Raw genomic sequence first — 72089 nt, forward strand, 5'->3', positions numbered from 1 at the left:
GGTTTTTCGAGTTTTTGGTGGTGCTGGCAAATAATTGGTTATTGTGACTTTAATCGTTTTAAAATATAAAGTAAGTTTTAAAATATGCAATTAATATATGTTTTTTGTATGGTTTAAAACTAATAAGATGTAAATAATGAAGAATATATTAAAACTAAATATATTTATAAAACTAAATTTATGATAAACATGGTCAAACGGTTCATAATTTGTGTGTTAAATTAAAAAACATCTTCTAGATAAAAGGAAAATCTACATTTGTATTTGTGCATTAAATGAAAAAGGGAAATAATATGAAAAGCTTCTTTGCAAACAATAGAGTGCATTAACAACTTGTATATTTTGTTTATTACGGTTTTGGATAAATAATTAATATTTCAATAATAATGTTTTCATTCAAAAATGATAATATTTAAGTTGAAGATGAGATGAAGAGGAAGAGAATCACGATGAGATGGAGTCCGTGATTAGGGTTAGGGTGAGGATGAGTGATCTTTAGTTTTTAGAGAATTATATGTTTTAGGGCTTTTAGTATTAATGGGTTAGGGATTATGTTTTAGGACCTTTAGTATATAAGTAATAATGGGTTAGAGTCTTCAATATCTGAATAATAATGGGCTGTTAAAATGGAATGTTGAGAATGGTGTAAATGAGCTCCGAAATTTAGTAATAATGGGCTGCGAAGGTTGGTCTTTCAAGCTCAGTCCGGGATGACATGGCAGATTGGTTGGTTCTCAATTTTTTTGCCTATGTGTTACCTCTTAAGAAACTAAAATTTATCTGATTTTATATAGTGGGATTGTAACATTATTGTATGACTCTTCTAACTTCTAAGGATCGGTCATTAGTCCATTTGAATGTTTCTCTCTAAATTATCAAGCAAAAATAGGTAGCTATGAAAAATTGAAAATAAATGTTGCCACCTCAAATTATCTAGATCACCAGATGCACCCAACAGTTCAATACGCATTGAAGAGATTATCTGAACCGCTGATGTAATCTGCGTTAATCACTTTTGTCTATGTTATAGTGCACGCACGTTAAACAAAGTGTATTTTTTTGTAATTAGAAAAGACAAGGGTAGTGATTAGTGAGGATGATGGCGCAATTAGTTAAAGATTTATTACTAGTATAACTATAACTTAAAGAAAGAACCATGTAAAGGCTCATCTTTCCTAGTACTTGCTCAAAGGCCAAAGCTATCTAACCAAAATAAAGAATTACTAATATCTTAACCAGATCTTATAATTTTTTGTTCTTATTAGTTACTGTTGACTTTTATTACGGACTAGGAACCTTATTTTTCATGATTTCTGAGTATAATTTAGGTTATAATTACAAGAATTCTTTAACGCATTTAGAGCATCTGCATCAATGAACCCCTTCTTGGGGTTCATAAAGACTTTTTATATATTTTTTGTGGGACCATGAATAGTGATGAACTTCTATCTATTGTGTTCCTGCATTATTGAATCTGAAAAAGGGGTTCATAGAAATAAAATAATATTTTTTTTAAGTTTTCAATATATTGACAATACATGAAAAAAATATAATAATTTTTAAAATATTTAAAAGTTTTTATTCAATACATTAAGAATATTCATGAACATACAAAGATTATTCATCTACATTACCAAACTTTTTTCATACATTTTCAACTAAATCAGTTTTCAAACGATCATGTTTCTCTGAATCTCGAACTTCATTGCGAATGCCTAACATATTACCGATATTAAAACTTGTTCTCCTTTTCACCTTGGAACTTCTGCTTGACTCTCCTGACTCGAACTCAGATGTATCAGTTAGTGTGTATCCACCTCGTTCGTTCTCTACTATCATATTGTGCAATATGACACAAGTTCTCATAATCCTTCCTATTTTTTCCTTGTCCCATAGTAGAGCCGGGTTTTTAACTATTGCAAACCTTGATTGCAATACTCCAAAAGCCCGTTCGACATCTTTTCTGGTGGATTCTTGATGTTCGGCAAATAGCTCTGCTTTAGGACCTTGAGGAAGTCGGATGGATTGGATAAATGTTGCCCAGTTTGGATAGATTTCGTCAGTAAGGTAGTATGACATACGATATGTGTGGTTGTTGACCTTGAACTTAACTTTTGGTGCTCGACCTTGTAAAATGTCATCAAAAACTGGTGACCGATCAAGAACATTGATATCATTGAGGGTACCTGGTAATCCAAAAAATGTGTGCCATATCCAAAGATCATGTGATGCCACAGCTTCTAAGACAATTGTCGGCTTCCCTGAACCACGTGTGTACTGGCCTTTCCAAGCCGTTGGACAGTTTTTCCACTCCCAATGCATACAGTTGATCGAGCCTATCATACCTGGAAACCCGCGTGCCTCTCCAAGATCGAGTAATCTTTGAAGATCCTCCGGTGTTGGGCTTCTTAGATACTCATCTCCAAACAATTGTATTATTCCATTAGTGAAATTTTCCAAACAAAAACGTGATGTACTCTCACCAAGTCGGAGATATTCGTCATACGTATCTCCCGATTGACCATATGCCAGTATACGTATAGCTGCTGTACATTTTTGAAGTGCAGATAGCCCGTACCTTCCGTGAGCATTTCTTCTTTGCTGAAAGTATGAAACTTCATTACTTAGGCGATCGACAATGCGAAGGAACAATGGCTTATTCATTCGAAAACGCCGCCTAAACATGTCTGCTGAATATGTAGGATGATCACTAAAATAGTCGTCCCAAAGCTGATTCTGTCCTTGCTCTCGATCTCTTTCGATATAAGCTCGTCTTCTCCGGTTGTTGGCTTGAACATTAATAATTGAGTCGATGAAATTATCAACATGTTGATCCACAATTTCTTCAAAAGCTTCATTTAGAATTTCATCTACTTCATCACTTGACGAGGAAGACATTGTTTTCTGTTTTTTGTAAATTTGGTCAAGTGTTTTGGAAAGATAGAGAAAGAGTTTTGATGTTTTGATGTGAGCTGATGTTGTTTTGGTTTCCAAAGATAGAGAAAGATAGAGAAAATAGAAAGAGAGTTTTTTTTTTCCTTCTTCTGGGAAGTTTTTCAGATAATGAAAGACAAAGTATATATAGAGCATCCATAGAACTACACCCGTGGGTGTTTACAAATCCGTGAAACAAGTTGACAGTACATACACCCGTGGGTGTCTACATTACATCCGTGAAACAAGTGAAAAAGAAGTGTAGTCAGAAGGAAAATGCTACACTTTCCCGTGAAACAAACTGAGCAACTAGACATAAAACAGACAGAACATAATGCAACCCGTGACCTGCCACTTGTGACTTGCAACCCGTGACCTGCAAAACAAAAAAGAACAAGGACACAATCAAGTTAGCCAAGCAAATAGAACAAGTTAAAGCCACTGAACAAATGAATAAACAAGTTAAAGCCACAATCAAGTTAAAGCAATGCATTTCAGAGCACAATAGATGTAAAAACAATAAACGAAAGACTTCAATATCATCAAGTTAAAGCCACTGACCAAATCAAAGCATTTCAGATATGAGTTTGTTCTTAAGAGAGACTTCAATATCAGATAGTGTCTCTTCTGTTTGGGCTAGGAGACGGCTAAGGATTTTCTTTTTCGATATGTCATTTTTCACAGCTAGGATGTTGTTTATTTGATCAAAAGCTGCTTCATTCCCGTGCTTCCTCCGTTTGGCTGCTTTGGTAGCCTTAACACCAGGAGGCCGAGCCTCTTCATCGTCGACCACCACCTCCGCTTGTTCCTTCCTCTTGTCCGTAGATTCCTTCCCTTTGTCCTTTGCACCATCTTTGGACATGTAGTGTGATCTCCATTTTTGATCGAACCTGAGTTCACTCCAACAATGTTCAAGAGTGAACTTGTACTCATGGTCATTAGTGAAGATGTCATGCGCAACCTTCATTACATCATTCTCGTTTTGGCCACTAGCTTGGTTCTTCAAAGCTGCCTCAAAGGATCCCACAAACTTCCCCACCGAGTCGTTTACTCTTCCCTACCTCTGCTTACACTGACTATACTCTCTAGGAGGAAAGCCATTGAGCTGAGGGCTTGCGTTAACGTAGTCCTCTATTCTCTTCCAAAACGCCCCTGCCTTCTGCTCATTACCGACTATCGGATCCTTGCTGGTGTTCAACCAAGCACTGATCAGCACCAAGTCTTCTTTTGGTGTCCACTTGCGTCTTTCCAGTGGCTTAGGACCTACAGAGCTGTGACTACTAAAGCTAGGGAACTCAGAAGACTCTACGTCTATTGTTTGAGTGTTCTGTGAAGCTGAGAGGTTAACAAACCCGGGAGAGTGGACAAACCCGAGAGAGTGGACAAACCCGGGAGAGTTAACGAAGAGAGGATCCATTTTCTTTTTCAGATTAGTTTTACTTGGTTCTTTTTTAGTTCGTTTGTGTTTTCTATAGAGGAGGTCCTCTGGTTTTAAACTACTTTTAGCAGAAAACAATTAAACTAAATCTATTTACCAAACATTCATTATAGTTAATGAAAGAATTAATGAATCTACTACATCACAGCTACTACATCACAGCAAAGACATCAAAGCAACAAAATCACAGCAACCAACCACCAAAGTTATGCATTCATTACACATCAAATCATTGTACTTCTAGTCCTCGATAAACTTCTAGTTCAGTTTAAGTTCAAACCGGATCATATATAAAAGAAAAATTAATTTCTAGTTCAGTTAAAGCTTAAGTTCTAGTTTGGTTTAACTTCTAGTTCAGTATTTAAATTTAAATTAAATTCTAGTGCAGTTTTTTTCAACTAAAAGAAACCAACCAACACACATAAAACAATCACTCAAACAGTTTTCATGAGATTGAGGCGTACCTTCTGTTTTCAGTCGAAGCAGAGCTTCTCTAGGACATGAACCTTGACAGTGAGGTCTTGAACCTGTTCCTGGAAAAAAAAGAAAATACTCACTAATGTCAGAATTATCATCAACGTAAAAGGACACAACTAATGTATTATCTTAAAATAGAAAAATACTCACCTCCAGTGTATCAATCTGTTTATTGAGTTTCGCCACCAAAAGAATCACCTCCTCAGACTCCTTCACTCGCTTTGTCAGCCTCTCGATCTACTCCTGGACACCAAACACCCAAGGATGACGACAATGCAACATATCATCCTTGGTTACAACATAACAAATACATATCATAATTATCCATATAAGCAAATAACTTATAGAAACTGAAAGGGGATACACAAATCAGAATCGTTTACCTCGTAGTTCTTACTGATCCTCGAACCACACAGACACCTTGTCGGAATCCCGTATTGTGTATCAGCCGCACATTGTAGCATGATGTAGTGCTCCTTTTGCCTCTTCATCTCTCTTGTCTCTTCTGCGGGATCCATCTGTACCAGAAATCACACGATTTAGAACCCTAAAACGAGCCCCTCAAATCGATTAAGAACCCTAAGTCGAAACCGCATGACGAATTAGAACCATAAATCGAAAACCCCCTTTTTGATTTAAAACCCTAACTCGAAACAATCGAAATCGATTTCGCTTTCGAGCACAAAATCGATTGTATGAAACCGTTAATCTACTCGATTCTCACCTGAGCTCGTGGAGAAGATAGTCCACCGTCGATTAGATGGAGAAAAGCTTCGGCGTCGTCGTCGTACGAAAAATCGCCTCGGAGGCGGAGAAACCCTAGAACGAAGAGAAAGAAGAGAAAATGAAAAACAGATCGCGAAACCCTTGTTTCGCTTCCGTCAACAAAAAAAAACGCCTCCAATGAGCTCTTGCCACGTCGCGTGAACCCGTCTCATACGGTATCATTCGGACGAACCGGTTCACCAAATATCGGGCTTTTTTAATTTTAAAAATACATTCGGCCCTAAGATCCCGAGCCCATGAACCCCTCATGATCCGCCAATGCAGATGCTCTTATAATACTAGTATATATAAAACCAAAAATGACAATCGTAAAGAGCCCTTTTGAATTGATTTACCAAAATCTCTTTTTGTGGAATCTCATAATGATGCTCTGCTACACTGTTTGACTCGCATTGGATTCCCCACCATTTGTTAGATTTTTCCTCAATCTTTCTGTCTTTACCATCCGTCGAGAATAGACGATACAGACCGTACACATGTATGGTAATCAGTGAGATAACGCCGTCAGAGTCTAAACGGCGATTGGCAGTGTTGCACTGTGTCTCCGTTTCCCTTGGTAATGTTGAGCAAACCGAAACAGAAGAGATAACTAAACTAACCAACAGCTTCATCGGAAAAGAGAATCTTGTGTCTGCTTCGCCATCATTTACTACAAGTTACGCTTTGACTGAAACTATTTGCCAACAAACAAAAGACAAGATTACTATTCCAAGTCAACTCGTACGTATTAACAATATTTATTTCAATTTCTCAAAAAAAAAAAATTGAATGACTGAAGAAACAAATCCTAAGAGCATTTCCTACCCTACTTAATTTTTTCCTCTGAAATAGAGTAAAAATAAATATGGAGTAAGAAATATTCCAATCCAACTTTATATCTCATCCCATAACGGATTTTACTCTATAAATAAAGTAATCTATTTTTTGTTTATTCTACGGTTTTAACCATTAGACCAATTCTTAGAGTGTGATTGGTGTCAAACAGTGCAACTCAGAGTAATTAATACAAAGAAAACGAGAGTAAAACTAGTGGAATAAAAATTGTAATAAAGAAAAAGAAAAAATTAAAACTAGCGCAACAAATGTTTTTTTTTTTCCGCCAAGGTTTTTTTTTATTATTAAAAAGAAAGGGGACTGAGTCCAACAAGAGCTGGGCCAAAGCCCATAAACATATTACAATACTAAAGTCCACAAACCGCAGGACATGGATCTAACATACTACACGGCCTACGGCCCAAACCAAGCAACTCAACCCTAAAGGGGCCGGACGTCTCCTTTTGGCCCACGCGCAACACATGTTTTCTTTCCATAAACTATGAGAGAATAAAGAAACAAATTTACTCTATTTTATTGGAAACTTTTTCATCTGATTGACTACAAACTAGCTATAGTCAGAGTAAATGTGTTTTACTCTTAAAATATATCGCTACATGTACCAAACAATCATAGCCTTAGAGTTAGTTCAATCTCTCTAATTACACCATTACTAGTCTTTTGTATACAGGTTTTTTTTTTTTTGCTTTTGTAGTTGATCATCAAATTTTACAAAGCCAACCCAACAGAAATGGTCATTCATTTCTTTATAGCTACTTTGTTTTGCAGAACACTCATCTGTACTAGCAATCTATTGGGTGATAACAAAATAAGTATATGTATATATATATATATATATACCCATTGATGTATGTTAGTTATAAAAAAACAATGATTAGTTGTTTAGCTATTTAGACTCTGAATGGTAACGTGCGGGATAATTGCGGGATAAGTGCGGTGCGGTTCAAATAGTAACAAACATGTAGAGATTTTTGTTACTACTGAGAGCATCTCCAACCCCTAGCTATTTTCACCTCTATATGCTATAATAGAGGCAAAAGTGTTCCATCTCATCATAGAGATTGCTATTATTTCCTCTATTTAGCATTCCTCTATTATAAAGTCATACTTTTTTATTTTCAAAATAGTCTTTTAACTTTCAAATTTTTATAGTTGTAACCAAAATAATTATATTTATAGAGAAATACAGTTTTTGTAAGAGTATAATAACATTTTTTATTTACATAATAGTCTTTAACACAACTTTAAAAAAATTCATAAGTTTTTGAAAATATTTTAAAAATTAAAAATAAATAGGGCTAGTTATCAACTTTTATAAACAAAATGTATCTTTTGTAAAATTAAAATAGAATCTTTTGAGAATATTCCTTTATAGAGGTAAAAATAGAGAAATACATTGGAGAGAAACTCATTTCTATTTTAGAGATGCTCTATTTTAGAGATAAAAATAGGAGAATACATTGGAAATGGTCTGACAGGTGGTGCGGTGCGGGACGGTTGGTTACCATTCGGAGCCTTACGATGCAGCTAATAAAAAGAATAAGCTAGATTAGTCAAGTAACATGATGGGTCAAACAAATATTTTAAAATTTTACTGATAAAGTTGACGCTTTGTGCTTGTGCAGGACTTTGTTCTCGTTTCTTTATTTTTCTTTATTGACATCGTTCGATACGATGTTTTAGAACTTATTCGTTTCAAAATCATAATTTTAAAGAGGAATATATGCTTGAAAAGTACGCAAGTTAAATTTTTTTATTTAATCTATGGTTTTTCAACGTTAAGACAAGGTCCACCAAACTTAGTGATAAGTTAGTTAGATGCAATTTAGAAACTTATGTATTTTGGTTTGAAGCTCTTTGGAGGCATCGACTACCTCGCCATGACTCCTCCTCGGCTCCACTCGCATCCTATGTCATACTGTATTGTTTTTACAGTAATTAGATTAACTAGGCATGAGCATTCGGGATCCGATCGGATTTCGGTTTAGTCCAATCGGGCTTCGGTTTTTTGAGTTTATCAAAATCATCTCCATTCGGGTTATATGAAAATTCGGTTCGGGACTGGTTGAGTTCTATCGGATTCGGATCGGGGTTAGTAAATCTTCAAAGAACCGGTACAACCCGATGTACTTTCGGATCCGGGTCTCAATCGGTTCTTCGGTTTAAATGTACCTGATTTATATCTACTTTGTAACGAAAAAGTAAGTAAAATCGGTTCTTTTGTTTTACAATACTTGATTTGTACATATTTTGTAAGCAAAACATAAATAAAATAGGTTAAAAAAAAAAGAAAAGAACATCAAATGTGATCAAATCAAGTGAAAGGTAAACATAGTTATTGATCGAAAGAAAACCAAATAAATGAAAGCATAAAACGAAAACCAAGTTCTCATGAAATGAAAAACATTATTCAATAAAAACAAAACCAAAATCTAAAAACTTCAACTTTCAACCGCCACCTTCAACCATCAATCTTCATATAATAAATAATTATTTTAGATGTTTAATATATTTTGAATACATATTAGGAATTGAAATCATGTTTGGTACAAGTTTTTTTTGAAAATTTTGAATGTTTCGGATTCTATCGGATATCTATTTAGGTTTGGATTCGGTTCGGATAATACCAATAACCCGAAATACCATAAAACAAGATAAATTCGATATTTATGCCGGGTTCATATCGGTTCGGATTCATTTTTATTGGATCGAGTTCGGTTCGGATTTTTTTGGGTTCGGTTTATTTGCTCAGCTCTGATGTTAACCTTATGGTGAAACTAATTTCTTACCATTTAACTAAAGACATCAATCTAACTAATTTTTCAAGCATATACCGATTGATAAAATCATTTTTACCAACACTCATGCATCTTTAGCGACGAATGATTCATTTTTATACACATGTATTTTTTACCTTTAATGGTTTATCATTAAACAAACAATCATTTGAATACCCATTAGAGAAAAGTTGAGGGGAATTTCCGAATGATTTATATTACGGTTTCTTTATCGTAATTATTTACTTTAAGGGGCCATAAAAACATATTTTCAACAGTTACTTTTTGAAAACACAATATTTTCAACACATCAATTTGATTATTTGATTAGTTGGGGTTTACGTTTACTACTCATAACTGTGTATTTAAGGGTTAACTAAAAGGGGAGAGAGAGAGAAAGTGGGAAGAAAAACAAAGAGAGAGAAAGTGGGTGACAAAAAGTGGAGTCTTTTCATCATCAAACGAGAGAGAGACCCATTTCAATGTCGCCACAGAATCACTCTTGTTAGTGTAGTAGTGGGTTACAGAGTAAATGGTCTAGTAGAAGAAGATAGATCGATAAAGGTGTTAGCTTTTTTCAAAAAAACATCACCAAATAGAGAGCTTTCTTAGATAAGTGAGAAGCATACCCAAATCTTATTCCTCTATCTCTCTCCTTCTCCTTGTTGGCTTTTAGAATTAAGAGGAGGAAGATGAGTGCTGCGGCGCATTTTAGCAACGACAGGGTTTACAAAGGGTTTCTTGTTTGGCTCTGCTTCTGGGGATGGCTCTCTCTAACATGCGCAGGGAGGCTCAGTGTCTCAAGTCAGAATCTCCAAGTGCACAAACACTTGAAACGATTGAACAAGCCAGCCGTTAAGAGCATTCAGGTTCCTACCTTTTTCCTGGAAACTTTTGTTCCACCCTTTAGTTGTTAGTAAGAAAATGTAGGAAGAAAGTTGGAGACTTTTGATTACTATGTGAAGTTTTGAACTCCAATTTGATTCTATAGTTTATTTTGTGTGTGTGTGATATTTTTGCAAACAGAGTCCAGACGGTGACATAATAGACTGTGTTCACATATCCAAACAACCAGCTTTTGACCATCCTTTCCTCAAAGACCACAAGATTCAGGTAATCTTTGTTTCAGCATTTGCCTCAAATTCACACTATCTTTTTGCCTATGTCTTAGCATATTATGTTTTTAAACAGATGAATCCTAGTACCACCCCTGAGTTGCTGTTTGAAGAGAACAAAGTGTCCAAGAAACCAAAAGTAGAGAGAATCAATCCAGTCACTCAGTTATGGCACCAAAACGGGGTGTGTTCAGAAGGGACAATACCAGTGAGGAGGACAAAGAAAGAGGATGTTCTGAGAGCAAGCTCTGTCAAACGTTACGGTAAGAAGAAGCACCGAACAGTTCCTCTGCCGCGTTCTGCTGATCCTGATCTCGCCAACCAAAGTGGTCATCAGGTAAATTTTTGATTCTTTTTACCTACATGTCTTCTTCTGAGTTTCTTGGTCTAAAATTTCTCTTTGTGGTGGAACTAGCATGCAATAGCTTATGTGGAAGGAGGCAAGTTTTACGGGGCTAAGGCGACAATAAATGTATGGGAACCTAAAGTACAAAGCCCAAATGAGTTCAGCTTGTCTCAGCTGTGGATTCTTGGAGGTTCTTTTGGTCAAGACCTCAACAGCATTGAAGCTGGCTGGCAGGTAACCCACCTATTTAAACCCATACCACTTTAACTTCTTTCCATTACATCTTTGACATATATACACAAATCACAGGTTAGTCCGGATCTCTATGGTGATAACAATACAAGGCTGTTTACATACTGGACGGTATGCTCTACAACCACTCAACTTCCCTTCAGTTTCTGATGATTCTTACTGTGTATTTTGGGCTGATAAGGTTTCATTCTTTTCTGTATATGGAACAAACAACAGAGCGATGCTTATCAGGCTACTGGCTGCTACAACCTCCTTTGTTCCGGTTTTATACAAGTCAACAGCCAAATAGCAATGGGAGCAAGTATCTCTCCCGTCTCTGGCTTCCATAACCCGCAGTACGATATCAGCATTACCATTTGGAAGGTATAAACCATACATACCTTTTCATGGAACCCTTAAACGTGAATCGCCTTTTTGTCCCCAAAGATGCTAACTTTGGAACATTTTGCTTGTAGGATCCAAAGGAAGGGCACTGGTGGATGCAGTTTGGAGATGGGTACGTGTTGGGATACTGGCCAAGCTTTTTGTTCTCCTACTTAGCGGACAGTGCATCGATAGTGGAATGGGGCGGGGAAGTGGTGAACATGGAAGAAGACGGTCACCACACAACCACACAAATGGGAAGCGGTCAGTTTCCGGATGCAGGGTTCTCAAAGGCGAGTTACTTTCGGAATATTCAGGTCGTTGACAGCTCTAATAATCTGAAGGAACCAAAAGGGATCAACACTTTCACTGAGAAATCGAATTGCTATGATGTTGAGGTTAGTAAGAATGATGATTGGGGGCATTACTTTTACTATGGAGGTCCTGGAAGAAACGCTAACTGTCAGTAGAGGATGAACAAAAGAAAGAAGATGTAGAGGAATACTTGTGCTGGATTCTTACTTGATGTTTAAGTGAAGTGTAGAAAGATCGTTTTTGTTGATTTTTTCTTACACTTTACTATCTGTTTTGTTTCCATGGACGTTGTTTTTCTTCTTCTAGGTTTTGATTAGGTTTTAGTTTTGGTTTCGGGGTTTTTATTTGTTACTTGTGTTTGAAGAGAACACATTTGTCTGTAGTTTGTAAGTGTGAAACTGTGTGAAACTGAATTTGGTTGTCTGGTCTCTTTATAACCTCAAAGACAAGAATGCTGCGGACCTTTGCTTTGTTTTAGAGTCTTCCTCTTATTGCATTTGCTTATGAAATGAATGGAAGTTTGATTCAGTGTACCAACTAATTATATCTGTTAATCATTGAATTATCAGCAATTAATGATTCATTTTTCATGACATTACATGAACTAAAAAAGGCATAAGATCATCTCCAAAAGACACTCTATAACTTTAAATATGAAGTTTTTTACTTTCCAAAAATTTGAAGTTTTGAGAAGTGAAACTCTATTTTTGAAGTTTCACTATTCAGAACTTCAAATTTGAAGTTTCATATTTTTATTTGCATTTTGATCCATACAATTACACGTCACATTTATAATTCATAAATATTTTCTTGTTTATTGTTTTAATCCTTATAAAAATTATGTCTCATAAATATTTTAAGTTTTGTTTACAAAATTTATGTTTACACATAAAATTAAATAAAATTTTAAAATATTTAAAACTAGATTTAGATAACAAATATATACAAAAAACTTAACAAAAAAGCTTCTTAAAAATTACATGAAGACATAATTATTACAGAAATTTAAATATTACAACAACACTAATAGTCATGTAAGTTTGATCTGGAACCTTCAAAATTTTCAAATATTGTCCAATTTTTTTTGTGTAACTGAAGATGGTTGTTGTTGTTGATGATGATGATGTCTTTTCGTACAATTCTTTCTTGTTCATATTGAATATATTCACGAGTATTAATATCATCGATAAAAGTTAGTCTTTTAGCAATATTTTATGTTTTTTTACTTTTTTGTTCTGATCTAATGTATTTACAAGTATTAATATCACCAGAATTCAACAATTTTTTTTTATCTCTAATCTACAAATTAAAGATGAGGAGAGCCATTTTTACTTCGAAATGCACTATTAGATCATATATGCATTATGAAAATCACTTTATAGAATAATATGGTATTTTGCTTGAAGTTTAATATTAATTAAGTTATTATGTTTAAAATTTTATATTTCAATATAATATTTTATTAATTAATTTTGTTGTAATATGTTTATATATGTGATAGTTATTTACAAAAAAATATGAATTTAAATTAGTTATGACAAATATAAGGACCATATTATAAAATATAAATAGTTTTGAAGTTGAATTTGAAGTTTTGCTTTCGGAGAAAAACACTTTTAAACTTCAAATATAGAGTTTTGGAAACTTCAAAATAGATTCTTTTGGAGATGCTCTAAGTGAGAATGTTATTTAAGCGGTTAAATTTTGTAATTAACAAATCAACTGACTAACATGTTCAACTTTATTCTGCTAGAAATATATATAAATTCAATTAGCGCAAAAATGACAGTATTGTCACTTTTAGCTGAGATTCATGATGCATGCCAGATTGTCTAGACACAAATAAATATACTATGTAGTCTATAAAGTTAATTTAAATTTGTGAAAGTATGATCGACAAGTAAATATAATGATACAATAGATATATACGAAGTTATTGGATTGGATAACCTATACGATAATTGCGTACAAAGGCTACGAGTTAGACGAAATACTTATGAGTTATGAAATATGATGATATACATAATTAAAAGATTCAATAATTACTTAATAATGTTGGAGTTAAATATTGGTACGCCGAATAGTGAACGAAAATTCGATACGCCGAATCAAATATCAAAGTCGCTACAAAGGTAAAATAAAATATCAAAGTCGGTTGATTACAAAAAGGAAATAAGGGAAAAATAATTAGGAGAAATGTGGGTTAGGCCAATCATGTCACTTGAGCACATGGAACCATCATCCATTTTCCATCTCCTTTACCTGTAAGAAACAATTACATGTTGACAAAAAGAGGAAGAAAAGAAATAACTACACAGCTCATTGCTTCTCTCATATCATATCTACTCGTTTCATACACACACAGAGAAAAACAAGAAATTTATTGATCATTTTATCATGGAAAATCTGATGAAGTGAACCTGTAGATAATAAATATCAAAAATCACTCGGAGAAAGCGAATATTAGGTAAAATCATTCACTGCACGAGCATACTGAAAAAGTAAGAAACCTAATTATCTATTAACAAAAAAAGGTACAAAAATATAGAGCATTAGTATTGATGAGAAACACGTTCAAAATCAATTTTTAATATTAAAACTAAATTTTAACTAATTTTTAAGGATTGAGATTTTAACAAATGTTAAACGAGATTTTCAAAAATCAGTAAAATGTCTTAAAACTTCTACTCTTTTTCTATTTTTTATTTATTTTATTCATAAAAAACTCTTTAAAAGTTATCAATGTTGATGCTCTAAGTTACTTGTTGACAAAATTGTAAACATAGTAATATTTTGAAAACAAAATGAAAAACAAATACTACAGTGTGACTAGGTCTGGGACTTATTATCCGAGATCCGGATTCGATCCGAGATCCGCTCCGGATCCGCTCCGAAAATAGGATATCCGGGGTGCCCGGATCCGAATCCGGATAGTAAAATCTTGGATCCGTGCAAACCGAAGCCGGATCCGGATATCTTAATTTTTAGGTCCGGATATCTGGATCCGGATCCATATTTTTAAAATACATTAAATTTTTAAATTTTATTAATATTTATATTTGATATATTAATATTTTTACATGAATTAATCTTATAATATTATATTTTAGTTTTTACAATATTATAAACATATATAAATATATTTATAAATATTTAATTTATGTATTATATTAAAAAAATTAGTATTTTTTGTTAAAAAATTTATTTTAAATTATTTTGACGGATTCAGATCCGGATCCGGATATCCGCGGATAATAGAATATCGAGACGGATATCCAAAATTCGGATATCCGAAAATCACAAATCCGGATCCGGATATTAAATCCACGGATCCGGATCCGGATATTAAATCCACGGATCCGGATCCGGATACCCTAAATTTTCCGGATATCCGGATCCCCAGGGCTAAGTGTGACAATACAATACTCATTGTTGAAGATTAATTTGCCGTCACTGAAAAAGATAATAAATACAGTCCAAAATAGTGCGGTGCGCAACTGCGCATTGCTTTTTCCAACTAATTATTTTCATAGTTGATGAACTAAAACCTTTACGTGTCATAAATCAGTTCCACAGTACAACATAACACAGTTCTTAAACAGTTAAACTAAAATTGATAGTGGGATATATAGTAAAATACTGAAAACATTCAAATTAAATTATTCAATACGTTGGTGTAAAGTGACATGTATACACTTGGCCTTACATGCGTACTCGTGTATAAAAACACTAACAAATGTAATTTACAAGCCACACATCAAAATCAACTTACAACAATAAGAGCAAACCCTTTTGTTTTCCTTCTCTTCATTTGCTCTCCATACGCCAAATATAATAACAATGGTGGCAATGAAGATGAAGCTTTTCGTGGCGGTTTTGGTTGCAATGATAGCTTTCTCTGCGGTTCAGCAATCGGCTGCAGCGGTTGACGCTCCTGCACCGAGTCCTACCTCCGATGCATCCTCGTTTATCCCTACTATCTTCGCCTCCGTCTCGGTTTTGGTCGTTGGATTACTCTATTGAGAAGTTTTTCTTTGTGTGTTTTAATTTAGTTAAAATATAAGATCAACCGATTGATGTTTAAGTCTGGTCTTGTTTGTGTCTCTTGATTTCCTGTAGTTGCTTATATGTCTTGAGTTTGATCTCTTTCTATTTCTTTTCTCTATTTTCCATGTATGGTTGTCGAAGTTGACTCATCCTAATATCAATAATATTTATTATTTCCGTCTTGATATTAATATTTATTTAGTTAAAATCTTGAAATGCATATGATCAATTCTGCATATGATGCAAACAGAAACCGCGAAATTTGCATACCGGTACGCAGGATCTAACTGGATCAAATAGTCTACTATATCTGGTTTGTTTGGTGTTTTTTGTTCAATATTGATTTGGTTATCGTCCGAACTTTAAATTTAGTTGTATACTAAATTCGAATCTTAAGATAAAAAGCAATTTTAAAAGCTGCTAATATGCTTCCTTTTTCAACTGAGAGTGGACAAAAAGCAAACACTTTTAAGTTTCCACATGGCATATATTTTGAAATGTAACAAAATTTTTGTAATTAATTAATTAATTTAATTCATCCAAAAGAGTTTTTAATTTGTTTAGTACTGACGCACATTTCACCAAAAACAGTTGTTTTCCTTTGAGTTTGACTGGATCAGGATTACTATACAAACCAAACTTTTGATGTTCTTTTCTGGGGTAACTAGTCAGCGTAAATATCAAATTAGAGGGAAAAAAACAAAAGGTGGTAAATTCAATAAATACGTTTATACTGACCCTATAAACTACAAGATTTGAAACATTAGTACATATGTTGAGTAAACAAATCAATCAAAACGCTTCCTGTCATCCGTTGTTTTTGCTTTCTTATCTTGAGCCGTCTTATAGTGTCTTTCTTCCCTGTGTATAGAGCGGAATACAAATAAACGAAAGAAGATGGGTTTAATCGGCCAGATACTGTACTGGACATTAAAGACATAACCCCAAGGACTTAACCGTACTATATTGAAAAATGACGCGAAGAATACAAAGACATAAGTACCATTCGGGTTTTACTAATTATCGGATCGGGTTCGGTTCGGTTCCTTCCGGGTTCGGTTCGGATCTGATTTAACCAATGTTTAAAATCGTTCAAAAATATATTTTTAAAAACCTCGAAAATTGACCAAATTTTTTTCAAAATATATAAACTATTTACAAATTTAATTAAAAGTTAGTTAAACTATCTAAATTAACTAAAAAGTATTCAAAATAACAAATAAAACAAACTACAAAAATATTTTGAATACTCTAAAATATCTAAATCACCTTAATATATATAAAAACATTAACATATTTAACTAATTTCGGATATCTTCGGATCCTAATTCGGATTTCGGTTCGGTTCGGGTTATAACCAAAGTCCAAAGTAGTAAGCTCATAAGTCCCATTCGGATATTTTTGTGAAACAGTTTGGATTCGGTTTCGGTTTTTCCGGTTCGGGTTAAGGTTGGTACTTCGGGTTGAGTTAAAAACGCCCAAGCCTAATAAGAAATATATGCTTCTTTGTCATATAATGGAGTATTTAAGGTATTTATTTAAATTTTAAATAGATATTATTAGATATCATATCCAAATAAATATGAAATTGAATATTTGAAATACATATTCATGTTTCAAATATTTATATTATATATTAATTTGGACATTCAGATCGGTTTCTTCGGATATTTTTCCGGGTTTTCGGGTTACCCGTTCGGGTTCGGTTAATAACATTTCGGGTTCGGATATGTTTTGTAACACCCTACAAGATCCATTGAAGTATTTTTTACATTTCGGATTTCGGATTTCAGATTTTATGCCCAGCCCTAGGACAATATTAGCCCAAGTTGTGCTTCTGATTTCTCGATGACGTGCACTGATTGTTATTAGGACCTAACAAAACGTTTGTTTTATTTCTTTTAGCTTGCGGCCTAAGCTTATTTGGTGTTGACTTGTTGCACAATTTACCGATTGAAACAACTGAAATCACAATTAGCTGTCTCGTCTCTTGCTTGTGAGAAAGTTGCTAAAGTTAATATTGTTTTTTTCTCATAACCTATTAGTATCTATAACAGTCAAATTGAGAGAGCCACCGGTTGGAGACTTACTATGACAACCAAGACACATTGAACATCAGCCATGGAAGCTCTGTTGATATGCCTTGAATCTGGATGTTACATATAGGCGATGGATGTTATATCACGTACATCATACCGACTCGGTTGCATCAAGAGCGTTGCATCAAGTTATTATGGATGTTTCAAGTTATTATGGATGTTACATCTGATCGTGGGCTTAGACGCATGAGTCCGTTTAGTCTAGGGTTTTAGAAGCGAGATGTTACTATATATATCTTGTATTCGAAGTAACCCTGAACTTGCACTCTGTAAACTCAATATCGCCTCCAATAATAAGATTTCTCTTTGCCCGTGGACGTAGCCAAGTTGGTGAATCACATTAAATCTCTGTGTCGTTGTTACATCGTTTTTATTCATCTGTTTCCGCATCTGTTTCTTTTCACAATTGTTACAACAAACTGGTATCAGAGCTTCGGGTTGTGATCTAGTGAGAAGATGTCGGGAATAAGAGCGAAGATCGACAATTTTGATGGGAGAAATAGCTTCAGTCTTTGGCAGATTAAGATGCAGGCGTTGTTGAAGCAACAAGGCATCTGGGAACCATTGTCAGGGAAGAAATCTGAAGCAGCTGATTTGGAGACTCTAGAAGAGAAGGCGTTCTCAACAATTTTGTTGTGTCTAGCAGACGAGATCATCATCGAAGTGTCAGATGAGAAAACTGCTGCTAGTTTGTGGTAGAAGTTGGAGAGCTTGTACATGACAAATTCTCTAACGAACAAGCTACTTCTGAAGCAACGCCTCTTTGCCTTGCGTATGCAAGAAGGTATTGAGCTTCGCGACCATCTTGACAAGTTAAATTCGATATTACTGGAGCTGTGTAACATCGATGTTAAGGTGGAGGATGAAGACACTGCTCTAATCCTGTTGGTATCTTTGCCGAATTCTTTCGAGAACTTCGTGCAATCGTTCATTATTGGCAAAGATACAGTAAGACTGGAAGAAGTTAGGTCGACGCTTCCCAGTCGGGAATTACGCCATAAGGCATCCAGCTCAGGGACAAACAATCAAGCTTCGGGATTGTTTGTCAGTGGTGTGAAGGGACATGAGAACAAAAGGAAGTCGAAAGACAGAAAATCATTTCCAAGAGGTCCTAAGCCAACTGATACTTGCAACTATTGCAAAGAGAATGGACATTGGAAGTCAGACTGTCCCAAGAAGAAGAAGGAGCAGCAGTCTGGATCTGCTGCAGTACCTGAGGATGAAGTCAAGTCTGATAGTGACATCGCTCTTGTTGTGCATGGACACACACACTCTTTTGATGTGTGGGTTCTGGATACAGGAGCATCCTACCATATGACACCGAGGAGAGAGTGGTTTTCGAAGTACACAGAGGTACTTGACGGCAAGATTAAGATGGCAAATAATTTTGTCTGCAAGATTGCTGGGATCGGCTCAATCAAGCTCAGGACACATGATGGTAGATTCTGCACATTGAACGAGGTTAGGCATGTTCCATCAATGACGAAGAATTTGATATCCATGAGTCTTCTGGACAGTAGAGGGTTCAAATATTCGGGTGGCGATGGAGTTCTGAATGTCTGCAAGGGTTCTGATGTGATTCTGAAGGGTTTCATGAACGGTACTCTATATTTGCTGAAGGGTACTACCGTTACAGGTTCAACAAATGTTGCATCACCAGAGATCTCAGAGGAAGATATGACTAAGTTGTGGCATATGAAGCTTGGACATATGGGTGAACATGGGATGCAACTTCTGTCGAAGCAAGGTCTTCTCTGTGGTCACAAGACCAAGAGTCTAGAGTTCTGTGAGCACTGCGTATTTGGGAAGCTGCATCGAAAGAGCTTTCGCAAGGCAATTCATTGAACAAAAGGCACACTCGATTACATCCATTCAGACTGTTGGGGTCCAGCCAGAGTAGAGTCACTGAAAGGTCACAGATATTTTGTGTCTATGATTGATGATTATTCGAGGAAGACTTGGATAATTTTTATGAAGCACGAAAGTGAAGCATTCAGTAGCTTCAAGGAGTGAAAAATATTGGTGGAGAATCAAACAGAAAAGAAGGTGAAGCGACTTCGTACTGATAACGGTCTGGAATTCTGCTCAGTAGAGTTCAATCAGTTTTGTAAGGATGCGGGGATTGCAAGGCATCTTACAGTCAGAGAAACACCACAGCAGAATGGTGTAGCAGAACGAATGAACCAGACATTGCTTGAGAGAGCAAGATGCATGCTCTCGAATGCTGGTCTGGAGAAGCGGTTTTGGGGTGAAGCAGCCAACACAGCTTGTTACTTGATAAATCTCGGTCCCCACACAGGCATCGAGTGAAAGATACCTTCTGAAGTGTGGTCAGGTAGATCTGCTGATTATTCACTTCTAAGCGTGTTCGGTTGCACTGTTTACTATCATGTAAGTGAAGGTAAACTAGAGCCGAGAGCAAGGAAGAGAGTTTTTATGGGCTACGGCGAGTCAAGGGATACAGGGTCTGGTCTTCATCAGAAAACCGAGTGATTCTAAGCAGGAATGTTGTTTTCGATGAAGCCTCTATGGTTAGAAGCTCATGGTCCAGTTCTGAAGCAGAGAAATGTAGCACTGATAAACAGGTGGCGCTGCAAGATGATCAGGAAGTGTTCAATGTGCAGGAACACACAGAAAATCAAGAGGAACGTATAGAAGAAGTTCATTTGGAGTCTACGGAGACTCAACCGCCTGATGCTACCAAGCGTAGCATCGCGAAGGATCGACCAAGAAGGGTTGATGTCAGGCCACCAGAGAGATATCATTTTGATGATATGGTGGGTTATGCACTTCAGGTTGCAGAGGAAGTGGATACGTATGAACCATCCACTTACATGGAAGCTGTTTCTTGTCCCGAGTATGAGAAATGGCATGCAGCAATGGGAGACGAAATGGAGTCTCATGAGAAGAATCATACATGGGATTTGGTCACATTACCACCAGGGAGAAGAGTTGTTACATGCAAGTGGATCTACAAGATTAAGGATGGAGCATCCCCGACAGAAGGAGTTAAGTATAAATCTCGGGTTGTTGCAAGAGGTTTTAGTCAGAGAGAGGGAGTAGACTACAATGAGATATTTTCACCAGTGGTCAGACATACTTCCATCAGAGTGTTGCTAGCGCTGGTAGCACGTCAGGACTTGGAGCTTGAGCAACTCGATGTGAAGACTGCGTTTCTTCATGGAGAGCTTGAGGAGGAGATATACATGACTCAACCGGATGGTTTCCGAGTTCCTGTAAAAGAAGACTATGTGTGTAAGCTTCGGAAGTCCCTTTATGGACTTAAGCAGTCTCACAGACAATGGTACAAGAGATTCGACAGCTATATGAACAAGTTGGGCTACATCAAAAGTCCTTATGACTGTTGTGTCTACATGAGAAAATTGAAAGATGACACATTCATCTATTTGGTGCTCTACGTGGATGACATGCTGATAGCTGCAGAGAAGATGTGTGACATCAAGAAGCTAAAGGAGCTTCTAAGTTCTGAATTTGAGATGAAGGATTTGGGTGCAGCAAAGAAGATTCTAGGGATGGAGATCTTCATTAATAAGATGTTGACAAGGTTCGAAATGTCTTCATGTAAACCTATTAGTACTCCATGTGCATCAAATCTTCATCTTACCATGTATGAGGTTCAGTCTGAAGAAGAGATAGAGTATATGTCTCGAGTTCCTTATGATAGCGCTGTAGGAAGCTTGATGTATGCAATGGTCTGCACAAGACCATATCTGGCACATGCAGTCAGTATGGTTAGCAGGTTTATGGGACAACCTGGGAAGGATCATTGGGCAGCTGTGAAGCAGATTTTCTGGTATCTGAAGGGTACATCTGATGTTGGTCTCATCTATGGATGCGACAATCCGCGATTGGTAACATGCTATTCTGATTCTGATTATGCTGGAGATGTGGACATCAGAAGATCTATGACCGTTTATGTGTTCATCTTGGGCGGCTCTGTGGTTAGCTGGAAGGCGACTTTACAGTCTACAATGACATTGTCTACTACTGAGGCAGAGTATATGGCGCTGACAGAAGCTGCGAAGGAAGAAATATGGCTTAGAGGATTGGTTAATGATCCCGGTTTGCATCAAGATCAGGCTACTGTGTATTGTGACAGTTTGAGCGCAATATGCTTAGCCAAGGATCAGGTTCATCATGAGAGAACGAAGCATATTGATGTGAGGTATCACTTCTTGAGAGATGAGAAGCGAATTGAAGTGAAGAAAGTAGGAACTGCAGATAATCCTGCTGACATGTTCACAAAGCCGGTTCCTCACAGCAAGTATAAGCATTGCTTAGACTTGCTAAACATCTCAAACTGTTACTATGGCCCTAAGGGGCATATGGCCCGAAGGGGCATCTGGTCCGCAAGGACATCTGGCCCATTGGGGCATCTGGCCCGTCGGGGCATCTGGTCCGTAAGGACATCTGGTCCGTAAGGACGTCTGGTCTATTGGGACATCTGGCTGATAACGAACGTCTGGCTCTAGTTGAGCATCTGGCCGTTAAATGGCATCTGGCCGTTAAATGGCGTCTGGTTCGTCTAAGCAGCACATCTGGTCCGAAGGAACATCTGAGGCAAAGAGGGCGATGGTACATCTAGCGCAGAGAAGCGCATCTGGTACATTTGGCACTTGAAGGTGCATCTGGTACATCTGGTACATCTGTTATTGAGAGGATTCAAGTCAAGGTGGAGAATTGTTGATATGCCTTGAATCTGGATGTTACATCTAGGCGATGTATGTTACATCACGTACATCATACCGACTCGGTTGCATCAAGAGCGTTGCATCAAGTTATTATGGATGTTACATCTGATCGTGGGCTTAGGCCCATGAGTCCGTTTAGTCTAGGGTTTTGGATGCGAGATGTTACTATATATATCTTGTATTCGAAGTAACCCTGAACTTGCACTCTGTAAACTCAATATCGCCTCCAATAATAAGATCTCTCTTTTTCCGTGGACGTATCCAAGTTGGTGAACCACGTTAAATCTGTGTCGTTGTTACATCGTTTTTATTGTTTTGTTTCCGCATTTGTTTCTTTTCATAATTGTTACAACAAGCTCCTATAAGCAGAGCCAGCCCACAGATATTTAGGGGTAGTAAATGTTTTTCTAATTGTTTTTTTTTTTTACAAATTTAAGAGTACAATTTGTCTATATAAATTATTTTTTTTCACTTTTGAGAACCGTAGACCAATGTTTCAGTGGACTATGCTTAGGACCGCCCTTGCAAGTTGCGTTTCTAACATGGAGAAAGTGAGAGATAAGTTCCTCTTATCTCTGTTTTGTAAACATTATGTTGTGGTTTTGTGACAGGAGGATGAGACCACTGGAAACTTTACATGGAAAGTTTCTAAGCTCTTTGAAGCGTCTCTGAAGTAAACGCTTCCCATATAGAACTCGGGATTCAGAAGTTGTCCTTTTAGTTGAGCTGTTTGATGAGGCCAAGGCCCGCAGTAAAGATATCCTTATTGAACGTGTTAACATTGATTTCTGTTTACCAGCATCATTTACATTTTGGGGACACTTGAACCGTTCACTCAACCTTGAGTTTAACTCCGTGCAGGTAAGAAAATGGACTCCTGAGGAGCTACTGGACCAAACAGCCGAGGCATTTGGATATACTGATGGTGCTGTAAAGTAAGTGTCTGATTATTCCTTTGTATCTTTTGTTTTGTGAAAACTTGGGAATCAAGGCTGAAAAAAAAGTGGTGTGATATAGTGAGGTTCTTCGAAGGTATGCTGATCTGAAGAACAAGAGATCAAAAATATTTAATTCAACGCTGATGATCTGATCTTCTTCACTTAGACTAATAATTTTCCATTATGAAAAACTTTCCCAGGTTATCTGTTCGGACAAGATACAAGCCGTCTGTTACAATGTGAAGCAACAACCAAAAGTTATGAGGAAATGATTCCACCTTCTCGGAGTCACACTCCTGTTTACAAGCTTTGATACATACAACTAAACGACCTAAAGGCCAAAAAGGTGTGCAAACAAGTCTACTTAACTTTTCTATACAATTTAGACATTTGAATCTTTCTTACAGACTTAGTATTAAGGTGAAAATGTTTTTCTTTTGTTTTGGTTATGTTACTGAAACTGAGTCGGTAAAAAAAGACTAATGTTTCGGTGAGATCTAAAGTCTTCTTCTCGGTAGACAAGAGAGAGCAGAGGAAGGTGTTCTTGTTGTGGCTTTTTTGGAGATTGTAGCTTTAGGGCTATACACCATTTTGTAGCTTTGATTTATTATTATTCGTACAGTGCTCCTTGACTTTCTTCTTGCTCCATAGTTTCTATTTTTAAGACTTGTCTTCATAAGATCTTCAAGGCTTTTAACATTTGCTATATATTGATGTGAATGATTGATATTTTCCTTCATAAAACTTTGACAATCCCCTCCTGATAAAAAAAAGATTAAACAACATTTGTTACTACAAGAAGACAAAGATCAATCAGTAGAGCTGAATATCTTTAGAATTATAAATTATTACATTATTAAACCCCAAATTAAAAGTTTCAAAAAAAAAAAGGTTTTAAGAGATCAACATGATCAAAGAATGTTTTCTTACTTGATAGGGAGGTGCGACATGAGGTCAGAGAGATCTTCAAGAGATCCATTTGAAGAAGATGAAGAAGAAGCATCATCATCATCTGTTAAACCAGATGAAGAACACATGGAAGGTAATGAACACAATGATAAATCTTCTTCTTCCTCTGAGAATGTTTCAGCTGCTAGCATAGATCTTGAAACTCCTTCAACAATTTCTTCTTCTTCGATTCTCCTTGAATCTTTATAGATCATGTTGCCAATTTGCTTCAAATTCTTCAAATGAAGATTCATCTTTGAAATGAATATAAAACACAAGAAGAAAAAGGATTCTTAAACATGATAAGGAACAGAACAAGAAAGTTCTTTTGTTAAGGTTTGTGTTGTTGCACTACAAACGAGAACGCAGAAACATGAGAGTTCCATTTACAGATACACATCTTCCATATATATATAATGGATATGTGAAGAGGTTCTAGTTGTATTTTTAAAATTTAAAGAGGATAAATATATATGTGTGTGGGTATTAGAGCATCTGCATTGAAGGTTCAATGCCCAGGTTCACACCATTCCAAAAAAAAAAAAAAATTATAATATTCTCATTTTTATAAACTCACCCCTTGCAGGTTCGCTGGGATGAACTCGGTTCATCACTGTAACGCGGGCTCCACGCCACGTGGCGGCCTGCGATTGGTCCGCTTATTTTTTTATTTTTTATTTTTAAAAAAAATCAAACGAAAAAAAATGAAATAAAAAAATAAAAAATTAAAGTTATGATCCCCCTCAAGGTTTATTGATGCAGATGCTCTTAGTATTACTACTAAAGGGCAAGTCGTGGTGGATAAAGTTGACCCTTTTATTTAATTTTTAATTTAATCTCCAAATATTTTTTTTCCTTTTTTTTGTTGATGATTGTTATATACTTATCAATTGCGTATGCTCATTACTATTGTCGGGGTTTTTTCTATGTTACATGGAATCGGAAGCGGATACATATAACCAGAATCGTATAGAAGCGTAAAAATAATTTTCTTCAAAAAAATTAGGAAGTAAGTACGTGTTGGAAGCATATATCCAAATATATATATATATATATATATATATATTTATAACATAAAATTATTTTATAAAATTTATGATTAAAAATATATGATTCAAAAAATAAATCACTTATTTGTCTTAATTTTTTTATTTCATTTAGTTAACTACATATTTTAATTATAAAAATACTAACAGGTTGAGCTTATAAAAAAAATTATCAAATTAATTATTTTTAATAATTCAAAATATCGGTCACAATATATTTGAATATATATGTAAAATATCTTATAAAAAACTATTATGCAAAAAGATAATTTATAGTATTGGTTTTGATACTATTAATTTTGAATTTTATATAAACTAATAACATAATTTTGTAATTTTTACTTATTCATGACACTAAGTTTCTTAAATGGAAGTGTGATTACCACTACAAGAAAACAGCGGTATTCTGACGGACATTCCGACGGAAAATGAAATCCTCAGAATATCCCGAGGAATTTCCGAGGATATTCTGAGGAAACACAAAATTTGGTTTCCTCGGAATTTCCTCGGAATATACCGACGGAATTCCGAGGAAATATTATTCCGTCGGAATATTCTTATGGAATACCGAGGAAAAACGTATTCCTCGGAAAAAACCGATGAATTCCGAGGATATATTATAGCCGTTAGAGAGCCGTTGGGGGATTTTAAAAATTCCGAGGAAATTCCGACGAACTAGTCGTTTCTGTTGGAATTCCATCGGAATTTCCTCGGTCTGTCGGCAGAATTTCAACTATAAATACAAGCACCCCTGTTCCTCTTCATTCACTCCATATCTTCATCCTCCCTCTTACTCTCTTTACACACGAATTTGATTCATAAAAAAACATGTCTTCTTCAAATTATTTTCGTTCTTGGATCGATCGACCTCATTTGGATCCGAACACGAGATTGCTTACGGAAGAATACCAACGAGGTATAACCGAATTCATGGGGTTAGTTCACCGACAACCGGAAGCAAAAACAGGTATGTTAAGATGTCTTTGCTCTAATTGTAAAAATAGAAAGGTTATTAAAGAGTGGGATGTTTAGACTCATCTATATTTGAGTGGGTTTACACGAAGTTACAAAATTTGGTATCATCATGGGGAAACTGATTATGAACATGGTAGTACTAGCGAACCTCAGCCAGTGGTTAGATTAGAAGAACCAATTAGAACAGATGTAGATTATGGTGTAGGTACTGAGGAGATGGTAAATGATCATTTTAGAGGGGAAGATTTACCCAATGCACAAGCTAGGAGATTTTATGATATGTTGGATGCTGGAAAGCAACCATTGTACCAAGGTTGCAGAGATGGTCATTCAGCTTTATCATCTGCTAAAAGATTGATGGGCATTAAAACAGATTATAATTTGGCTGAAGACTGTGTGGATGCGATTGCTGATTTTGTAAAAGGTATTCTACCCGAGGATAATGTAGCTCCTGGTTCATACTACGAGGTTCAGAAACTCGTAGCTGGTCTTGGTTTATCATATCAGGTAATCGATGTATGCAGCGACAACTGCATGATTTATTGGAGGGTGGATGAACAGCGGGTTACATGCAAATTTTGTGGAAAGCCTCGTTATAAAGATACGAGTGGAAGAGTTCCAGTGCCATATAAAAAAATGTGGTATTTGCCTTTGACGGAAAGGTTGCAGAGGTTGTATCTGTCTGAACGCACAGCGCAACCAATGAGATGGCATGCGGAGCACTCAACAGATGGTGAGATCAGACATCCTTCAGATGCAAAAGCGTGGAAGCATTTCTAATCAAAGTATCCCGAGTTTGCGTATGAGAGAAGAGATGTCTACCTTGGATTATGTACTGATGGTTTCAGCCCGTTTGGCAAGAGTGGAAGACAGTATTCTCTATGGCCAGTCATTCTTACACCATACAACCTACCCCCAAACTTGTGCTTGCGACGAGAGTTTTTGTTTCTCTCTATTCTCGTTCCCGGACCAGAGCATCCTAAGAGATCACTTGATGTGTTTCTTCAGCCACTAATATATGAGTTGCAACAACTATGGGCTCAAGGTGCTGAAACATACGATGTTTCGTGTAAAGAAAACTTTCAAATGCGGGCAGTACTAATGTGGACAATAAGTGATTTTCCAGCATATGGTATGTTATCTGGATGGACAACGCATGGAAGGCTATCATGTCCATATTGTCAAGATAACACTGATGCTTTCCAACTAAAACACGGAAGGAAAACATGTTGGTTTGACTGTCACAGGAGATTCCTACCACCTGATCATCCATATCATAGGAGTAGGAATTTGTTTACAAAGAACAAGAGGGTGTTTGACAGTCCACCTCTGGAAATTTGTGGGAAAGATTTGAAGACACAACTAAGAGATTTTGGTGCAGAAAGGACGCCAGACGTCGGTGGACATGAGCGTTTTCCGGTAAATGCTGTTGGAGACCTACATAACTGGCACAAAAAAGTATTTTCTGGGATCTGCCATACTGGGAGGATCATCTGCTAAGGCATAATTTAGATGTCATGCATATTGAGAAGAACTTTTTTGACAATCTCATGAACACGATCCTTAATGTTCAAGGGAAAACAAAAGATAATTTGAAGTCAAGACTGGATTTAGTCGATATATGTGCTCGTTCAGAACTTCATGTTGATGAGAATGGTAGGGCTCCTTTTCCCATATACCGACTTGATGCAGAGGGAAAAGATGCGTTCTTTGATTGGATTTCAAACGATGTGGAATTTCCAGACGGTTACGCATCTAATTTGCGTAACTGTATCGACAGAAATGAAGGAAAGTTTACTGGCTTGAAAGGCCACGATTGCCATGTAAAGATGCAGCGCCTCCTTCCGTTTGCCTTCAAGGAACTATTACCATGAAATGTTCATGAAGCAATTGCAGGGATAAGTGGTTTCTTCCGCGATTTATGCACGAGATCAGTGACTCTTGAAGGTATTGAAAATTTGAAGACTAACATAGCCGTGATTCAGTGCAACCTTGAGAAGATATTTCCTCCCTCATTTTTTGATGTTATGGAGCATCTTGTTATTCACCTGGCAAGAGAATTGGAACTTGGTGGTCCTGTGCAGTATAGATGGATGTATCTGTATGAGCGGTATATGTTCCATTTGAAGAAGATGGTGAAAAATTTAAGTAGGGTGGAAGGTTTTATAGTCGCACAGATGATCAATGAAGAAACTTCAAACTTTGCCGAGTACTACTTTCCATCAGAAGTTCAGACCAAAAACAGAAGACCTGCTCGGCATGATGATAGAGGCGAACGGGCAACATATCATGTTACGGTTCCAGACATTTTCACAGACGTTGGACGACTTAGCGGAAAACCAAAGGACCGTCGACTTACTGAGCAGGAGCACAGTAATTTGCAAACATATTTGCTCACCAACTGCAAAGATGTTCTTCAATATGAGAGGTAAATAAATTAGCTTACAAATTTTTATTTTAACAAGTTGAAATTTAAATCTTAATTAATTACATTATTGTCATCATATGTACAGGATTTTCATGGCAGAAAAGAGGTTCGAATATAGATACGCTACAGAGGACGAACTAGAAGAAATGAAGCAGAGAGAATTTTCTGGATGGATGTTTACTTATGTGAGTGCTTTAAACAAATTAAAATATCATTTATCACATATTTATACTAATTCACATTTATTGATATAATATATATATGTGCTATTAATATAGGTGTCTGCTGGTTTGGCCAGAGGTGAAACATTTGACGATTGGATACGCGAGATGGTCGTTGGACCAAAATTTGTTGTGAAGTCATATCCGAGATTTTGTACTCGAGGATATGCATTCACAACTCAGAAGAGGAGACGTTCGAGTACGACTTATGATGCTGGCGTTTGTTATGCATCAGGAGATGATGTAAACTACGGACACATACGTGAGATTTTGGAAATCAAGTATTTGAGCATGGTTGGATTGCGCTGTACTGTTTTCCATTGTGATTGGCACGACAACACTCTAGATCGAGGTGTGAGAACAGATGCATTTGGTGTTACATCAGTAAATTCGAGGCGAAAGCTGCAATATTATGATCCTTTCATTCTTGCTTCTCAGGCCGATCAGGTAATTAAATGTTAATTATTTAGAATAATTCATCATCATGTGTATTAATTTATAATTTGACTAATAATTTTTTAAATGTTATAGGTTTGTTATATCAAGTACCCCCGGATAAGGAACAGAGATGATCCATGGGTTACTGTTACAAGACTCAACCCGAGAGGCTGAGTTCAGGGAAGTTCTGAGCTGGAAGACATACTACAACCAAGCACATCCGGCAACTTAAGTGCAGCAGAAGATTTAGCTGGAGTTGGCCTTGTAGTCGATTTAACCGACTTCGGAGAGGAAGCCGTCGTTCACGTAGAGGATGAACCAGTGATTGGAGAGTTTCACCAAGATCCAGATTCAGATTCATCTGGTGATAATGACTCGGAAACAGACTAGCATCGACTTTTTTTTTTATTGGAATATTCCGACGGAATTCCTAAGAAGATAAGGGTTTCCTCGGAATTTCCTCGGAATATTCCGAGGAAATATCGAGGAAGTAGGGTTTTTAAACGGAAAACAACGTTTTGCGGTTTGAATAACACTTATATAACCCTTATTAAGTGTCTTAGACTGATTATGAAGTCAAAAATTTGTTCCTTACCCTATAATAAACACTTTTCCGATTGTATGAACGAAATCCCCACAACATAAGAGAAACACTTATACACTTTAATGAACGGTAAAGGGAATACTTACAATTCGTTTTGAAATTTGGTTATTTCATGGTTTATGATAATCTATACAAAGAATCCTCAATGGTATGCATTACAATTGTATAAGAAATGAAATACGGCAAAAAAAATCGATGTTTTGAAACCCCAAACACTAGTTCCTCGGAATTTCCTCGGAATATTCCAAGGAAATTCCGAGACAGTCGGGGTTTTAAACGGAAAACAACGTTTTGCGGTTTGAATAACACTTATATAACCCTTATCAAGTGTCTTAGACTGATTATGAAGTCAAAAATTTGTTCCTTACCCTATAATAAACACTTTTCCGATTGTATGAACGAAATCCCCACAACATAAGAGAAACACTTATACACTTTAATGAACGGTAAAGGGAATACTTACAATTCGTTTTGAAATTTTGTTATTTCATGGTTTATGATCATCTATACAAAGAATCCTCAATGGTATGCATTACAATTGTATAAGAAATGAAATACGGCAAAAAAAATCGATGTTTTGAAACCCCAAACACTAGTTCCTCGGAATATTCCGACGGAATTCCGACGGATATTTATGTATCCGTCGGAATTTCCTTGGAATATTTTCATTTAACCGGGCAAATATTTCGCGAAAATTGAAATCGGAATTCTGAGGAAATTCCGACGGAAACTATCCGTCGGACCCTAGGTTTTATAACCACGAGCCGCTTCTTCTTCCCCATTTCTCTCTTCTTCCTCTGCGCGGCTCCTCTCCCTCCTCTCCAGCGATCTCCCCCTTCTATCCGACGATATCTCCGGCGATCTCCCCCTTCTCTTACACAAATCATGTAAGGACCCTATCCCACTCTCTCAGGTTCTATTTGTTAGGTTTTTGTGTAGATTTGATAGATTTTTGTTAGGGTGATTGGTTAGGATTGTGATTTGGTTGTATAATAGGTTTAGAATTGTGATTTGGTTGAATAATTTGTTTTGTTGAATTGATTTATAATTTTTTTATAAATTTTTTATTTTTTTTGTATTTATAAAATTGATTTTTGTATATAAATTCGATTTTTGTGTATAAATTCGATTTTTGTATTTTACAATATTTATAAAACTTTTTTTGTGATTAAAAACTATTATTTGGGATAAAAAAAAAATATATATATATATATATATAATATAAATTTCTATATTTATTAAACTTTTTTAATATTATTAAAACTATTTTTTTGTAATTATTAAACTATTTTTTATTTATTAAAATTATTTTTTGTTTATTAGAACTATTTTTATATATTTTTTTAACATTTTTAATATCTATAAAACTTTTTTTGTGATTAAAAACTATTATTTGGGATTTTAAAAAAAAAATAATAATATATATATATATATATATATTATATAAATTTCTATATTTATTAAACATTTTTAATATTATTAAAACTATTTTTGGTAATTATTAAACTATTTTTATTTATTAAAACTATTTTTTGTTTATTAGAACTATTTTTATATATTTATTAAACATTTTTAATAACTATAAAACTTTTTTTGTGATTAAAAACAATTATTTGGGATTTTTTTTAAAAAAAAAATTTAATTTTTATATTTTTATATTTCTATATTTATTAAATATTTTTTTTTTTAATTTACAGCTCTCATGATGATTAGACCCGGCCTCGACAGCGTCGTGGTCGTGGTGGTACGGGGAGCCAGTCTCGGTATTCCAGCCATTTTCAGGATTCCCCTTCGCCCCACAGCTCCTACCATACATCTCTCTCTGCTGCACCCGCTCCTTGTAAGACCCGATCCTGGATTCCTCAATCCAACCAGACCGCAGCCTCACTAAACAATGCAACCAGTTTCATTTGCATATTCAAGTTCCAGTGTTAAATAATTCTAAGTCTTTTTCAGAGTTTTGAGGTTCAAACATTCTACTAAGGCAAATAGATATTTCATAGATAATAACCAAGGTTCATACATCATTCATCATCCTAATAAATAGATCACACACTAGAATCGCATAGGTTCACAAGTTGCACAATAGGCTACAATAATTATACAATTTTCCGAATCAACCCAATCACCACACATCTTCCCATGGCCGCGGTCCTCATGGTGCTTTTCCCTTACCACGGTCCATTTCTAGTCCTGGATCCAACACAGACAAACACACAATCACAAGGTTAGATTACAAAACAAGAATCAGTTCACATTGCATGGTCGGATCCAATCTAGACAAGAACAATCATCAAAAATGTCAAATCTGACCCCTTTAAAAAGAGATCCAAATACCAAATAAAATTCATGATAATTCATGACAATTCATAAGAAAAATATTCCCATAATCAGATTCAAAAGAACCGGCTCAGATCATAGAGATCTCGACCATGATCAGCCCACACAAGGACAAGGGACTTTCATGGGAATTTGATCAGGCCAAGGCCTTAAGATCAATAGATCCTTCCCTGTAACATCATAAAACAATCCCTATACAATATACATGAAGAAAACAGAGTAGAAGAAGTCAGAGTAAGGAGTGACCAATCGATCCAAACCGGCCAGACTCACACGGTTATCACCCGCGGCCTTGTCCGGTTACTCTTGGCCACACCTCTCACCTTAGGAGTTCGGTCTCCAGGGGCGACTTCCTTCTCTTTCTCCTTTGCCTTCTCCTTGTCTTTCTGTCTCAAATCCATCCTCTTGATCACACGCCAAACACACCAGGAACACTCAAGAACAATCTCTTGGATCAAATCGGCCAATCCAAGGTTTGTGTCTCTTTTTCTCTCCTGAGTTTTCTCTGTGTTTCTCTCTGTGTTCAGATGAATAAAATCGACCAGAATGGCAGAAAAGAGAGAGAGAGACCGAGTTAAACTGTCCCCAACCGCCTGGGGTGGTAGTTACCAAGAATCAGATTCCCTTCTTCCCAAAACCGCCCCATAAACGTCCCATAACCGCCCCTTGGCGGTTTCTCCCCTTTTCTTCCTTTGAAAAAACGATCCCTGAGCCTCAGCTCACACTCTGGGAACTTGTCCACTCCCTGTCCCAAGTCTAAGACCAATTTGGTCGAACCGTCCCGTACCCGGACCATCGGCTCGCCCAGTAACCGTCCCAGACTCGTCCACACTGATCCGAACCAAAATGCACCGTTCACCGGATTGAGCTGGTCTCTAGCTGTTCCCAGCTGAGTGAGCTAGTCTACCAGCTCCCGTGAGCTGAATAGATCTTAGTGAACTGAATACCAGCTGAACCGAGCTGATTGAACTCAAACCAACACTCGTCCAGCTGCCTAAACACTCACTCAACTCCTTTAACCTTGTTTCCATCCTATCCTGGTTAAGTCTCAGCTGACTGATGCCCTTAACCTTCATTTAGGGCCATGATACGCTTGTCTCAAGGTCCAACGACCTGACTGGTGCGTCTCCCCGCACCATGGCCCGTCCAGCCGATCCTATATAGGATCGGGGACATGACAAGTCTCCCCCACTAACTTGGGATTCGTCCTCGAATCCATGTTAAGTGTTCCCTCAGGAAGAAATTGTCTGTACCAGTCCGGATACATAGCTTTCATTTTTGCTTCTATTTCCCAAGTGATGAGGTCTTTACCATTGTAATCCCACACCACTTTGATCATGGGAACTGTCTTCTTCCTCATAGCTTTCTCTGACCGATCCACAATCCGAACCGGCAAGGTTTCCAAAGCCAGGTCCTTACCAAGGTCAGCAGGAATCTCGGGCAAGACAATGTCTTGTTCAGACAAACATTTCCGGAGTTGGGATACATGGAACACATTGTGGTATGCATCCATTGCTGATGGCAAGTCCAACTTGTATGCCACTGCACCCACTCTTTCTATGATTATGAATGGACCCAAGTACCTAGGATCCATTTTCTTTCGTCCAGAAACCCTGGTCCTACCCTTAAAGGTAATCATCTTGAGATACACCAGGTCATTGACCTCAAACTCAAGATGTTTCCTGCGCTTATCTGCATAGCTCTTTTGGCGGTCCTGCGCCTCTTTCATCTTCTCTTTGACCATCCTGATCTTTTCAGTGGTCTGTTCTACCATTTCAGGACCCAACATGCTACGCTCCCCCACTTGGGTCCAGCATAGGGGTGTTCTGCACGGCCTACCATACAAAGCCTCATACGGCGACATGCCAATGCTGGTATGGAAGCTGTTGTTGTAAGCAAACTCCACTAAGGGTAAGTGTTTTTCCCAAGACTCTCCCCAGTCTAACACACACGCCCTTAGCATATCCTCCAAGGTTTGGATTGTCCTTTCAGACTGCCCATCCGTTTGAGGATGATAAGATGTGCTCATATTCACTCTGGTTCCCAAGGCCTTTTGGAAAGACTGCCAGAAATAAGATGTAAATCTTGGATCTCTGTCCGAGACAATGCTTGCTGGTACACCATGCAACTTCACTATCTTGTCTAGGTACACTTGCACAATCCTATCGACCCCATCCCCTTTCTTGATCGGCAGGAAATGAGCCGACTTGGTCAGACGATCAACCACAACCCATACTGCATCTTTCTTATTCCTGGTCGTGGGAAACCCTGTCACAAAATCCATTGTGATGTGATCCCATTTCCATTCTGGTATGGGTAGGTTCTGAAGTAGACCACTGGGAACCTGATGTTCTGCCTTCACCAGTTGACAAGTGGGACACTTAGCCACCCACTCTGCAACATCAGATTTCATCCTCACCCAATGGTAGTACCTTTTCAGATCCTTATACATCTTGTTCAGTCCAGGATGAACTGAAAACTTAGACTTATGAGCCTGTCTCATAATCTCTTCCTTGAGTTCCTTATCATTAGGAACACTGACCCTCCCATTGACCAAGATGGTACCATTGTCAGTTGTCTGGTACTCGGTCTTGTCATTGGCGGCTACCTTCTTTAGATTTTTATCCAGGCCCTGTGCTTGCCTGATCCTGGTCAGGAGATCGGCCTGGTTCACTGCCTCCAACCCCAATGGCTCATCTGAACCAACCAAGGTGTTGAGGTTCAAGGACCTGATCATCCCTTCCAATTCATCCGCCTCCCTCTCCGATGACACTTCAGCCCTTCTGCGGCTCAAAGCATCAGCCACTAGGTTAGCTTTCCCAGGATGATAAGCTATGTCCAGATCATAATCTGCAACAAACTCCATCCATCTCCTCTGCCTTAAGTTTAACTCAGGCTGGGATGAATATATACTTCAAGCTCTTATGGTCTGTGAGTATTTGCACCTTGGCACCATAAAGATATGATCTCCATATCTTTAGTGCAAATACTACTGCAGCCATCTCCAAATCATGGGTAGGATAGTTACCCTCATGCTTCCTTAGCTGTCTGGAAGCATAGGCTATTACCTTCCCATGTTGTGTCAAAACACAACCAAGACCAGTTATGGATGCATCCGTGTACACCACATAAGGCTGATCAGTCTCAGGCAACACCAGGACAGGTGCATTAGTCAACATGTTCTTGAGTGCTGCAAAACTTTTCTCGCACTCCTCAGACCATGTGAACCTCACGTCCTTGCCTGTCAGCTTAGTCATAGGTTGAGCTATGCTCGAGAACCCCTTGACATATTTCCTGTAATAACCAGCCAACCCCAAGAAGCTTCTAACTTCCGTAGCATTCTTTGGCTGTGGCCATTCCTGAATACATTTGACCTTATCTTGATCCACTGAGACTCCTTTATCAGACACCACATGTCCAAGGAACCCAATGCTCTTCTGCCAGAAACTACACTTGCTTAGCTTAGCAAAGAGCTTCTGTTCCCTCAGACGGCCCAACACCGCCCTAAGGTGTCTTTCATGGTCCTCTTTTGTCTTGGAATACACGAGTATATCATCAATGAAAATGATCACAAACTCGTCCAAGTATTCCCTGAAGATACTGTTCATCATCTTCATGAATGCAGCAGGTGCATTGGTCAGTCCGAACGGCATAACCACAAACTCATAGTGGCCATACCTAGTTCGGAACACTGTCTTCCTCACATCATCTGGTGCAATGGGGATCTGATGATACCCAGAGGCCAGGTCAATCTTGGAGAACCACTTGGCTCCACGGAGTTGATCCAACAACTCATCAATCCTGGGTAAAGGGTACTTGTTCTTCACAGTCACCCTGTTCAAACCCCTATAATCAATGCACAACCTAAAGCTACCATCCTTTTTCTTAACAAATAGGACTGGTGCTCCCCAAGGTGATACACTAAGGCGTATGAACCCCTTCTCAAGCAACTCCTCAAGTTGCTTCTTCAGCTCTGCCATCTCAGCTGGTGCCATTCTATATGGACTTTTTGATAATGGGGCCGTTCCAGGTTCCAATTCAATGATGAATGGGTCAGCCCTATCAAGGGGAATACCCTGTACTGCCCCAAATACATCCTGAAATTCCCGAACCAACGGTATACCCTCTGGGTCACAGGCCCCTACAACCTCATCGGTGTAAACGGTAGCCAAAAAGGCCTCACAACCATTTCCAAGCATCCGTTCTACTTGGACTGCTGAAACCACCAAACTACAAGAGGTTGGCTTAATTCCTTGGTACTTAATCGGGGGTCCAAACTCGTTCTCAAGTTGCACCCTTCCCCGGTGACAATCTAGAGTTGCCCGATACTTTCCCAACCAGTCCATGCCCAAGATCACTTCATGATGCTTGAGGGGGACAACAATCAGATCTATAGGCATCAGCCTATCCAAGATCACCACAGGGATGTCCTTAACCAGACCGAGTGAGTTCATAATTTGCCCTCCGGCCGCACTCACTCGTTCAGGACCATCCCATGTTCCATACTGGAACAAACCTTTTCCAATCATACTTGGACTCACAAAACTATGTGTAGCTCCAGTATCAAATAACGTGTGTGTTTTCACACCACCAATACTTAAGGTCCCTACACAAGACCCATCAAAGTATATCTATCCATCCTAGGTTCCATACCATGCAATTCTACTGGAATTGTAAAAGTAGTAGTCTAGAATATTACCAGTGATCGCTTGGAAAGGCTGAGTCCCACCCACATCCTTGGATAGTTCATACACACGAGGTGTTGAGGTCTGACCTCGTCCCTGGACTGGCTTGTTAGCCTCTCCACGTCCCTTACCCTGGTTGCCTTGCAACTTAGGGCAATCCCTGCGGTAATGGCCCTTCTGGCCGCAGTGGTGACAGGTCCTGGACTCACCCAACGGGCTTGGACAATCCTTTGCTGAGTGATCCATCTTACCACATCGAGTGCAGGCACCCATGGCCTTCCAGCACTCTCCACCGTGGTAGCGACCACACTTAGGGCACTCTGACCTACCACTTGAGGCTTTACCCTCCTCGGTCGAGTCCCTCTTCCTCTTCTTGTCACCACTCTGACCCGAAGATACTACCACACTCTTCAGCTTCTGCTTACCCTCCTCGGTGAGGTTGGTCTCCAGAAAGGCCATCCTCTCAACTAACTCAGAAACCGTGGGGAACTTACAAACAGAACAGTAGGTTCGAAGCTCCACCCTTCGGCCTCGGATGAACCTTCGGACCTGAACCTTCTCATCCTCCAGTTCTCTTCCCACATACCTCCTGAGTCGGTTGAACTCTTCTTCATACTCACGAACAGTCCTCCGTCCCTGAGTCAAGTCCAGGAACTTGGACTCCAAACGATCCCACGCCTCAGCAGGAAAGTACTTATGGTTGAACTCAACCTCGAAATCAGCAAAGCGCTCAATGGTGCCATTGGTACGCTTGTCCAAGGCTAACCACCAATTATGTGCATCTCCCTCCAGGAAATGCACTGCTATGTCCTTTTGGTAATCCTCAGGAGATCGTGTGGACTTGAAGTTTCGAACCAACCTGGTCCTCCACTCGTCCGCCTCCATAGGATCAACACTTCCAGCAAAGTGTTTGGTCCCCAACTTGGAGATATGCTCCAGCACCTTCAGGTAGTCCATACCATGCAATGGCCTGACCTGTGGATCTATCTCAATCACCTCAGCCACACGGCCAGCACCAACATCAGCCACTCCAGCAGCAACCCGAACCGGGGGATTAGCCTGTCCAACGGACGAGTTCACCAATGGTGTGAACGCCTGTGTCAAGGAGGCTATCTGAGCTCCCATGATCTGCATAGCCTCCACCAAGCCCCTTATGGACGGCTCAATGACCTCCTCGGCACCAGTGACCCGAACATTGTTTGCACCAACATTCTGGCCACTCCCAGCACCAACATTGGACGACCCAGTGTCGTCTCCATGGACTTGCTCTTGCTGCTCGTCCACATAAGTTTCATTAACCTCAGTAGGAAGAGTTGGACCCACTGGAAGTCCGGTTACATTGCCCACCTGCTCCACCTGAGCGGGTAGCATTGTGGTTGGAATGGTTCCAGCTGGTGACACTCCGGTCTGTTCAGCACCATCCTGCCCCACTGCTCCAGACGCTCCAGTTGCCTCCTTTCCTTTCCGAGATTTATACTTCCTTGTACCCTTAGGAGTTACCAACACAAACAAAAGGTTACTCCACAACTGAACACACAAACCTCAATCAGTCCTAAGTTAATCAGTACAAAAGATTACTTAGAACCCAACTATCTCACCATGAGTCCAAACGGCCAAGTGTGTGGTGAACCAATAACCCAACAAATCCTAGAATCAAGAATGCTCTGATACCAACTTGTAAGACCCGATCCTGGATTCCTCAATCCAACCAGACCGCAGCCTCACTAAACAATGCAACCAGTTTCATTTACATATTCAAGTTCCAGTGTTAAATAATTCTAAGTCTTTTTCAGAGTTTTGAGGTTCAAACATTCTACTAAGGCAAATAGATATTTCATAGATAATAACCAAGGTTCATACATCATTCATCATCCTAATAAATAGATCACACACTAGAATCGCATAAGTTCACAAGTTGCACAATAGGCTACAATAATTATACAATTTTCCGAATCAACCCAATCACCACACATCTTCCCATGGCCGCGGTCCTCATGGTGCTTTTCCCTTACCACGGTCCATTTCTGGTCCTGGATCCAACACAGACAAACACACAATCACAAGGTTAGATTACAAAACAAGAATCAGTTCACATTGCATGGTCGGATCCAATCTAGACAAGAACAATCATCAAAAATGTCAAATCTGACCCCTTTAAAAAGAGATCCAAATACCAAATAAAATTCATGATAATTCATGACAATTCATAAGAAAAATATAACCATAATCAGATTCAAAAGAACCGACTCAGATCATAGAGATCTCGACCATGATCAGCCCACACAAGGACAAGGGACTTTCATGGGAATTTGATCAGGCCAAGGCCTTAAGATCAATAGATCCTTCCCTGTAACATCATAAAACAATCCCTATACAATATACATGAAGAAAACAGAGTAGAAGAAGTCAGAGTAAGGAGTGACCAATCGATCCAAACCGGCCAGACTCACACGGTTATCACCCGCGGCCTTGTCCGGTTACTCTTGGCCACACCTCTCACCTTAGGAGTTCGGTCTCCAGGGGCGACTTCCTTCTCTTTCTCCTTTGCCTTCTCATTGTCTTTCTGTCTCAAATCCATCCTCTTGATCACACGCCAAACACACCAGGAACACTCAAGAACAATCTCTTGGATCAAATCGGCCAATCCAAGGTTTGTGTCTCTCTTTCTCTCCTGAGTTTTCTCTGTGTTTCTCTCTGTGTTCAGATGAATAAAATCGACCAGAATGGCAGAAAAGAGAGAGGGAGACCTAGTTAAACTGTCTCCAACCGCCTGGGGTGGCAGTTACCAAGAATCAGATTCCCTTCTTCCCAAAACCGCCCCATAACCGTCCCATAACCGCCCCTTGGCGGTTTCTCCCCTTTTCTTCCTTTGAAAAATCGATCCCTGAGCCTCAGCTCACACTCTGGGAACTTGTCCACTCCCTGTCCCAAGTCTAAGACCAATTCGGTCGAACCGTCCCGTACCCGGACCATCGGCTCGCCCAGTAACCGTCCCAGACTCGTCCACACTGATCCGAACCAAAATGCACCGTTCACCGGATTGAGCTGGTCTCTAGCTGTTCCCAGCTGAGTGAGCTAGTCTACCAGCTCCCGTGAGCTGAATAGATCTTAGTGAACTGAATACCAGCTGAACCGAGCTGATTGAACTCAAACCAACACTCGTCCAGCTGCCTAAACACTCACTTAACTCCTTTAACCTTGTTTCCATCCTATCCTGGTTAAGTCTCAGCTGACTGATGCCCTTAACCTTCATTTAGGGCCATGATACGCTTGTCTCAAGGTCCAACGACCTGACTGGTGCGTCTCCCCGCACCATGACCCGTCCAGCCCATCCTATCTAGGATCGGGGACATGACACTCCTGCTTCTCTCGCTCCCGCTGCTGCACCCGCTCCTGCTCCTCCGAATCCTCCGGGAGTGATGAGTGTTGCGGAGTTGATTCGACAGCCCGGTCGTGACCATCTTCCCTATCTCACTCCGTATCCACATGGACGGGGTCAAACATGGTAATTAAACATATTTTTTTTTCAATAAAATTTGATTCATTATTAACCGTTTGTTCTTTTTATTAGGTTCAACCGATCCGAGAACGGGATCATCGCATGGATCAACCGTATGATGTACTCGGCCCTCGACAAGGGACATCCGACTTTCACTGACTTCCCTACAGACAAGCAGCATCTGTGGTTTCGTCAGTTTGCGGTAAGTATTCTAATTTTTTACTTATATTTTTAATCTTTAATATAAATTTTCTACTAATTGTGTTTTTTTTCAGCAAGAATTCAACTGAAATTTCGATGAGACGCTCTTTATCTATCACCACTTCGTCCATAAAGTTATGGACAACTATGAGAAGCAGATCTACGAGTGGAAGAAGAAGTGGGAAATCAACAAGGTTTGTTTTTAATTTATTAAACTATTTTTTAATTTATTAAAATATTTTTTTTTTTTTTATTAAAAGGTCCCAAAGTCGATAAACAACACGGTCTGGACGGAGTTGTGTGCGCATTGGGATAAGGAAGAGACGAAAGAAACTTCTTCCACCAACTCCATCAACCGCAGGAGCGACCGTAAAGGGAAGGGCGTCTTCAAGCATAACTTGGGTGCTCAATCTATTGCCTCTCTCGGAGATCGCATGGTAAGTTCAGTCGCTTTTTCTTCAATTATTTAAGTTTTGAAATTTTATTTTTTGTGCATTTCTTCTAATTTCTAATGTTTCTTTAATTTATGTTTTTTTTCAAGGCGGAAGAAAATGATGGCGAGCCGGTTGATGATCTCGCCCTAATGAAGAAGGCGTATACCAACAAGAAGACCGGCCAGATTGATGACGGTCTTGTGAGGGAAGTGGTCACCCTGGTCCAAACTCAGGTGCAAGACGAAGTGTCTCAGCTTCAAACCGAGGATGACGCTTCGACGGCTTCGACCAACTTGTCCCGGTCTCGAATCAACGAAATCATTGAATCCGTAAGTTTTTTTTTTTAAAGTTTTTTATTTCTTGATTTAAATTTGGCTATTTTCTATTTCAGTCGGTACCAAAGAAGAAGGGACGTTTGGTCGGTTTGGGTCGTCGCACCCGGTCGGTTCCTCCTTCTTCTGCACCACCGCCCTTTGTTGATCCAGAAGTACTTACGGCTAAGTTGAATGACAAAGATGATCGCATATCTTTGTTGGAGACCCTGATGGCGGTTCAACAGGCGGGCTATGAGGCACAGAGGAGGTTGAACCAGCAAATGATGGAGATGATGCAGAGGATGTACCCGAACGAGGTGTTCCCGGACGTGCCAGACCCATAGTTTTTTTTTTTTCAAAAACTCGGAATGTTTTATTTTTATTTGTACAACTTTGAATATTAACTAATATGATTTCAATTTTAATTTTAATTTTATATTTTCGAATTTAAATTTCAAAAATTTTATTTTTTTTAAAAAAAAATATTTTTTTTTAAATTCCGAGGACATGTTCCTCGGAATATACCGAAGGACTCATTCCTCGGAATATACCGAGGGACTTTTTCCTCAGAATTTTCCGAGGGTTCAAATTCCGAGGAAATGAACCCTCGGAATATACCGAGGGACATGTTCCTCGGAATATACCGAGGGACGTGTTCCTCGGAATTTTCCGAGGGTTCACTTCCTCGGAAATTCCCGATGAAAATTCCGAGGAACATTTCGTCGGAACCTCCGAGGTAAATTCCGAGGAAGTTCTCCTTCGGTATATTCCGAGGAGCTTTCCGACGAACTGGTGGTCCTCGGAGTTTCCTCGGAAATTTGTTTCCTCAGAATTCCGTCGGAAAATTCCGAGGGATTTCCGAGGAAAAAAGAATTTCCGAGGACTTGTTTCGTCGGTATGTCGTCGGAATAACGTTATTCCGACGACATACCGACGATTTTTTCCCTCAGTATGTCGCTGTTTTCTTGTAGTGTACCAAACAGAACCGTAAGCTTTCAAAGTGTTTTTAAAAGAGTATTTTTTGGAAGCGTATTAGAAGTGAGATTCCGAGAGATTCCATAAATCTTCCAATTCTGAAACGGAAAACATATATCCAACGAAGCTTTCGTGCTACCTTTTTTTTTTTTTGGTTTTGTTTTGTTTCTGTAACTCCCTTTTTGAGATAATAATCCTTTTATACCATTGTAAGATAGTAATCCTTTTTAACCATTACAATGATTACCAAAACCGATAAAAATATTAAGAATATACCCAAAATTCTTTGTAGTGTATAAATCAATAAGATATATACAAACTCTTTCGTGTTTCGAAAAAAAAGGTGTTTCAAAAAGAAGAATAAAACTACAAACCCTTTTCGGTTTCTCCTAATTATGTCCCGGTGTTCGGTAAAATAAACAGGAATTAATTGTGAAAGTACCAGGATTGAACCCGAAAACTCTCGTAAAGGGAATCCTCGTGTGCAGCCACTATGCCAAGGGTGTATTACTTGCCATTACCAAGTGTTATAATTAAATCAATATAAACAACATATTTATATTTAATTAAGAACAGAAAAAGTTTTTGTTTCCAAAGGGAATGGAAGGCGGGTTTAATGTGCGATACGAGTTGTGTAAGAGTAGAGGGATAGCCGCTAGGCTACGGCGGATATTCGTTTTGTAAAGAAATGTGAACTTATTTATTCACAAAGATAAATATATCTTATCTAGGATACCATTTGTGATATTCAGGATGGGTTTCCAAAAATCGAATATGAAAATGAGATTACCAAGATACAAGAACACTAAGCTAGGGTGTTATATCTCGAAATGAGTAAGCTTTTAAAAGCAATATAAGCAATTCTCTTGCTGATTGATACAAAAATTAAAAAATGTTTTGATTCCATTAAGGAAAAAGTGACCATAAAACATGATGTGGGTTTCATAATACATATATATTAGTCTTAAAACATAAGATGGAAGTTGATAACATCAAATTAATCATCCATCCAACTTTCCCTAAGTTTTGGCCAATCAATGTGCTCTGCTGTTAGTTTTTCCAACTCAGCAACGAAGTCAAAGTTTTCAGCCTTGATAATGACATCAAGCAAATCAATTTGCGAAGAAATAGATTTTACTTTGTTCGAAGCCTCATTCCATCCGGATTCATGTTGCGTTTGTTCCTTAACCAAGCGGAGAATCGACATATAATGCTCCTTGGTTTCTTTTTTCTCTTTGTTAACCTTAAATTTTATATTATAAACGTTGGAAAGAACTTTAGAATTTCTAGATGCGTTTTCGGAATAGTTAGTAGAATATAAGTGTGTTTCTTTCTAGCAAAGAAGTTCTGCATATTTAGGAAATTTCAAATTGTGATTTGGAATAGCATTCGAAGAAGCAGAAGATGCAAATGTATTAGCAGTTTGCTTGTTTTAGCTAGCTGAATCAGTAATAACCTGCAGGATATATGAAATATTTATGACCTTGTGCAAAGTTATATGAAAGACTATGAGCAAGAGTTTACTTGATCAATAATCATAATTCCACTACTAAGTAAATAATCAAAATACATTTTTGCTATTATATAGTTTTGAAGCTCTCCGCTCTCTGCTACATCCTCACTTTGTAATGACGATATTTTTAGAGCAATCTCATTTGAAAAACTATTGGATTGGTGTTCTAATTTTAAAATACCTAACACTATATAATATATTTGATTTTATTATTTTTAGGATATTTCATGAGAATTTAGACGGGTTGCTCTTATAGTTTTACATATTCGTTAATTACGATTAATAAAATAAAATTGTATTCCTTTCTGTCCTACTAAACAAAAAACTAGACCACAGACAAAAAAACACAAAAGTGTATTCACTTTTTATTGCACCAATCAAAAACTTTCATAAACTAGCAGAAAAAAAAAAGAATAAGAAGCAAATACTCAGCAGTTAGAAACTATACAAAAACATAAGAAAATATAAAAGTATTATAACACAAGGTCATTGTTCCCATGGGTCGTTGAATCAGTTCAGGCAATGCTGAGGGAACCATCTTGCCACATGCAGAACCGTCAACATTCTCACATACCGCAGTGGAAGGACCAGCCTCGACTCCCTTATGCTCTAGGTTAATGTCAATTAGCTCAACCTTCTTGCACGGAAAGCTCTTGCTACATTGTAGATTCACCGCCACTTTGTTCGTCGATGTTCCATATATGTTCTTTAATTTAAGGTCTTGGATTTGAACGTGTGCAGTCTCCCTGAAAAAATTAATGAAAACACAACTTTTTTTTTCCTTTTGTTGTAATAATTAAGTGAAAAGAATTATATAAGTTTGTATCTTGCGTAGAGAGTTCACCTTCTTTTCACAAGTTGGGTGAGGACAATACTTCTGGTCCATGTTGATAGGGTTTCCAACGTTAATCATTTGAATATTCTCGTACACAAAGTTAGAAACCAAAATCTTCGAAGCTGAGGATTCCCAAGTCTTGATCCCAATACCATCGCTAGTGCCATTAAAGACTATGTCTCTTACGATTAAGCCATTAACGTTCTTCTCTTCTTTGTTCTTCCCTAAGCTTCCGACACTGATCCCATGTCCGGGACCACAATTGACATTAGAGATATCCATGTTGGTGGTTCCGGAAAGGATGGCTATACAGTCGTCTCCTGTACCAATGTGTGTCTTGGAGATGTTAATGTTGCTACAGAACCCGAACTTTAGCCAATCGGTGTTTGGGCTGTCGCCGGGAGCTGTTATAGTGACGTCAGTGACGTTGAAGTGATGTACAGAGAAGAAGTTGAAGTGTCACATTTTGCTGTTGAGTGACGTTATCCCATTGATTCTTGAGTTGTTTACGAATGCAAATCCCATGGTCTGCGGGAATAATCAAGTTTAGTAACTAGTAAGACACTAGATGACTAGAATATAAGATATAGACATATTATTATGTGGATATTGCCTCCTTCAAGGCTATATATACTCGTTTTAGTGAAGTTTTGTATCTAGATAATTAAATCTATAAATTTTCGTTGTAAAAAAAAAAAAAAAAATCTATAAATTTTCAGGGTAATAGAAAATAATTAAATTGCATAATTTTCATTGTAAAATCATATAATAAAGCATGTAAAAGGATTAAGAAGTGGTATACCTAGCTAGCTTAGGACAACTGGGGTTTTTGTGGCAGTCATTTAGTGGCCAAGACACTTGCCCTTGGCCGTCGTGTGTATCGGCACCGGAGATAATAAGATTGCTAATGTACCTGGAGTGGATCCATGTGTCTTTCTTAATGGCCCAAGGGTTTGAAGGAGCCAATAAAGTTCCATCGATGACGAATTCAATCTGATTTGCGCATGGCCCTACGAACTCTACACCACCGAGATAAGACGTGTTGGATCCATTAATAGCCATTAGGCTTTAATGAAATGTGTGAAAAACAAATGATTTGGGCCTGTGTATTTAACAGCCCAAAAAATCATTATTTATGATGTAAAGGGACATGTCCCACATCGCTTAGAGGAAGAAAAGTTGAGCAATATATATATGTTCATTTACCATGAAAGCTTAAACAGCTTGGAGAGAGAGGAGAGCTCCCACGCGCGCGCCGCCGCCGTCCGGCCGGCTCGGGCGTGGGCTTGGGTCTTGGTGGAGGGCCTCCGGCCAATAAGACTATTCTTTTTGGGCCAAGTTAAGCTCAACGTTTTGCCATTTATTTTGAGAAAAAACAGCATGCAATTTTATTTAAAACGACAAGTAGTTTATCCTCTCGAAAGTTTTAAACGAGATAAGAGAGAGTCTTGAGGAAGAAGTTTCGGAACTCAACTTCCCTCGATCTCCGCGAGATTCTCGTCCACGTGCAGCAGCTGTTGCGGAGAGTGGGTCTTCTCCGTCTCTTTAAATTTCGCTTCTCCTCTTCCTTCATTGAAAAAAAAAAAAAAAACGTTTTATCACATCAAACCAACAGCGAAAATCCCTTAGCGTAAGTCTTAAATACGAGAATGTTTCGTAGAGTTTATAGTTTGATAGGGCGGTCACGAGTGAGGCGTGATTCGTCTGCCATGGTTGTATCCTGGGACTCTATATTCGTACAGTTCCGTCTCACTAACGGAGCGAATATTTTGAGTTAAGGAAAGAGATCATATCTCGACTCCATGTCTCTTCGCGAATACGATTTCTTATCGTTCTTGTATTCGTTTTTACATTCGTTTATTTCCTTAACATCGCTTTTATTTTATCGTTTATGTCAATCCGGTTTTCCGGCTTCAACAATCTTAACTCAAAATCGCTTTATGTCTAAAGCTCAAATCGGGTTGAAAACGGGTTTTGGAACCGTGTTTGAGATTTGCTTTCTAGCACTTCCGCGAAACGTTTATTCTTATTTCATAACGGGGTTTGCGATTTGCTTTCTAGCACTTCCGCGAAACGTTTGTTCTTATTTCGTAACGTGTTTGCGATTTGCTTTTTAGCACTTCCGCGAAACGTTTATTGTGTATTTCATTACGCTTTGCGGATTGCTTTGTAGCATGTTTTGCAAAACGTTTTTGATAATGGTTTCTAAGTGAGTTTGTGAAACATTCTAAGTCTATAAAAATGGTTTCTGCGAACGCTTCTAAGCGAGCTTGCAAAACGTTTTCTCAAGACTAATATCGATATAATTTGGTTCAAACACCAAAAATGAACATCGATTTTAGACTATTATTTTCCTTAAAATAATATATTATTTGTTGAATGGAGTACTAATCCGTTTTTTCATGTTTTCTCTACAGAAAAATGACAAACGATAACAACACCCCCATTGACACCACGAATGTCATTCAGACTCCACTCAACGCTGCAGCAACTGATGCAACTGGCGTGACAACCGCTGCAGCAACAACGAGCACTATCCTCCCTGCCGGAAATGCTGCTGATGAAACCACTCGCCGTAGCCTATTCGGTGCTGGTCTTTATCAGACGGGTTCAGTATCAGCAACTGCAAGTGGTCCGGTGGCAGTTCAAACTCCTCCGGCTGTACCTAGCTTGTTCACTCAAGGGCTGATGTCAGACAAGTTTGATGGCAAAGGCTTCAAAACGTGGCAGAAGAAGATGATGTTCTTCCTGACAACGATGAAACTGGACAAGTTCATCCAGGAGGACAAGCCCCTGATTCCGTACGGGATTGATGATGTTCACAGTCTTGCAACTGTTGACATATGGGTGCATTCCGACTTCATCTGCAAAGGTTACATTTTGGGTCGTCTCATTGACCCATTGTACCGTGTCTACTGTGAGATCCCCACGGCGAAAGAGCTATGGAGATCACTGGACAAGAAGTACAGAGGTGAGGACGCTGGCTGCCAGAAGTATGTGGTCTCAAAGTTCCACGACTTCAAAATGGTGGATTCAAAACCCATCATGGATCAGGTGGAAGCGCTTCAGCTCATTTGCCATGAAATCGCTGCTGAAGGAATGTCCATCTGCGAGACATTCACAACTCTCAGCTTCATTGAAAAGCTTCCTCCAAGCTATGCGGATTTCAAGAACTACTTGAAGCACAAGAAGAAGAAGATGGGGCTCGAGGAGCTCATCATGAGGCTTCAGATGGAATCCAGAAACCGAATTGCTGACAAGGTCACTGCTAAGGAGCACAATGTCAACATGGCTGAGCACAAAGGCAAAGGAAAGGCACACACCCATTCTCCTGCCAAGCTTTCCAAAACTGTTGCAGCCCTGAAGGCTTCTGCAAAAAACTTCAAGAACAAAGGCATTGAAATCAATGCGAATGCGAATGCGAATGTGGAGAAGTTCAGGGGGAAATGTCATTACTGCCACAAAGTGGGGCACAAGACTGTTGAGTGTCGCAAAAAGATCAAGGATGAGAAGGCTCAGGCAAATCTCACAGAGGAGGATCTCGTTGCTGTGGTGACTGAAGCCAACATGGTTGAAAGCAACAACCCCAAGGGATGGTGGTATGACACTGGTGCAACCACCCACATTTGCACCGATAGGGCGATGTTCAGCACCTATCAGAAAAGCATGACTGAGGAGAAGCTCAAGATGGGAAACACTGCAGTCTCCAAGATTGAAGGACGCGGCAATGTGATTTTGAAGATGACATCTGGACATGAGGTCACTCTGACGAATGTGAAGCATGTGCCTGACATGAGGAAGAACCTGGTCTCGGGAACCTTGCTCAGCAAGAATGGATTCGCCACAAATTTTGAGGCGGACAAGCTCGTGATTAGGAAAAATGGGATGTATTTGGGAAGAGGGTATGTTAAGGGTGGACTTGTCAAGTTGAATGTAATGACAGTCCCTCCGAAAGTTGTAGCTTCAAAAGTTTCAATGAATAAGAAAGAGCCAGTTGCTTATTTGGTTGAGTCTTTTAATATATGGCATGAAAGATTAGGCCATGTAAACTACAAATCTATACAAAGATTAATGAATTTAAATCTAATTCCTAAATGCAAAACAAGTAAACAAAAATGTGAAGTATGCGTACAGGCTAAGCTCACGAAAACGCCATCACCTCGTGTTGAAAGAACTAATAAACCTCTAGATTTAATTCACACAGATTTATGTGATTTAAAATACTTACAAACTAGAGGTGGTAAAAAGTACTTTGTGACCTTCATAGATGACTGCACAAAATATTGTTATGTATATTTATTACATAGCAAAGACGAAACCTTAGAAAAATTTAAAGAATTTAAACTCGAGGTCGAAAATCAGCTTAAAACAACTATTAAAGTAGTTAGAAGCGACAGAGGAGGCGAGTATGATGGTCCATTCAATGCATTCTGTAAAGAACATGGAATAATCCATCAAACTACAGCTCCTTACTCACCAGAATCTAATGGAGTTGCTGAACGCAAAAATCGAACTCTAAAAGAGATGATGAATGCAATGTTGCAGGAATCTGGGTTACCCCAGAACATGTGGGGGGAAGCATTGCTTACCACTAATTATATCCTCAACAAAATTCCACACAAAGTAACTGGCAAAACTCCATATGAATTATGGAAAGGTAATTTACCTTCGTATAAATACCTCAAAGTGTGGGGGTGCCTGGCAAAAGTTGCAGTACCGCCACCAAAGAAGGTCACTATTGGACCTAAAACAGTGGATTGCATCTTCATCGGATATGCACATAACAGTAATGCTTATCGATTTCTGGTACATAAATCTGAAATATCAGACATTCATGAAAATACAGTCATGGAATCAAGAAATGCATCTTTCTTCGAAAATATTTTTCCATATAAGGAAAAACAAGGTTCAAAACGAACTCGAGAAGAAAGAGACAATGACAAAAACTCAGAAACTGAGACAAACGTCGAGATTTCTATAAATGATATTTCAGAAAATGAAGAAAAAGATGAACCTCGAAGGAGCAAAAGAGCTCGAAAAGAAAAATCTTTTGGAGAAGATTTCCTAATGGCATTTTTAGTAGAAAATGTTCCAAAAACTTTGGCAGAAGCCATGGCTTCACCAGAAGCTCCATTCTGGAACGAAGCGGTCAGGAGTGAATTTGATTCGATCATGCAAAATTATACTTATTACATAACGGATTTACCACCTGGCTGCAAAGCATTAGGGAATAAATGGATAATGACACGAAAACCTGGTGGAAAATACAAGTCTAGGCTTGTAGTTCAAGGATTCCGACAAAAGGAAGGCCTTGACTATTTTGATACATATTCTCCAGTGACGAGAATAACATCAATAAGACTGATGATAGCAATCGCAGCCTTAAGAGACCTAGAAATCCATCAAATGGATGTAAAAACTGCTTTTCTAAATGGTGATTTAGAAGAGGAAATTTACATGAAACAACCTGAAGGTTTTGTCATTCCCGGACAGGAAGACAAAGTATGTCGACTTGTAAAGTCACTTTATGGGCTTAAACAAGCTCCTAAACAATGGCACGAAAAATTTGACAATACAATGATGTCAAATGGTTTCAAAATAAATGAATGTGACAAATGCATATACTACAAAACTACCAAAAATGCGTATGTTTTGCTATGTCTATATGTAGATGATATGCTCATTATTGGAAGCAATAAAGACATTATCAATCAAACAAAGAACATGCTCAAAGGGACATTTGAGATGAAAGACTTGGGATTAGTAGATGTAATTCTCGGGGTTAAAGTCACAAGAAATTCAAACGGAGTTATCTTAACCCAATCTCATTATGCTGAAACAATATTAGAGAGATTTAAAAATTACTCTAAGAGTACGGCAAAAACTCCGTTAGATCCCCAAATGCACTTGACAAAGAATTCAGGTGAAGCGGTTTCACAAAACGAGTATGCACGTGTGATTGGAAGTCTCATGTACTTGACCAATTGTACTAGACCAGATCTAGCGCATGCAGTAAACGTACTTAGTCGATATACAAGTAATCCAGGTCATACACATTGGAAAGCTATAACGAGGGTACTCAATTACTTGCGCTACACCAAAGATTTTGGGCTTCACTATGGTAAAGAACCAGCAGTTTTAGAAGGATAGAGTGATGCTAACTGGATATCAGATTCCAAAAACTCAAAATCCACGAGTGGATATGTCTTTACACTAGGAGGAGCAGCAATATCATGGAAATCTACCAAACAAACAGTGTTAGCCAGATCTACCATGGAATCTGAGTTCATAGCCTTAGACAAAGCAGCAGAAGAAGCTGAATGGCTTAGAAATTTTTCGGAAGATATTCCTATGTGGGAGAAACCTGTGCCAGCCATACGCATACATTGTGATAGTCAATCAACAATAGCTCGTGCTCAGAATAATCTCTACAATGGTAAATCTCGTCACATCAGAAGACGACATAAAACCATTAGACAACTTATCTCAACTGGTGTAATCACAATAGACTACATCAAATCGGCTGACAACCTAGCGGATCCATTTACTAAAGGTTTGCCAGCCATACGCATACGTTGTGATAGTCAATCAGCAATAGCTTGGGCTCAGAATAATCTCTACAATGGTAAATCTCGTCACATCAGAAGACGACATAAAACCATTAGACAACTTATCTCAACTGGTGTAATCACAATAGACTACATCAAATCGACTGACAACCTAGCGGATCCATTTACTAAAGGTTTGCCACGAGATGTTGTTGCTAAATCATCAAAAGGAATGGGTTTAAAGCCTATAACGAATGAGGATGCTTGATTGCAACCCTACCTATCATGACTGGAGATCCCAAGACGTAGGTACAAAGGAAAAACAAAATCAAGCAGAATCTAACCAAAGCACTTGAGACAAAGTAGTCTCTTCCCAGCTCCTAAGATGAGAAAAGTGCTAACAAATGTGTAAAGGATAAGCATAAGCTTTTAATGATTCCATAGCTTCTAAGCGGAGTATTACTCAATACTTTTCATGGTCAATCACCTAATGAGTGTGAAATGGAGCCGTTTCTAGGAGAATGAATGCAAGGCTATATTCTCTAAGTTCACTCATGAAAACCAGGAATAGTTCAGGGCCACAATGAACACAATAGAGAACTAAGTTCTACGAGAAAATGAAGCTGCGTTATGCATGTTGTCTCGGTCTACATAAAACACCGGTTGGTTCAAGACATCATGTTCACCTTCTGGTAAAGTAAACCCGACAGATATTAACTATGAGTGGTTCAAGGCTTAAAAACGCCACCAACTCAAACACAGTGAATTTTTCGCAAACACTCTCGATAAGTCTGTCTAGTCTAGTAAGGATTAGAATAAGTATAGGTTTTTAGAGTCTATCGAGTCTGCATTTAGTCTGCATATGTTTAGAAGAGTCATTTCTATTCATGTGGGGGATTGTTGGATCCATTAATAGCCATTAGGCTTTAATGAAATGTGTGAAAAGCAAATGACTTGGGCCTGTGTATTTAACAGCCAAAAGAATCATTATTTATGATGTAAAGGGACTTGTCCCACATCGCTTAGAGGAAGAGAAGTTGAGCAATATATATATGTTCACTTACCATGAAAGCTTAAACAGTTTGGAGAGAGAGGAGAGCTCCCACGCGCGCGCCGCCGCCGCCGTCCGGCCGGCTCGGCTCGGCTCGGCTCTACGTGGGCGTGGGCGTGGGCTTGGGCTTGGGTCTTGGTGGAGGGCCTCCGGCCCAATAAGACTATTCTTTTTGGACCAAGTTAAGCTCAACGTTTTGCCATTTATTTTGAGAAAAAACAGCATGCAATTTTATTTAAAACGACAAGTAGTTTGTCTAAAAAATAAAAACGTCATGCATTTTATCCTCTCGAAAGTTTTAAACGAGATAAGAGAGAGTCTTGAGGAAGAAGTTTCGGAACTCAACTTCCCTCGATCTCCGCGAGATTCTCGCCCACGTGCAGCAGCTGTTGCGGAAAGTGGGTCTTCTCCGTCTCTTTAAATTTCGCCTCTCCTCTTCCTTCATTGAAAAAAAAAAACGTTTTTTCACATCAAACCAACAGCGAAAATCCCTTAGCGTAAGTCTTAAATACGAGAGTGTTTCGTAGAGTTTATAGTTCGATAGGGCGATCACGAGTGAGGCGTGATTCGTTTGCCATGGTTGTATCCTGGGACTCTATATTCGTACAGTCCCGTCTCACTAACGGAGCGAATATTTTGAGTTAAGGAAAGAGATCATATCTCGACTCCATGTCTCTTCGCGAATACGATTTCTTATCGTTCTTGTATTCGTTTTTACATTCGTTTATTTCCTTAACATCGCTTTTATTTTATCGTTTATGTCAGTCCGGTTTTCCGGCTTCAACAAGACGTTCCTTTCGGTACATAAATTTTACTATTACCACCTTTCCTTGTGCATGCGCTTTTCCATATGTTTGTGAACGCCGAATTTTGGAAAAATTAAACAAAATAAAATCGATAAAACGTTTATTTTTGTGTGTTTCTATATATATATATATTGGTTATGTACATACCTTGGCGAATTGGCGTTATCAGTTTTTTCTGCCAGCTTTGGCACCATAGCGTTGGACGTTAAAAACCTTTGGCCTATTGGTCGGACGACTTGCAACGGCAGCGACGAACAGGAGAGACAAACACAAAGCCTTAAACGCAGAAGCAATGCAAGTCTTCTTATTTTGTTTAGGGTATATTCAAATAAGAATTTTGTGTTATTAATAAATTTATTTAAGACACAATGAGAAGTGTTTATCTACTGTATTTGCTTATATAGACTTAATTAATAACTTAATGAGAAGTGTTTATCTAATGTATTATCTAGTGTATCTTCAATGATCGGAGTATATGGTTAATTCCGGATACTCAAAGGTTCTCTCCTTCTGTTAGGAGTATACTGCAATTAAAACCTAAGCTTGATGATTTCATGCGGTGTCGGGTTAGGAATAGGAACAAAGCTCTGTTTTGGTTTGAGTATTATTGGACAGACTTGGGTCCTCTTCATGTAATGTTTGGAGATGCTGGTACTCGAGATCTTAGGATACCTTTTGCGTCGACTGTGGCAGAGGCGACATCACAAGGTTACTGGTCTATTCCTCCGGCAAGATCAGACGAAATGGAAACGCTCCACATTGTTTTATCCACTATGAACCCTCCCTCTCCACCGATGGATGATGATGAGTTTTTATGGCGTGGTCAATCAGACAACTTTGTTCCCAAATTCTCTCCAAAGGTGACTTGGAATATGGTGAGAGAGCATGCTCCGGTGGTGCCTTGGTGTAGTTTGGTCTGGTTTAAACAGCATATACCGCGATGCTCGTTTGTACTTTGGATGGCAGTCCTCGCTAGGCTACCAACCCGAGACAGATTATCATCGTGGGGAATGGCGGTGCCTAGAACCTGTGTATTTTGTCCTGCTGGGGATGAAACACATGATCATCTTTTTTTCCAATGTGCTTATTCTGCTCGCGTCTGGGATTTCTTCTCCAGGAGATACAATGTATCTTCAATGGCGGATTTCTCCTCCTCAGTGGCCTTTTGTCATCGGCTACATGATGATCACTCACCAGATGTGGCGACTGTTTTCAAGATTCTGTTGCATGTCTTTGTCTACACACCGTGGAAGGAAAGAAACACTATATTGTGGGAGTTATCTTAAGTTAGATAAACATAAAGTTTGTTAACGATATATTGTGTAAATCTCCTGAGATGTAGGAGATAGGATACGCTTCACGTATGTATAAATATGAGTTGCCTGTGAGCTTAAGAAACAAGCAAGTTTGATAACCAATTCTACATGGTATCAGAGCCTATTTACATTACTTTTCAAATCTAAAAGCATACGTGTTGTGCTTAATCTGCGACAAGAGACTCTTGTTCTCGTTGCAATCTAATGGAGAAAGATTCTTCATCTCTATTTACTGGTGGCGAGAAGAAAGAGGTTGCTTCTCCTTCACCATACGTGCTGTACAGCTCCGATAATCCAGGAGCCGTTATTACTTCAGTTAAGCTTAATGGTGAAAACTATAATGAATGGTCCGTTGAGATGTTGAATGCTCTGCAAGCAAAACGAAAGACAGGCTTCATCAATGGAACCATCACGAAACCAGCAAGCGGAGATGACAACTTTGAGAATTGGATGACGGTCAACTCCATGATCATCGGGTGGTTGCGAGCTTCTATTGAACCGAAGATAAGATCCACTGTTACGTTTGTCTCTGAAGCTTCTCAAATGTGGCTAGATCTGAAACAGAGATTCTCTGTTAAGAATAAGGTCCGGTTGCATCAGATCAAGGCTCAGATGGCCTCGTGTAGGCAAGATGAGCAGCCCGTCCTTGATTACTTTGGACGACTGAGTACTCTCTGGGAAGAATATGCAATCTACAGACCAATTCCCTCTTTTTCGTGTGGAGCGGCTTCAGATATATCAAAGGAGAGAGAAGAAGACAAAGTTCATGAGTTTTTGCTTGGTCTTGATGACTCACGCTTTGGAGGGTTGTGTACTACTCTGATTGGTCTTGATCCGTTACCAACTCTTGGAGAAGTCTACTCCCGGGTTGTACGAGAAGAACAACGACTTGGTTCTGCTCGGACTCGTGAACAGCAACAGGATGCTGTTGGTTTTGTTGCGCGAACAACTGATGCTGCTAGATCAGATACTATTCTGCGACCACGTGATCGATCTGTGATTTGCTCTCACTGTGGACGGAGCGGACACGGGAAGAAGGATTGCTGGCAACTAGTAGGCTATCCAGAATGGTGGACTGAACGTAACAAAACAAGTTCTCGAGGAAAAGGACGTGGTGCTGGGTCGTTCGGAAAAAGTCGTGGGTCTGCTGTTGCTGCGCATGCTACTACTTCAAATCCATCTGCCTCTACCTCATTACCAGACTTCTCAGCAGAACAATTGCAGACTCTCGCTCAACTTATCCACGACAAGTCTACCAACAAGGATAAGCTCTCTGGTAAGCCGGCTCATGGGAATGTGATACTCGACACAGGAGCGTCACATCACATGACCGGAGTTCTTTCCTTGTTAACAGATATTGTTGATATCCCACCTTGTGCTGTTGGGTTTGCTGATGGAAGCAAAACTTTTGCTTTAAGCAAAGGACTTTTTAGACTCACAGACACTGTCTCTTTGACTAAAGTGCTCTATGTGCCATCTCTTAGTTGCACGTTGATTTCTGTTGCAAAGATTCTGAAGCAAACAAATTGTTTTGCAACTTTTACTGATACTATCTGCTTACTGCAGGACCGTTTTACGAAGACTTTGATTGGAGCCGGTGAAGAGCGTGATGGGGTATACTTCTTTACGGATGTTGTGACAGAGAAGGTTCATCGAGTTGAAGCTGCAACAAGTCATGCTCTATGGCATCAACGTCTCGGACATCCAAGTTTTTCAGTGTTTTCGGCTTTACCTATGATTTCTGGTTCTTCTGGTTCTGTTAGTCAGCATTCTTGTGATGTGTGTTTTAAAGCTAAACAAACTCGTGAAGTCTTTCATGACAGCATTAATAAAACTGTTGACTGTTTCTCCCTTATATACTGCGATGTTTGGGGTCCTTATAGAGTTCCTTCTACATGTGGAGCTGTCTATTTTCTGACAATTGTTGATGACTTCTCCCGTTCAGTTTGGACGTATCTCATGTTAGCAAAGTCTGAAGTTCGTTCTGTTCTTACAAACTTCCTCACATACACCGAAAAACAATTTGGAAAGAGTGTGAAAATAGTTCGAAGTGACAATGGAACCGAATTCATGTGCCTCTCTTCTCTTTTCCGCGAACGTGGCATCGTTCATCAGACATCATGTGTGGGAACTCCACAGCAAAATGGACGAGTGGAGCGCAAACATAGGCATATCCTCAATCTGTCTCGCGCCTTGCTGTTTCAAGCGAGTCTACCTATCAAGTTTTGGGGGGAGGCAGTCCTCACTGCGGCCTACTTGATCAATAGGACACCAACCAATATACACAAAGGACGATCGCCGTACGAGTTGCTTCACGGAGTGAAACCTGATTATGGTCATCTCCGCGTTTTTGGCTCTGCATGCTACACTCATCGAGCTTCACGAGACAAGGATAAGTTTGGACCTCGCAGTCGCCTTGGTATATTTATGGGGTATCCTTTCGGCAAAAAGGGTTGGAGAGTTTATGATGCTGATAATGATGAGTTTATCATCTCTCGGGACGTTGTCTTTCGTGAGGACGTCTTCCCTTACGCTAAGATATTGCCTTCGCCAACATTACTTCCTTCACAAGTCATTACCGTTGATGAAGATTGGGAGATTCCGGTGACGGCTGTCGAAGACAGGGGGAGCTCTGTTTCTTCTTCATTGCTTGTACCAGACGTTACAGAAGGTCCCAGTGCAGTGACTACTGAAACTGTTGCTCACACACCACCTGCAGTTGACGTTACTGATCTGTCTCAGCCTGAGGTACAGGAGAATATTATACCACCTCCACTGTCCGTCACGTCACAAACAGAACATAATGTCACACCAGAACCAGAGCCGGCTGCTCCCTCAGGACGAGGACAGCGCGAACGCACTCCGTCTGTGCGACTTACTGACTATGTCACATACAACACTATGGCTGCAAATACCCCTCACGCTCCATGCTCTTCATCCTCCACATCAAAGCCTTTGCAAGCGGTTCAAGGTACGTCGCAATATCCCTTATCTCAGTTTATAGCTGATGCTGACTTTTCCTCAGGACATCAAGCTTACATGGCTGCCATAACGGCTGGAGTTGAGCCAAAACACTTTAAAGAAGCTATTGGTCAAAAGATTTGGGACGATGCGATGTATGTTGAAGTCGATGCCTTGGAGGAACAAGGTACATGGGACATCACAGATCTCCCTCTCGGCAAAGAGGCTATTGATAGTCAATGGGTTTATAAAATAAAATATAATCCTGATGGAACGATTCTGCGTCACAAAGCTCGAGTGGTTGGTAATGGGCGCAAGCAGGTCGCGGGGAAGGATTATAATGAAACCTTCGCCCCAGTGGTGAAGATGACTACCATTTTTTCTTTACTTCGCATTGCTGCTGCTAAACAGTGGGAGATTTATCAAATGGACGTTAACAACGCATTTCTCCATGGTGAATTAGAGGAGGAGGTCTATATGAAATTACCACCGTGGTTTCGTCACACACATCCTGGCAAGGTCTGTCGTTTGAAGAAGTCCTTATATGGCCTTAAACAAGCGCCTAGGTGTTGGTTCAAAAAGCTCTCAGATGCTTTGTTCAGGTTTGGTTTCACACAAGCCTATGATGACTATTCCTTGTTTTCATATACGAAGAAGGGACTGGAGATTCGAGTCCTTATATATGTGGATGATCTTTTGATTTGTGGGAATGATGCGTATATGATACAGAAGTTCAAAGATTATCTTGGTCGTTGTTTCTCAATGAAGGATCTAGGCAAACTACGATACTTCTTGGGGATTGAGGTTAGTCGTGGACCAAATGGCATCTTTCTTTCTCAACGAAAATACGCGTTGGATATTGTTTCGGATACAGAGAATCTCAGTGAAGCGCCAGCTTTAACGCCGCTAGAATAGAATCATCGTCTTGCTACTGTGTACAGTCCAGCGTTTGATGATCCACAAAAGTATCGTCGACTTGTGGGACGTTTGATTTATCTTATGCATACACGTCCAGAACTTAGCTATGCGGTTCATATCTTGACACAATTTATGAAGAAACCAAAGCAAGCTCACTGGGATGCTGCTACACGAGTTGTTCGTTTCTTGAGAGGCACGGTTGGGTATGGTGTCTTTCTCTCATCTGATACGGACCTTACATTGACAGTCTACTGTGATTCAGATTGGTCTTTGTGCCCCATTACGCGACGTTCCCTGAGCGCTTTTGTTGTCATGCTCGGTGGTTCGCCGATATCTTGGAAGACCAAGAAGCAGCGCACAGTTTCACATTCTTCCGCTGAGCCGAGTACAGGTCGATGGCCACTGCATTAAGAGAAATCAAATGGCTTCGCAAATTGTTAACAGAATTGGGAGTCAAACAACAAGAACCTACACGCTTCTTCTGTGATAGTCAAGCGGCCATCTATATTGCTGCTAATCCGGTCTTTCATGAACGCACGAAACATATCAAAAATGATTGTCATTCGGTCAGGGATGCGGTTCGTGATGGCATTATTGTTACTAAACACATCACGACAGATACGCAGATCGCTGATGTCTTAACAAAAGCTCTAGGCAGGGCTCAGTTCCATACGTTAGCATCCAAGTTGGGTGTCACTCCTTTGGACCCTCTAACTTGAGGGGGAGTATTGTGGGAGTTATCTTAAGTTAGATAAACATAAAGTTTGTTAACGATATATTCTGTAAATCTCCTGAGATGTAGGAGATAGGATACGCTTCACGTATGTATAAATATGAGTTGCCTGTGAGCTTAAGAAACAAGCAAGTTTGATAACCATTCGTGACTGCTTACTGAGCTGTCCGGCAACGCGAAATCAAGCATGCTCACTGCTTCAGTTATACTTCTGGTTCATCAATCCCTACAGTTAGCAGCTGTCTCTTGAGTAATTTCTTTTAATCTCTGTTTCTCTCCCCCTGTAATCTCTATGCTGTTTTCTTCGAATAAGTTGCTTGTGCAACAATTCTGTAAAAAAACTTGAAAAACTTTGGTATGAATCTTATAACATTTACACCAAAAAAAAACGGTTAGTGTAAATCTACTTTTAAAAAGAAAAATTGAAAAAAAAAGACATTTTCAACTTGAGTTTGTCGATCTAAAACTTTATCTACGTTTTTTTGTTTCATTAGGATTTTAATTTCTGTAAATACCATTATACGCTTAAATTAATCTAAATTAAATCTAATTAAATATATTTAGATATTTTAATTAGATATTTTAATACAATTTTGTAAAGTAGAAAAAGAAGAAGAGGGAGGCGATGGCGACAGCAATACGAGGGTTTTGAGATGCCGATTGATTGAAGGAAATATGGGGATGTAAAGGTGGTACATGCGTTTTTTCTAGCGTTTTTCTTCATGTGGGGAGGTTCATGATACTTTATCACTCTCAGTTTGGAAATTTGGTGGAATACCAATCGAAGGGGATTCGAAGACATCAAGTTTATGATCTATGGGAGTTATGGTAGGATATACAGAAGTAATGATGGGATTGAGGGATCATATGGATTCTTAATTGATGGTTATGGTTCCTCAAGTGGTTTTTCATAAGTGGTTGCAGGGGAAAACGAGAGGCTTTAGAGATGTTTATTAGGTGTATAATTATAAGCGGTTATTGGCTTTCTAGGGAGTAGGAATATTTTAAAGTAAAACAATACTCTTGTTTGGATAATAAAATTACTAACAGAGAGTTAAGGTTTATACAAAACTTGCATGTCTGGGCTTTTACTTTCTGTGGATTAAGAGTATTGGTATATAGTTGCTTTTCACATAAACTGGAAGTGGATAGAAGGTACGAAAGGTGTAAAGTGATTCAAGAGTGTTCGTTTTTTTATAAAAGCTTATGTATGCGGGTCTATTGGGGGAGGGGTAAGAAATGGAGAAGACCCACCCATCGTGAGTCTACAATCATGTTTGGTATCAAGGATCAAATTCAAACTGATGCTACAGGGGCTGAGAGGAATCAATGTATAAGGTTCAATCAACACAGTATAAGATTTGGACACATGTGGGCTATCAGGTATGAGATCTCTTCAAATCTCAGTGATTATTTGTTTGGATGTAAAGCGGCAAGGTGGAGGTTTGCACTACAATCATATCGACGAACATGGTGTCACACCGGGTTTCTCATGCTTGATGGCTTTATGGAGCTGGTGCCTTTGGAGAAAGTGGTCGTCATGCTGGTAGTTGGTGTTATCAATGTCTTTTGTCATTTCTTTGATACTAAGGATGACCTAGAGTCACTTTTGTGGTTGCAATTTTGCTTGATAAGGTGGAGTTTACTGGTTCCTTTTTTTTTTTAATTTTCAATGAGCTCTATGAGCACTTGTTATTTTATTTTTTTCATTATTTTCACTGTTTGCTTGTATTACTCATGTGGTGTATAAGAAAAGATTGCTTCATGCAATTGAAATGAATAATATGATTTGCTTTGGCTACTGGTTTCTACGGTCTTATATCATCAAGGGTTTGTCTCTGTTATGAATTATGTACTTTGTGCCAGATGTGAAGCACCCGAGGAATCAATAAATCATGCGTTCTTTGAATGACCACCGGTGTTTAAGGAATCCTTGTTCTTCATCGGTGTTTATACAATTGATTCGGTCAAAAAATCGGGAGAATTTTTGCTTGGTGTTATTTAGATAAAAATGGACAGCCAAATCCTAAATCTATCATGTTTATGTGCTAGTAGTAAAGAAATTGAGTTCAAACGGAACAAATGACTCAAAAACAATGAATTTTACTGAGGAAAAAACATGGCAGTCGTAGGTATTAGGGTTGCAAGAAGATTTGGCCGAAGAAGGAGACAAATAAAAATTACCTTTTACCCTTCATTCAAAAAAAAAAAAAAACATAAAAATACACTGAGTATGTTCGAACCCGTGACTTCCTTCTCATACAAGCCAAACCACTAGACCACAATAACATATGCGATATGTTTACGAAACATAATATGAAAGTTTGTAGGAGAGAAAAACATGGGAAAAAAAAATAATATGCGAGATTTAAGGTATATTTTATATAGATTTAGGAAAGATATTAATCAAAAATGGAAACATGGAAATTTCCATATTTTCGTGATTTGGCTATAATGTGTATCCTACATTGTGTAAAACACTGGAGAATGGGAGGAAAATATATTCTTCCCTATGTGTAATATAAGGTAAATGACAGAACATGGTATAACAAATAAACATGAAAAGGTAAATCGTAGACTTGTGGTTATAAGTTATAATCAAGCTACATGTATACTAACAACATGTTGTTAGAATATAACCTAACAAATTCTAGTTAAGATAGAATATAAGAAAATTTTTTTTGCGTTATATACTCAGGTTAGATCTATGTATAATACTTAGTATCCGATTTCTATACTATGTAGATGACCAGAATGAGTATTCTATCTTCAGGTACGACATAAAATAAAATATGATTCCACTATTTTTTTCAAAGAAAATTAAATATATAAATAGTCATACTTATGTTTCCAATAATTTTCATATTTTCATATTTTTTTATATTTTTAAATTTTAGTTTACTATTTTTTCATGACAAAAAGGTAAAACCTCTCCAAAATGACCAAAAATATCAAAAGTCCTAAAAAGACAAACAAATATTCAAAGTGTCCATTTTTTTCAATTCTCGCTTTTTTTAAAACACAAGAACTTGATTCTTGTTACGAATTAGTAATCATCGGCTTAAGTTGGGCTGTTTCTTTTGTATTGCTTTTGATTGATTATTTATGGTTATGAAAATGTAATATATGGTTATCTGATTTCTCTCTGCTCTCTCATTTAAAGCAGAATCTTAAGTTTGGTGAAAATTCAGTTAGGTATAAACTAGGTGTGGGCTAATATATATTCTTAATATTATTTTATTTATTTTATGCTAATGTATTTAATTAGATATAAATATTTTTTTGTGTGTTTTCGGTCTTTATTAACCAAATCTCAATTGCTTACTGTGTAGAAATATTTTTCTTATTGTTTATACATGATTCTTTTATCTGGAAATTGAATCCCAAGTTTTTTTAATATTAAAGAGTGTAGTTTTACAATTTTTAGCTTAAGTGTAAGCGTACTCAATATGAAAGAATAAATCTTTAATTTAGCAGTACAGTTCTTGGCCATGTAGAACTATGCAGATAACTTGAATAAAATTCAATAATATATATCACTGTAATTTTCAGGATTGGTTTAAAGAAATAAGATACTTCATACCAAGAATGTGCATGTTAAACATGTATCACTAAATATTAAAAAATTAAATAAGCCTCATGTCATAAAAACAAAACAATATTAAATTAAATTCTGAATAAAATTTACATTGTGTCACAATAGTAATTAATTCTAACTTAGTTAAACATTTTCCTGTTGCAATGATATATTTTAAAGGTTCAACATTCACAACTTCGCCAATAATATCTAAACACACAAAAAATTAGAAAGAATAACTTGTGAACAAACATATCATAAATTGAATACATCAATTAAAACAAAATATGATATAGAAAATTCACCAACTAAACATTCCTTTTCATATTGACGTCCCAATATTTCTTTAAATTCCATGAAATAATTATTTTTTAACTCTTTTGAAAAATCATCACAAGGTATGATTTTGGTTGTTCTATAAAAATTTATCTTAAAAAGCAGAGGAGGAGTTTTATATTTTATGGTCTAATCACCGAAAGTGAAATTACGCAGAATAAAATAATCTCCTTGACATAACTTAGATCGGAAATTACCAAAAGACAAGTCGCCAAAAGAACATTTATCAATAGAAGCATGAGTCCCTAGTTCCCTAAATAATAAATTTCGAAATAATTGACTAACACCAAATCGTATAATTAATGTGAATCAATAATGAAATAAATTAATATTTACGATAATATTAACCAACACCAATTCAGTTGAAACAAATTTTGATTTTTTCATGATTCTAAAGTATCAACCTTTACTCTAATTTTATAGCAATATTTAGCCGACTCAATATCTCCAATAAGAAAAAGTGAAACATGTTTCTTTTTCCAAAAGACAACGTTTGAAGTGTTTCATATTATTTAAAGATGAAATTTTGTAAATTTTGTGTGTATTTCCCATCAAACGTATGATGAGAATATATAGAATCATAGCATAGAGTCGGCAAATTATAATAATAGATTATTAAAATGGATACTAAGATAAAGTCGGCATCATAATTCTACGTATTATCATTTACATACTTCTATAACTATAATACGACCTAGACTAAGATAAATATCACTTACACATTCTATACTATCATTAAGCTATAAACTATATTAAAAGATAGATTATGTTCCACATTTAGTAATGAATATGATTTAAAATTATCCAGTAACAAATATGATTTTAAAATAGAATAATAAGAATTGATCATAACTCGTCAAAGTTACAATTTTTTAAAAAAAAAATATGTATCTAATTACAAATCTTGAAATAGTTCTATTATTTAAATTAATAAATTAATGTCTCAGTTAAAAACTAATAATTAATTAATGAATAGCTAAAACCTAATAAAACATAACAAATTAGCAAAATTAACTTAAATCATGGAGAACATGACAAATAAGAAAAAATTAAAATAATTATATATCTAGTTACAAAATGTATAGTTATAACATTTAAATTAATAAATTAATGACCTCAGCTAAAAACTAATAATAAATTAATGATTAAGCTAAAACCTAATAAAAACATGATAAATAAGCAAAATCAAAATAATTATATATCTAATTACATATTTTATAGTTGTATTATTTAAATTAATAAATTATTGACTCAGCTAAAAACTATTAATAAAACTATTTATAAATTAATGACTCAGCTTAAACCTAATTAAAATATGAAAAATAAGCAAAATTACCTAAAATCATGGAAATTATGACAAATAAGCTAAATCACTTAAAAACTATTTATAGATAATGACTCCTTAAACCTAATTAAAACATGACAAATAAGCAAAATTACATAAAATCATGGAAATCATGACAAATAAGCTAAATCACTTCATAAATAATAGTATAGATTGTTTCGGTTAATGTTTGGTTTTAAAATAATTACATTACATATATTTTGTAAACAACGCTAAATCATCACCAAGAAACTAAATATATATGTACTATTATTTAAAAAGTAATTTCCAGATGTCTCATTTTCCATAATTATAGTATAAATCATTAGTCCAATTGATTTATATCATAAAAGTTATTTAATATATATTTATTTATCATAATATTTAAGATAATTAATTAATCTATCTATCTATACTAATTATTTGAGAAGTGATTTTGCTTATTTGTCATTTTCTCCATAATTTTAGGATAAATCATTAGTTCAATTAATTTATATCATAAAATTTATTTAATATATATTTTTTATCATAATATTTAAGATAATTAATTAATAAACAGATATTGACAAATTCTACCATCTAAACATACAATTATTTAAAATATTGTTTCAGTATATACATTTATGATTGTATTTGGGGTTATTATTAACAATAGATATTAACAATTTTTACTGATAATATCATAATTAGGTTTATCTTATATTTAGTTTATGATTTTAATGGTCAATATTATAGTCATGTTTTATTATTATGATCTTTGGGGCTATTAATTAATAAAAATATATTAACAATAGATATTAACAAATTCTACTGATAATATCATAATTAGATTTATGTTATATATATATATAGTTTATGAACTTTTTTTGTTTATTGGACCGAAAAATTTATGTATCATCACTAATAACGACTTTTTAATTATAAAATAGCAAACTATCAAGACATATCGAGTATTTAATATTAATGTATATTGATAATTATGTTAGACCACCCGCAACACGGGATGTTAACAGAATCCTTAGCATTAATCCTTAAGCTAAAGGGATTTAAAAAATATTAAAAAAATCCGGCAAGCTAAGAAAGAGTCCTTAATTAAGGAGATTAAGGAAGTCCTTAATGTGCTGGCAATACGGGATTAGTTCGGGTTAAGGGTTGTGTTTTGTAAGGGGGGAGAAAAATCTATCATTATCGCGACCACCGGGAAAAAAAACACCCGAGGCGATAGAGAAGCGATAAGAGAGTCGATTTGCGATCGTCTTTGTTGAAGGTAAATCCGAGCTTTTTGTTCATTTTTTTTCCTTCTCGAGTTGATGCATGCTGATTTCATCAGTTTTAAGGGTTCGATTGTGGGGTTCAAATAGATTTAGGGTTTCAAATCGAATTGGGGATTTAAATCGAATTAGGGTTTTCGTCTGGGTTTGCTATTTTTTTTTTCCGATTCGCTTGTTTGTTGTTATCGTCGCAATTAAAGGTTCGGGATTGAGTTCAAAATCGATTAAGGGTTTTCGTCTGGATTTGATAAATTTTTTTTTGAATGAAATTCGTCTGGGTTTGATTATTTGTGGATTTAGAATCGCTTATATGTTTGCAATGGTTACAATCCAGTGAATCTAAAAATTTTTCTTCTTGCAGGTTCTGAAATGGAGGAAGAACAGTGAGATATGAAAGCACACAAAGCATACTACGACATGCTTGATTTCGTTCCAAATGCGCAACAGGGGATTCCCAAACTGTTCCCCTGTGGATCAATCACGAAGGAATTCGTAGATGAAGAGGATATTTAATTTATCTGCAAAGACTACCTGGTGTGAAGTGTTCTAAACATATATTTAATTTATATGCGATTATCGATCTTGTTCTTCCATATTTATTTTCTGTTTGACAAATCTTATTTTGTTTTGGCAGAATGACGGGCTGCATTTCAGGCAACCATGAGTTATAGGTGTGCAAGAAGAGGTTAAGAGGCTTAAAGTACGGATTCACGAGCATGAGAACCTTCTGAGAGAGTGTGAGGCACTTAAGGTGAGTTTATATGTTATCAGTATCATAAATTGATAGTTGTTTGTACTATCTTTCTAACCTATTGTTTGGTTTGTCTGATGTCTGTCCAGGTACAGGTGAGAATGCTGGTAAAGCGTGTGTCTGAACTTGAGAGAGTCCTGTGAGGTTAGTGTATAAACTTACCCGTCTTCTTTTCCTTGTTAGAACTCTTTAACTCTCTAGTTAAAACTTAGCAGTTTGAATTGAAACGGATAGGACTGTCAGTAACTTTGTAGTTTGAAAAAAATTACTTTGCAGTTGTACTTTCGAACTTTGTAGTTATAAATGCACACTAAACCACCATTAAATTGACCCTAACTGCATCTTGCAAACTAAAACTTCATTAAATTGTCTCTAGCTGTTCTGATATGACAGTTTTCTATTAGGATTCAATGTAGAATCCCTTATTTAATCCTCTCCGTTTCTAGTAGAGAATCACAAAGACTTCTTCCTAAATGGCAAGCTCCTCTAGTTTTGTTAACCTCTTAGCGAGCCAAGAGTCAGTTGACCTTGACTCATTAGAAACTCCTTTGTTTAGTAGCCAATGTCCTGAAGAGTCTAGTGTCAAAGGGAGGCGAAAGTGGTCTGTCAAGGAGGATATAATCCTCATTGGTGCTTGGCTCAACACCAGCAAAGATTCAATAGTGAGTAATGAACAAAAATGTGGTGCCTTCTGGAAGAGGATTGTAGAGTACTACAACTCCAGTCCTCTCCTGGTTGGGACAGTGCCAAGAAAACTAGGGCAATGCAAGCAAAGATGGGCTAGGATAAATGATTTGGTCTGTAAGTTTGCTTGCTGCTACGACATGGCACTGAGGGAGCAGAGAAGCGTGCAAAATGACAACGATGTGATGAAGGCTGCCTTGGATATCTTCTACAGTGACCAGAACATGAAGTTCAACTTGGAACATGCGTGGAGGGAGCTTAGGCATGATGTGAAATGGTGCTCCACCTATCTGGAGAAGGACAAGGATAAGCGCAATCTAGTGGATTCTCCAGTGCCAGAGCCAGAAGAGAGACCAATAGGGGTTAAGGCTGCTAAGGCTGCGGGCAAGAGGAAAAAAACTGGAAAAGATGAAGAATTGGCGAAGCTAGAAGGACTGTTGGAGATGAAAAAGCAAATCTCAAAGCAAGGTTTGCTAGAAAGTTTGCTTGCAAAGCCCGAGCCACTCTCTGAGATGGAATTAGCTCTCAAAATGAAACTTTTGTCTGAAATGTTGTCATGATTGATGGTTTGTTAGCTTTAGTGATGTTTGCATTAGAAGTTTGCAACTATTTTTTACTTTACTTACTCATCTCATATTCTCTGTTTCAGGTGAAGTACAAGACCATGTGCCTGATGAAGACAAAAAATGGTGTTTCTTCCTTGTTCAGTCACGGGTAGTTTGTTTATTGTAGTTTGTATTTCCATGTGAACCAAGTCACGGGTTCTTTGTTTCTGTGTTGCTTTTGTATTTCCATGTGCACCAAGTCACGAGTTGTCTGTTTCTTTGTTGCTTTGTATTTCCAAGTTGCCTTTATAAGTCAGTTTGTAGTGTCGGCTATGAGCTATTTCCTTTGCTCTTCTTGTACTCAGAACATGTAACGCTACTTTTCAATCTTGTTATGAAATTTCTTTCCTCTTCTTCCATAGTTTGTAGTTGATCTATTCTACAATCTCTCTAACATATCACGACATTTCTTTCCTCTTCTTCCACCGTTTGAAAAGAGTCAAGACTCAACCACATATCAACATTTCTTTTTCAAGGAAGGATTGCCAAATATGGCAGATGAAGTCGATCGAAGATTAAATGCGGCTTTGGATGAGGCTATCGATGAATATTTTGAAGATACATACAACAACATCGTGGAGAACCGAACAAAGAAACAGAGCAAACGTGCATATGTCGAACGAAACCGCGAAGAGGGCCATAACCGTCTATGGAATGACTACTTCTGTGAAGATCCGACATTTTCGGCTCATTTATTCAGACGGCGTTTCCGCATAAACAAGGCAGTATTCATGCGTATTGTCGATCGCCTCTCAGAAAATGTTCCATTCTTTCAACAAAGAAGAGATGTTGTCGGAAGGTTAGGTCTATCTCCACTACAAAAGTGTACGGCAGCTCTTCGTATGCTTGCTTATGGCTGTGCGGCTGACGCCGTTGACGAATATCTCCGACTTGGTGAAAGCACATCACTTTCGTGTTTAAGCAGTTTCACAGAAGGCGTAATACAGTTATTTGGAGATGAGTATCTACGAAGACCCACTCCAGAGGATCTTTAACGACTACTCGATATTGGAGAGATACGCGGCTTTCCTGGGATGATAGGAAGCATCGACTGTATGCATTGGAAGTGAAAAAATTGCCCCACCGCTTGGAAAGGACAGTACACACGTGGATCAGGAAAGCCGACAAATGTCTTGGAGGCTGTAGCTTCACAAGATCTTTGGATATGGCACGCTTTTTTTGGTCTTCCAGGTACCTTAAACGATATTAACGTCCTCGATCGGTCGCCTGTTTTTGATGACATTTTACAAGGTCGAGCTCCAAGGGTACAGTACATGGTCAACGGACACAAGTATGATTTGGCGTACTACCTCACGGACGGCATATATCCAAAATGGTCAACATTTATCCAATCTATCTCACTCCCTCAAGGTCCTAAAGCCGAGTTATTTGCTAAATTTCAAGAAGCAACCCGAAAAGATGTGGAGCGTACTTTTGGAGTATTGCAAGCTCGATTTGCAATAGTGAAAAACCCGGCTATTTTGTGGGACAAGAGACAAATAGGGATGGTTATGCGAACATGTATCATACTGCACAATATGATAGTAGAAAATGAACGCAATGAATACACTCAGTATGATACATCTGAGTTTGAAGAAGGAGACTCGAGTAGAAGTTCACAGGTGGATATGTCATATTCTACCGACCTGCCTTCAAATCTTGGTAATATGCTTGGCGTATGGAGTCATGTTCGTGATAGGCGTATACATGAACAATTGAAATATGATTTGATTGAGAATATTTGGAACAAGTTTGGTAATGATGAAGATGTTTAATTATTGTATGTTTACATTTAATCATTCAATAAATGAAAATTTTAAATTTAAATGTTTTACAAATTTAATAATTTTCAATTTCTAAGATTCAATTCAAAAAAAAAAAAAAAAAAATTCTAAGAACTCCATAATGGATAACACCATTGGACATACAATTATGATTAGAGTCCTTAACTATTCAAAAAAAAAAATATTATTCTATTGCTAAGGACTCCAATGGTGGGTAACACCATTGGAGTTGCTCTTAAACCATGATTAACCCGGAGTTCTTAAAATGGAGTTCTTAGTGGAAGTTAAGAAACAGTTTATTAACTTCCGCTAAGAGCAGCATTAATGGGGGTGCTTAGAGGGGGGAGCTTAGCAAAAAATTAATATAATAGTGGATGAGACCCACACAAAAATTAAGCACATGTGCTTCTTCTGCCTAATTAAGCGCCGGTATTAGTCCTGTTTCGCGGGCACGTGGCGGCCCGCGATTGGTTCGTTTCTTTTTTTTTTTTTAATTAGAGAAAAAACCAAAAAATAAAAATAAAAAAATAAGCACCCCGATGGATGCTAGGGTTAACGTGCTCTAAGAAAGTTTTTTTAGAAAACATGGTGAAACGTCTGAGACTCAATGACTTACCAGATGAATTGATCTTGAAGATATTCTCAATGCTTCCGAACTTTGAAGAGAGCGTTGCAACAAATCTCATGTCAAAACAGCACGAGGATCCTTATAAACTGGTGTCGGACGTCACGTGTGAAGATGATAATGAGGAGAGTCTCGTGACTTTCATGAGATTTGTTTACGGATCTTTGTTGTCTGACGATGATCAGATCCTACAGAGATTGCATCTCAAGCTTGTCCGAAACTTTTCGGCTTCAGAAATCAGCCCTATATTTTGGGTTAATAGATCTGTAAGAAAGCTGAGATTCGACTTATCTGGTGGAACCCTAGATTTGCCGAGTTGCTTGAGTACTTGCACAACCCTAAAATCATTGATACTCCGTGATGTTAGAATCGATGTTGTTCCAGTAGGGTTTTCTTTGCCGTCTCTCAAAAGTCTGCACCTTTTGTCGGTTGACTTCTCGCACAGGGAATCTATCGCAAGTCTTTTACGAGGTTGCCCGGATCTTGAATATTTGGTTTTAAACCAAACAAGCTATGACTATTGGGAATTTGGTGAGGTTAGGTTTTGTTTGTTGTCACTAAAAAGTCTGCACCTTTTATCGGCTAGATACTATACTGGTGGTTCTCTTACACGTCTTCTACAAAGTTGTCCGGTTCTTGAATATCTGGTCGTAACCCAAACCACCGAGCGTTTTTGGAATTTTTGGGATATACCACCTGCGTCTTGTCTTTCATCAATCAAAAGTCTTCACCTTACATCTGTTAGAGTCTGGAATGATGAATCTATTGCAACGCTTTTAAAAGGGTGTGCAGCTCTTGAAGATTTGGTTATAATCCGAACCGAAGATGACAATGTGAGGATATATAATATCAGTGTGCCTACTTTGAAGAGCTTAACTATCAATAACACTAGAGAGAAACGCCTTGACGACAAGGAGAATCATGGTTTTTGGATAAATGCTCCTGCTTTGCAGACTTTGAACATTAAGGATACTGTCAGTAACTTTATAATGCTTGAGTTTATGCCAGAAGTGACTAAGGCGAATATCCAGGCTAATTGTGTCCGACCTGAGAATTTCATAGGATCTCTTACCTCAATCCAACATCTTTCTCTATGTTCTCGAACTTCCGAAGTAGGAAAACTTTGTTGGCCCAGAAATGTCCAGAATGTTTCTTCTATTTTTGGCTATTTTAGATACATACTTCATTTGCTGACTCCATATCGTAGTGGCTCTATCTTTCCCTATCTTGAACATCTAGAGCTATGTACATGTTCTCCGGGATGGGCCAATCTTCTTTCTTCTATACTCGGTGACACTCCAAGTCTTCATTCTCTCAAGCTTAAGTCAGTATGTACTATTGACTCCTTACATTTATAAGGAAGGATATACTCGAATGCATAGAGAACTAGTATTTAAACCATCTTTTTATGTTTCCACTTTTATTTTTGAACGATCTACACTTAAGAGTCTTGCGAGCTACCAAACTCTACAAGTTATCCCTAAAGTAGTTAGAAGAATGAAATTGGCAGCTAGTTATTACAAAAGACTGGACTAATGACAAACACTAACACGTGTAATGTTTTTTTTTTTGGGTCTCAGCATCATAGTGCCCCTTACAATGATCCGAAGAACTTTTGGAATGAACCAGCAGTTGTTCCAAAATGTTTATTGACGCATCTAGAGATCTTTGAATGGAGACAATATGAAAACACAGTGCAGCAGAGGATAGTGGCTGCGTACATACTAGCAAACGCTACTTATCTAAAGATAGCAACATTTTCAACAAGAAGTAGAGGCAAATATTATCGCATGGTCATGAAGTTAAGGAAGCTGAACAGAATTTCGAAGACGTGTCAATTAGTTTTTGAGTAAACTCTTTATGTGATGGTGTATGTCTCTAGAAGACCGACAATTTTCTTAGGTTTCTTC

General features: G+C 37.9%; 8 protein-coding genes and 1 pseudogene across 8 annotated transcripts in view; 7 read left to right on the forward strand and 2 right to left on the reverse strand.

The window, feature by feature from the left end:
- Positions 1 to 3499: 3499 nt before the first annotated feature.
- LOC106441734 (glutathione S-transferase T3-like) lies at positions 3500 to 4351 on the reverse strand. Its single transcript, XM_013883508.2, has 2 exons — positions 4006 to 4351; positions 3500 to 3942 (listed from the first exon to the last, which is right to left on the reverse strand). The coding sequence occupies exons 1-2, from the start codon at positions 4349 to 4351 to the stop codon at positions 3500 to 3502; spliced, it is 789 nt and encodes a 262-aa protein (XP_013738962.2).
- Positions 4352 to 9639: 5288 nt separating this feature from the next.
- On the forward strand, positions 9640 to 12100 carry LOC106382105. Its single transcript, XM_013822063.3, has 7 exons — positions 9640 to 10115; positions 10273 to 10359; positions 10438 to 10698; positions 10777 to 10941; positions 11017 to 11070; positions 11176 to 11322; positions 11415 to 12100. Exons 1-7 carry the CDS (start codon positions 9939 to 9941, stop codon positions 11790 to 11792), a joined length of 1269 nt encoding a protein of 422 aa, XP_013677517.1. The 5' UTR covers positions 9640 to 9938; the 3' UTR covers positions 11793 to 12100.
- Positions 12101 to 15376: 3276 nt separating this feature from the next.
- LOC125592984 (arabinogalactan protein 14-like) lies at positions 15377 to 15869 on the forward strand. The gene has a single exon (XM_048768773.1). The coding sequence runs from the start codon at positions 15478 to 15480 to the stop codon at positions 15658 to 15660; it is 183 nt and encodes a 60-aa protein (XP_048624730.1). The 5' UTR covers positions 15377 to 15477; the 3' UTR covers positions 15661 to 15869.
- A 28695-nt stretch (positions 15870 to 44564) lies between these two features.
- Positions 44565 to 53926, reverse strand: LOC111209532 (annotated as a pseudogene).
- LOC125592985 lies at positions 47983 to 48399 on the forward strand (the record flags this gene model as incomplete). Its single annotated transcript, XM_048768775.1, has 1 exon — positions 47983 to 48399. A coding segment is annotated over exon 1 (411 nt), but the record flags the coding sequence as incomplete, so codon positions are not given.
- A 3-nt stretch (positions 53927 to 53929) lies between the features above and the next one.
- LOC111209533 lies at positions 53930 to 54580 on the forward strand. Its single transcript, XM_022709486.1, has one exon. The coding sequence runs from the start codon at positions 53930 to 53932 to the stop codon at positions 54578 to 54580; it is 651 nt and encodes a 216-aa protein (XP_022565207.1).
- A 12374-nt stretch (positions 54581 to 66954) lies between these two features.
- LOC111209534 (glutathione S-transferase T3-like) lies at positions 66955 to 67725 on the forward strand. Its single transcript, XM_022709487.1, has one exon. The coding sequence runs from the start codon at positions 66955 to 66957 to the stop codon at positions 67723 to 67725; it is 771 nt and encodes a 256-aa protein (XP_022565208.1).
- A 536-nt stretch (positions 67726 to 68261) lies between these two features.
- Positions 68262 to 68765, forward strand: LOC111209535. The gene has a single exon (XM_022709488.1). It carries the CDS (start codon positions 68262 to 68264, stop codon positions 68763 to 68765), a length of 504 nt encoding a protein of 167 aa, XP_022565209.1.
- A 1304-nt stretch (positions 68766 to 70069) lies between these two features.
- LOC111210095 (putative FBD-associated F-box protein At5g56560) overlaps positions 70070 to 72089 on the forward strand; it is a 3207-nt gene continuing 1187 nt past the window's right edge. The window contains exon 1 of the mRNA XM_048768776.1: positions 70070 to 72089. This exon is cut by the window's right edge and continues 1187 nt beyond it. Coding sequence (XP_048624733.1) covers positions 70098 to 71537 — 1440 coding nt within the window. The 5' untranslated portion in view covers positions 70070 to 70097 and the 3' untranslated portion in view covers positions 71538 to 72089.

Source organism: Brassica napus, chromosome C9, assembly GCF_020379485.1.
Source record: "Brassica napus cultivar Da-Ae chromosome C9, Da-Ae, whole genome shotgun sequence".
In the NCBI taxonomy this organism is placed as follows: Eukaryota; Viridiplantae; Streptophyta; class Magnoliopsida; order Brassicales; family Brassicaceae; genus Brassica; species Brassica napus.

Excerpts from the sequence above, each read along its gene's own strand:
- LOC106382105 (XM_013822063.3), top strand. The coding sequence starts at position 9,939 with ATGAGTGCTGCGGCGCATTTTAGCAACGACAGGGTTTACAAAGGGTTT. Across the intron at positions 10,116-10,272 it reads CAGCCGTTAAGAGCATTCAG|AGTCCAGACGGTGACATAAT; the intron begins GTTCCTACCTTT and ends TTTTGCAAACAG. Across the intron at positions 11,323-11,414 it reads TCAGCATTACCATTTGGAAG|GATCCAAAGGAAGGGCACTG; the intron begins GTATAAACCATA and ends TTTTGCTTGTAG.
- LOC111209534 (XM_022709487.1), top strand. The coding sequence starts at position 66,955 with ATGGCAAGCTCCTCTAGTTTTGTTAACCTCTTAGCGAGCCAAGAGTCA.
- LOC111209533 (XM_022709486.1), top strand. The coding sequence starts at position 53,930 with ATGTTTGGAGATGCTGGTACTCGAGATCTTAGGATACCTTTTGCGTCG.
- LOC111209535 (XM_022709488.1), top strand. The coding sequence starts at position 68,262 with ATGGCAGATGAAGTCGATCGAAGATTAAATGCGGCTTTGGATGAGGCT.
- LOC106441734 (XM_013883508.2), bottom strand. The coding sequence starts at position 4,351 with ATGGATCCTCTCTTCGTTAACTCTCCCGGGTTTGTCCACTCTCTCGGG. Across the intron at positions 3,943-4,005 it reads TCCTAGAGAGTATAGTCAGT|CTTTGAAGAACCAAGCTAGT; the intron begins GTAAGCAGAGGT and ends CCTTTGAGGCAG.
- LOC125592984 (XM_048768773.1), top strand. The coding sequence starts at position 15,478 with ATGGTGGCAATGAAGATGAAGCTTTTCGTGGCGGTTTTGGTTGCAATG.